General features: G+C 35.7%; 1 protein-coding gene across 2 annotated transcripts; it reads right to left on the bottom strand.

Moving 5' to 3' along the window:
- Positions 1 to 18,700: 18,700 nt before the first annotated feature.
- LOC150105168 (serine/arginine-rich splicing factor 1-like) lies at positions 18,701 to 65,715 on the bottom strand. Of its 2 annotated transcripts, none has more exons than XM_090395510.1 (4): positions 65,463 to 65,715; positions 46,594 to 46,760; positions 35,502 to 35,674; positions 18,701 to 21,649 (listed from the first exon to the last, which is right to left on the bottom strand). In XM_090395510.1, the coding sequence occupies exons 1-4, from the start codon at positions 65,627 to 65,629 to the stop codon at positions 21,482 to 21,484; spliced, it is 675 nt and encodes a 224-aa protein (XP_090251636.1). In that variant the 5' UTR covers positions 65,630 to 65,715; the 3' UTR covers positions 18,701 to 21,481. The 2 variants fall into 2 exon arrangements, with proteins under 2 accessions (XP_090251636.1, XP_090251637.1); XM_090395511.1 differs by having other exon boundaries at positions 18,701 to 21,246.
- Positions 65,716 to 72,089: the final 6,374 nt, after the last annotated feature.

Raw genomic sequence — 72,089 nt, 5'->3', positions numbered from 1 at the left:
TTTCTAATTCTTCTTTTATTTCCTTTTCATTTCCGTTAATTTTTTGCCAGTTGTCTTTTTTAAAATATTTGTCTGTCCACAATTCTGTGAAGTGATTTAGAAATTCTTCTAATTTCAATTCGGTGTTTAACTTTGTTTTCTTTGGCATCTGCCTTTAAGTGTTTCAAAATCTTATATACACCGGGTCTTATTTTATATAAATGATGTTCTAAATTAGAAACAAATTTATTCCATGATTCTATGTCTTTTTCTGACTTCTCTTTTAGCTATGGCTCTTATTCTTTTATATTCTATTTCATCTTCTAATGCTTAACCATTTGCAATAGGCTTCTTTTTTCTTTTTATTTCTTTGATTGTATCATCCCAGATTTCCAGTTTTTTCTTTTTATTGAATTTTTTGGTCTCTCCTAAACTTTCATTTGTTGCTGCATTTAGTATCGTTTTTATATTAAGCCATTCTATTTCTTCATTGTTTTATTTTATCTAGATATTTGGTCAATTCTTTGTTCATATAGCCATTGTACATTTGTGTCAGTTTTATAAACAAATGTATGAAATTTTCTTTGTTCTTGTTACTTGTAGCCATTTAGGTGATAATCTTAATTTTATTCCAACAAGGAAGTGGTCACTGCTTATTTCATATCCTAAAATAACACTAATTTTTGTTTATTTATATATATATTGTTGTATTTTTATATTATTAACGAAATACGTTTTTGAAAATTTTTCTTATTAAAAATTCCTTATTAATGAATTTTAGTGATTAAAATATTCTACCATGGTTAAATAAAATTTATTTTTATGTATGCGTATAAACTGTTTTGTACTTTTAACAAAGTAAAATTTTTCATGGAAACTTATTTTATGGGGAAACTGAAAAAGTTTTGCACAAGGGCGACTCCTACCCACGGCGCAGCAGTCTACAGGGCGACTTTTCCGTAAAACGCATTACAGTGGCTTTACTTTTGTCCAGTGTAAGATAATTAGATCATTTGCTTTTAATTTTTAAGGTTTTTCCTTCTGCATAGGTATCCTTTGGTGGTTTTGTTTTCTTTATTGTAAGGTTTGATTCCATTCGTAATAAATTAGCCTCCTATGCAGCCATTTTTGTTTTTGATATGAGTTCTTTGGAATCATATTAGGCTGACATAATTACGTAATTAAGAAATAGCGTGCGTAGAATGTAATCTCAGGATATGTTGTTCATGCGGCCTTTATTATGGGCAGAGTGGTCGTTCAGTCAGATTCATCTAGCACATCAAGAGTATATTTTACTTCAATACTTCAACAGTCTGACAAGTCTGTTTTAGACAGCCATACCTTACCGATTAGATATAGAATTCATTGCAATAAAACTGAAGTCCTATACAAGTTAGTTTCATCTTGAAATATTATATAAAGAAAGTTGTGAACAGTCCGAACCTTAACAAAAAACCTTGTCTTGAATTTTCCCAATTTTGGGAAGTTAACCTCAGTAAAATTTGTCATTCCTGTTTCACACAATTTTATTTAAATATATTTTTCAAATTTCTTCAATACTGCCGTTTGGTAATATTGAACAGAGTTAAGCCAGAAGGCAACGCTGGCTGTCTTCAATACACTATGTCCCCATCCTTGCTTATGGTCATGACCAAAAGAATGGGGACACAAATCAAAGTGGCTGAACTACGGTTTCTTCGAGGGGTTGCGAGGCTGACAAGATTCGACAAAGTAAGAAGCTCTGCAATTCAGGAAATGCTCAATATTCAACCACTGCTTCTCCGTGTTGAGAGATCATAGCTACGTTGGTATGGGCACCTGGTCAGAATGCCACAAGAGAAGCTCCCCAGCTAGCCTTCTTTGCCAAGCCAGAAAATGGGAGACCAAGGACTCGCTGGATAGATTATATCCAAAGCCATGGGTGGACACGTCTGGGAGTCCTAGTAGAACTTGGTGGTGGAGGATCGTGACCATCGGAAGTTCCTCTTGCAGCTGCTGACCCCACAACCCAATTAGTGAAAGTTTGGTCTTGAAGATGGATTTCTTTGAATTCTAATAGTTGCAGCTGGCATTATCCCCATGTAGTTGACAGCATATATATTGTCAAGGACCCGAAATTCATGTTGTTTATCCCTTTTCAACTATATTAACAATGGCTAGGAAACGGCCGAAATTATATACGAATATTAAATATTTTTTCCTGTGTCATTCATCCTGTTATTTATAATTTTATGGTCCTCTTCCGTCTCATTATTTAGATCTATAACATCTCCCTGGTAATTATTCACTGAAAACAGTGCGAGTTCTCTGATCGATTTTCCTTAGATGCAGTTCGTCTCATAAACTCAAGAAAATCGATCGTAGAACCCACACTATCAAATATGCTATTTCTGTAGATCATATCCTGTTTGGCACCAAGAGATGGCAGCACTGTTTGCCAGTCTACTCATTGGTTGCCGCTAATAATTACTCTTGGGCTAACTATCTCTGATTTGCTACCACTGGAGACTGAACTGCCTACACAGTCTGCAAAACCTAGAAGGATTAAAACACCCTGCCTATTCCCTATAAGGGAATAAAAGTTTTAGTTATAGATTTATTACTTCACTAATACAGAATCTATTAGACAACAAACATCGATTTTATAAATTAATATAAATTTTATATATTTTAACTGATTCCATGATTTCAGTCCATTTTCAGGTGCATATTGCATTCTACACGTATTGATTCGATTCGTTTTGTCCATAGGCATACAACAATTCTGCATGGCTGGCTGGATTTGAATAAATTTTGAGTCTTAACTAAAATTTGCTGACAATTCAATTTTTGCTTAAATCAATTGATCGCAGTAGAATAACGATACAAAATTGTCTCAAAAAAAGTGTCCACGATTTTTCATTGAACTTACTATCAAGAAGTATGGAAAGAAATGATTCGAGATAAAAATATAAAAGCTTGCGCTAGCTCTAGTGTATAGAGATCATTCACTATTATAACGATTGACTCTACAGCTGTTATTTGCTTCCTATTGAGCTTTAACTCCAAGAGAAGTTTGAAACGGCTTGAAGTTATGTTACCGAGTGCAATTGCAGTATTGTCACAAGGGTGCGAGTGTGGTATATGCAACATGCAAAAAAATAAAATAAAAAATAACAGGGGAGCAAAACTGTTAATGGAAAAGATTTATAATAATCACATATATAGTAAATGTACATAACATAATATCCAGGGAGTGTGTGGTAATAAAAGTTGGACTGCAATACATGTTTCACACTATATATATATATATTTATATTCAAAGTCAAGATACCACATTCAGTTGACCTGATAACTTCTAACATGGGATGGTAGGTAGGTGTCGCATTAGTGGTCTCTTCATGACATTGCTACCAATTGTATTGTAATTTACTCGGATTGTAGACATTGTAAAATCACAATTTTAGTGACTAGGAACACCAAGATAAGGTAAGATAAAAACTTTAATTAAAACACTAGTTTCGTCGGAACGCAGACATCTTCAGGTGCATAAATTATCACAAAAACTGGAACAATAGCAAGATAAAACATGGACTTCTCATATAAACAAGTTAGGAATAACAACAGTCAAAACTGAACTGGTGTCCGAGTGGTAGGTCTAGCGTGAGGCATTAATGAGTGGTAACAATCTCGAGAGTGCCAGCACTGAATCACTGCGCTGTCAGGTAAGCTATAGCTTAAATTGTTCATGTGTGAGGGGTCCAGGACTATTTCTTTGGATTCTATAATGCGTCTTTCGTTCGTCAGCGGATTTATGGATATTAGTAGTAAGATTCCAGTCTATCTGGTGTTGATGCTCTTCTAAATTAGTTGGCAGAGAAAGGGACATGACTGGAGAGGGCACTTGCACAGGTTGTTGTAAGAGATATTACGTTGCTCTTCGAGACATGAGACTGGTTTATCAGTTTGCCCATAATATGGTTTTCCACAATTGCAGATGATCAAACTCCTGGGAAAACTCATGAAAGAACGAAGTTTTGGTAGGGTAGTAAAGTGAGTTCTGTTAAATTTCTTCATAATTTTCGCCAATTTTGGTGATAAAGAACTTACGAACGGCAATTGAATGTGTGCAATATTATTGGAGTTATCTTCTTGCTGAGGTTGGAGACGGTTATGGCCATATAATTTGGTGGAGGCTGGGTAATGATGTAGGGTTATTTCAGTTGGATGAGGCTTGGTCCATTGATAGATATGCTTGCCTGAAGGATAACGATTCCGATGTAGAAATACTTCGGTAGCAATCGCTTGAATATTTCAGCACCATATTTCATGCCATACTGCAATGCTTGTCTGAAACTGGTTTCTGCTAAACAATGCTGGCATGTTGGACTAGCCAGCTCACAGTCCAGACCTCAACCCCATCGAGCATCTTTGGACAAATTAGAATGCCAAACAGTTTGAAGACCAGAGGTTCACATTAGCAATGGGAAAATATTGCTGTTGGGACATATCAAAAATTATTAGTTGAAAGCATTCAAGACAGAGATGACCCGACTTGATACTAGAAATGCAATTGAAATGCTTTTTTTTTTTACAACTAGATGTTAAAATACTTTTGGCGACATAGTGTATGGGAGCTCCAATCCACGTACAGTTCTTCTTTGAGTCTTAGTAATTTATGGAGAAACAAGTGATGACTCAGATTAGGATCAATATGACATTTTCCCAAAATTAGAGCTCAGTGGGAAATTTATCTCCTAATTCTCTTTATTTAGTTCTATGTTCTCTACTGTCAGATGTTTACACCAATGTCATTCATTTGTGGTAATTAGTCAAAATGGAATCAAACAAGATGCAAAGTATTTTCTTGTCGATGCAAAAAATATACTTGAGTAATTTGCAAATATGCAATTACAGTACATGAGACTATAAGGTTTCTGATAAATAAAAAACGAATAACTTTAAACATCCTTCATAAATCGCACATAGTCCTGCTTAAGTTTCAAAGAAATAAACGAATTTCATGTGGCAGTGAATTCGAAGCCATCTGGTGTGAGGTGGAATAAACAAGATCAATTACATTGTGGGTTGCTGTTACAGACCTGGTGGAGCGGCTGCTAGTGATGAAGAAAGACATTACCATCTGCATAAGAATGATGTCCGTTATGGAAATTATAAGCAGGCTAGAATAGTCAACTGTTGCATGGAGAGCGAACAATGAACAAGGATTCTATCGATATGCTGCAAGTAAAAGAAAGAATAACTACTGTATGTAGATGGTGTGAGATGCGGAAGAGGTTGTTCAACACTGCTACCTATTCACTGAATGAAGAAACTTAGGTATATGAAGAGGTATTGCAAACTGAATAATTCAGCAATAAAGGCTGATGGGATATCAGCCCAAGTGCTAAAACATTGTTCAGCTGAAATGCCTATTCCTTTGACCAGGCTACATATAATATATAATATAATTTGAGTCTCACAACAGGGACGATTCCAAAGGAATGAAAATAATGTATGATAATCCCATTGCAAGGGATAGTGCAAAGACCGATGTATTAAATTATCGACCAATCACTCTCTCGGATTGCTGGTGAAGATTTTGGAAACACCAGTTAGGGCTCGGATTCAGAAATGGCTCACAGTAAATCTCTACTTTGCAATGATCAGCATGGATTTACTAACGTGTTTTAGCAACTTGTAACATTCCCATAATAATGTAATCATTGAACTTGACAAGAGGAATGGACACACCATGATTCTTTTGGATTTTGATAGAATACAGCATGGATAGGAGAATACGGGTTTACATTATAAAATATTAGCGGTTAAGAGGATGGGGTGACTGACATATCAGAAAGCGGTATAGGAGGGATGTGGGTCTGCAAGATTTTAGGAAACTAGTGGTGTACCACAAGGATTATTCCTTGGCTGTTATTCAATCTGTACATTAATAATATTGGTAAGGATTTGACAAGTGACAGTTATTTGCTGATGATGCAAATATATAGGTAGGTTAATCGGGAATGCTGTTGACATGAAGTTTGCAGAATGATTTGAATAGGCTGGAATTGTGGGCATGGGGAAATGGATGTTAGTAAATGTAAAGTCATGCACTTCGGCGTGATTAGATATCTATCCAAGCTATGGATCTTGGAGTGTTAAGAGATAGCAAGCTGAAGTTTAGGTGACATGGCAAAGATTGCAAATAACTCAAAAGATAATTGCAATGCTAAGACGAACATCTAAAGACAAGAATGCCATTTCGCCTTTTTACAAGACCTCACCTGGATTATTGTGCACAGGTCTTCTGGTTTTAGTTGTGATACAGTGGAGGGTGCAAAGGAATGTGAAAAATGATATCAGGATTGTGGAATATGGATTATGGAGATAGATTGCGAATTTGTGGACTGCAGACACTAGACAAACTTCTGAAAGGGTCATACAGGATTTTATTACACAGAACTAAGAGGACATCCTTGGAAGTGAGAATGAATGCCACTAAGAAGGGGGTGAAGACTAGTTTTTCTCATAGCATGGTCAGTGTTGGAATGGTCTGCCACTGGATGTTGTGTGTGCAAGCAATCTGAATGAATTCAAGAACAAGTATGATAGCTGGTATGTTGCCTCACTCGATCAGTCCGACTCCCTGAAGTTCACTCTTAACAATTGCTTCCATGCAGTATTGATCTCTATCTTCTAATTCTTCCATCCATGGCAAGGCTCCAGCAAAAATAGCATTCGCATGAAGGTTGAAAAGAAAATACCCAACAGAGCCAGATGGAACCTCTGTTACCACTTTTCTCCGAGATGCTTTGATATTTCAGAAATACAAATGCTACCACTGACTTATCAAAATCGCTTAAATATCAATTTATCTTTATCGCAAGGCAAGTGAAATGGTTTTGCAAAGAAATCAGTGTGTCTCATCATAAAACTCAACCAGATTACTGAAACAGGAGTACTTTTACCAAATCCATACTGACCTTCGTAAACAATGTTATTCCCAATTTCACCAAATGCTTGATACTCTATGCAATCTCCCACCACCCTTAATCACTGGCACCAGGTTACTTTCCTTCCATTCTCCAAGAACTTTCCTAGTTAGGGAAAAAAAAAAAAAAAAATTAAACAGTAAAGTTAATGGAGCTTAGTTATTTAGCACATTCCTGTATTGTAAATACATTCACATTTAATTGTAGCCTGGGATGTCAGAGCGCTGTGCGATTTGTCAAATGAGTGAAGAGTTCTATCATCTGCAAAGCTGTGGATAGGATTATAAGTCATTTATGTACATGAGAGAGTAGGTTTGAATAAAAACTAGTTCTGCTGATTGGTAAATCATACCAAACCCACTAAGACTATGAAGACTTGTTTATAGCCAGTAAACGTTATTCACGATGAAAATACCCGAGATTCCACGCTGAACGTGCAATGGTGTGATTAAAAATCTATCAGGTTTCTTTACCAGTCTCTCCAATTATACAGCATCTCATACTTATAAGATTGGGTGATCCAGATAGCCAAATTGAAAGTGAAGAGGGAGCACATCATTTAAAAGAAGATGAACAATTTGATCACCTGAACACACTTTAAGTTATATATATACACTCAGATAAAGGCTTAAACAAGAATATAATTTCTTGAGATTTTTAATTTCATTCATAACCAAGTGAAAAAAACTTCCTGCACCTCATAAACTTCCATATTTGCAGAGCATTAGAGAACATCAACGCCTTCCTACTCTGGTACAGGTCATTGGTTGAAATTACTGTCAAAGCAGTTATTTAAGCAGATATCTCGTGTATTGTTTACCAGCGAAATTGAGGGATTAAAAATGTTTCCAGGAGCGAAAGCTTGCCAACTTACTAAGGAATATCATACCTCCAGTGGGAAGGCCTTGAAAGGTTCGTGTCTTAGACGGAATTCGAACTGGGGTCAAGTGAATTACAAACTACACTATGAAAGGCACTGTAAATAAGATTTCTTTCACGAAAAAAAAATAAAAAATAAAATAACTATGTTAGGATTAGAACCACCATGGCAGCAGAATTCACTTTCAACATAAGTGACAGCAACTAGCTGCCTGCGAATTTCACAAGGACTAAAAATATTTCAACAAATATTGATTCCCTATTGGGCAAGTTTGACTTCACTAACATACTGAAAATATTTTACTATTTTCAGTTACATATTGGCAATTTAAAATAAGCTGTAAACTCATTTTCCGTCATGTATACATTGACATAAGCAGGTCATGTGTAAATGGAAATCAATGTAAGCTGAAATATTTTTAGCTATACTTGTGAAATTCGTACTAAGCCAGCAATACCAGTTTTGAATCATGCAATCGAGGACTAGCTCTACAAGGACTGGTTTTATTTGTGATGTGCTGCTCTGAATTTCAATACGATGATGTCGATTTCAACAGTTACGGAAGAAATTAGCAAATAAAATAAAATATTAGTGAGATATCTAAACATCTCAGAATGCACCTAAAAACAGGTCCCATTTCAGGTATTTTTAATGAAAGTTGCAAGTTAAATACAGACATATTTTACAATAAAACCTGTTTGGTTGAAAGCCAGTAAATTTACATGGAACGAGATATAGGAGAGAATCACCCTAAACAGTTCAAAGTACATGTTGAATTTTAACATAGAAATTAGGTTCTGGGGAAAGTTAGGTGCAGGAAGAGACAGCAAAACCATACTAAAACAAGAAAATACAACATCTAGATGCAAAGTGTAAAAACGGTAGGCATACCAACTAAAAAATTGCTACTCAAACAACTTAAAATAAAAAGGCTATCAATTTGCTTGTGATTCAACAAACCAATCAATATTCGATAAAGAAATGAATATGCAGTAATTTCAAATTTATTCTATTACTTGAACAATGAGGAATGAAATGTTTTGGACAGACTAATGTTTCGAGGAAACATCAAGTTTAACTTAAGGAAAATTCCACAAGAAATTCCCCCCCCCCCCAAAAAAAAAAATTAGTGGTGACAATGATTTGATATATTACTGAGGAACATGTTAACACTTCTAGCCTTTATCCCATTTCATAAATTCAAAGTGATTCTAATTTCTTTAACTCTGTAACAGCTGTAGGTATTTTTGATTGTGCCATTCTGCTACAAAGATAAAATAACATGAAACATTTATTTCCTCTGGAAAAGGTTGAAATATAGGTCACACTTACACTTGCTTCAGGATGCTGGAGAATGTGCGATAGGTTTTACCTGGATATTCATTATAGGTTACACACAACTAGTTTGCACATCATGTTTCATTTTCAATCTACCCTCCCAACTAACTCAATTCTGTTGGAATTGATGTGGACTGATTTTTAGAATGCAAGGTAATTAACTGAAATAACTTGTAGATGTGTAAAAGTTGGTTATAATAAATGTTAAAAAAAAAAAAGAACAATGCGTTGCTGAAAGGTTACTATGCATAATTTCTTTGTAAGAATGCAAATTTTAAAGTTGTAATACCAGAGACATTAAAATGTTTTCTACATTGCCCATGGAGATAATCTAAAATTTAGCATGACAATAACTCATTAAATTCCTGATGTATATACTCTCAAGGGCTGTACAGGATATGATAGTACTACAATCAAAAATTAACACCATTACTAACTTCCCATATATATAGTTTTCCTCCAAATCAGTCTGTTCCCTGTTAAGACTCCAATATTATCAAGGTCTTATAACAGTTTTTACTGTATCAATCCACCCACATCTTGATCTTTTCCCTGCCAACCTTGCAGAAAACACTTGTTTTGCTAATCTTTCCTCTCCCATTCTGCTCAGGTGACCATACCACCTGTAGAGCAGAGATTAGCTCTGCTAATACATTCCTGGATGCTTACAATATCAAGTTCTTTAATCATATCCTCATTTTTAATATGATATTGCCATCTGTTCATGCCCCTAATCTTTGGGCAAGTGTTTTACTTCTAACCTAGCTCTCAGATCCATAAGTTAAAATTGGTTTGAACACCATCTTGTATACAGCTAATTTCTCTCTTATTCTACATAAACTTATTCAGTTCCCTTCTTACAATACCAGCTTTGTTGCTTCCGTTGTCTATTTCCATATTTACCGCCTTTGCTAAAAAAATCGTGCCTTGGTAGATGAAGTGTTTTACTTGTTCTGTAGGTTCTCCATTCACAATGCAGTTGATATTTTCAATGTTTCTGCTTACTTTCATTGTCCTTTTAATGCTGACCTTCATACCATATCTATTACAAATTATTCAATTTAGGGAATCTTGCAGACTTGTCGCGGATTTATTTAGAAGTATAACATCATACCACTTTCCTTCATAATGTGATCCATATAGATAATGAATAACAGAGGGGATAATATACATCCTTGTCTGACACCAAATTTAACATTAAAACCACCTCACTTCAAGTCTAACTGCTGACTTACAACTCAAATAAAGACTAAGTATTGCTTGATATAATGCCCATTCACACCATATAGCTGTAGCGTTTTTGAAGAGCTTCTCTCTTGGCACCTTGTCATGTCTTTTCCAGATCTCAATTATCTATCGTAAAGCAAAAATCTGATCCTGTCCAAGCCTTCTGAACTATGCAGTGCAGCCACTGTAACTTATATTATACCTCCATACTTGAGCATTTCTGGTTGAATATCATCTACTCCTGCCGCCTTTCCACATTTCAAGCCTTTGATGGCTTTTTCTACTTCAAGTATGGATATGTATTCCTGATTGTATGCCTGTTGAGTGTTTTTTTTTACCACTGTGCTATCATTGCTTGTTTTATTTAGCAATTTTCCGAAGTAATTACTCCATACTTCAAGGATATCCTTTTCTCCCGTTTTCATTTCACCTTTATCATCTCTAACTCCTTTTACAGCACTTTCCTCCATTTCTAAGCTTCCACAACCTCCAGAATATCTTACCACCTTCTTGATAAGGTGGTAAGATATTCTGGAGATTTTTTTTATTAAGATTTCTGTTTTTACCAGTTTTCCCATGACTTTTGTTTAGCTTTCTTACATTTCTCCCTGTATTCTCTAACCTCACAAGCTGACTTATTTGCCAAGAACTTTTGATATGCTTTCTTCTTTTCCTTTACTGCCTCTAACTTCCTGTGGCCACCACAGAGTTCTGATTTTTCTATCCTTCCAGACAACTCACCACATGCCTCTCTGGCTGAATCAAGCAATGTTTTCTTCAGGGCTTCCCAATGAATCTCCAAGGTTTGGTTCCTGTTCTCAAACTATCTCATTTTATCTTCAATCGTGTTTGTGTATCTTATGCTACAGTTCACATCTGAGAGCTGCTCAACTTTATTTCATCTTAAAACTTTCTTACATGTTCTTTTCAATATGAAATTCAAATTTATCCTGCTCAAGACTAAATGTGATCACTTCCAATTTCAAATCATCTGTACACTGTGGTGTCCTACACCAGGCAGAAAACATCACTATCAACAATAACAAAGTCAATGAGTTTTCTTATTCCTTACCTCTTCTCTCCATGTGAATTTCTGCACTTTATGTTGGAACATGGTGTTAGTAATGTTCTGAGCAGAAATCCAACAGGTATTTCCCATTATTAGCTTTACTCTTTTCTCCAAATATTTTTGTATGTCTTACTCTGCTATTTACATCCCCAACAAGGACCAACTTTTCCTTTTTCATTCAGTTGCTTTCTCTAAAGCCTCAAAAAATTCCTCTTCTACCTTAGTAGAACCTTCTGTGGGTCCATAGGCACAGGCACAAATGTCTCACTGTCCAGTTCCCTATTCTGATATTTGCCCATATCACTCTACTTGAGGCTGCCTGCAGTTCAAGATCAGCCTCGTATTTTGTGCTGAATATTATGGCTACTCCTTTTCCTCGACTGTCATTGCCTGAATATAACATTTTGTATTTATAAGATCTCACCAGTTTTTCTTTTCTTTTTGTTTCAGTCACCCCTAGTATGTCGATCTGGTACTTACCCAAATCCTCAGCTAGCTCCATTTCTTTGCCATTCAGGCTTATGTTGATAGTACCAATCTTGAACTCTGGTGATGTTGATTTGGGGTGTGTTTTCAGATTTGTTCCATGTCCTGAGAAGAAATCCAACAGGTATTTGCCATTATTATTAGCTTTATTCTTTTCTCCAAAGCTGAGTTTTCACTGTTTTCCCTGGCAAAAACAAGAGGGGCCTTGTTTAACTAGATGACTGAAATTCTGTCATGTTGTACCATCATTTGAAATTTTTTGTTTAAGCCAATAAGAATACAATTTGGTTGGCTAAATCCCAATTCGCCAGCCCATCCTTGTCCGTTCAGTATTCCGGTAGATACCTAACAGGGTGCACCATGAGGTGAGGATTGGACATTAGGTTAGAAGTCCTGGTCAGTTCTCCGCATTGCTTTGAAGGCTATGTGGAGGTCTCCTCTCTGTTATATAGCTTTGACCCTTAAGCACCCCTTGGTAATAACTGAAATAAATAACTCTTATCTTTTGCTGTGAAATGTCTTAACATCTGTTGTTTACAGTAGGGAATGTCGAGGCAATACACACATCTAAAGTGAATTAAACTCTCAATGAAGCATCATTTTGACATATAGTAAAATATCTACCATAATGCAAATGCGATCAGCTGGATAATCTGATTTTCTCTATCAAGGGAAAAAGCATTTTAAACAAAATTCATACATTCCAATAAGCATCTGCATTGCAGAGAGTATACAATAAACATACATTTGCCATTTTATATTCAAAGAAATTTCATAAATTATACAAATTTAAAAATAATATAATTAAAAACAGAATAATAAATGCCATGCTATGGTTATTTTGGAGTGGTCTACTCTGAAATATTCCAAATCACTGATTATGCAAATTACTTTGAGTTGGACCAAAGATTGACAATGCCATTCATCTATTAATATCAATAATAACGGAAACAATATCGTTACATTTGCTGTCTAAAATTATCCGTCAGTGAGTAAATTAAATACCAGTTCAATTTCTCTTTAAGTTATCTCTTAACCATGACAGTGTGCTGAGGTGAGAGCTATGAGTAGTTCATTATAAATGTGATATGCATGATCAGGGTACTCCTCAATTTTTATTTTATTTTATTTTTTAAAAAAAAAGCACAATATCAAAAGCTAAACCAATTATTAGAGGAAATTCACCCTGGAATTAGTTAATAAAGAACGAATCCAAAATATCCAAAAACATGGTCTGCAAGGCCAGGTTGACCATAATCGTGACTGCAGATGTATGACTTGTGTTCTTCTAACCGGATGGTTGCTGATCTATATGTATGAAGTAAGCCAGTTTACAGGAACAAAGTACTATATAGAATACCTTGTTCCTGTAAGCTGGCTTACTTTGGACAGACAGGCAGAACAGCGACCAAATTATGGTCAATTTGGCCTTGCAGACCATGTTTTGGATACAACCCACAGGATCTCCTTGAAAAAGAAAACGCTCCAACATAGTAAACTCAAAAAAGACTGTTTTTTGAATCTGCATCTGCACTCAGGAATCAACCTAATTTAAACAAATACAGTTGCATAAAACTACACAAAATGGGAAACATTAATTACCAGATCCCTCTTTACGTCCTAGGCCATCCTGCAAACACTCAGAGGGCACACCACCTACATAGGACCTTTAGTTTCACTCGCTTGTTTTACTTATTGTAATGTATTTGTGTGTTGTTACAAAAAGTTATTTGTAATCCCTGAAGATGTCTCTGTGACAGACGAAATATTGGAAGCATTAAAATTACTTTCAATCCTTTCTCAGCGCTGATAACATTCCATTAAACCTCCAACATGAATTCTTGACAGCACTTAAGCCTCAACATACAGGGCTTAATGTTTTTAAAGTCACAAAATACATAACTGTGTATAAATAAAGCATTTATTTAAGTCACAAATGCAAAAGAAAATTTAGAGTAATTTTTTCAAACAGAAAAGATTCTGAATAGCTTGGTTGAAAAGAACCAGTCAACTATTTCATCAAGATTATCACATTTATGGTTAACTGTAGTATTAACTAGTATTGCATTTTTTGCTTCACTAATACCTTTATCACTGTACCAACGAGGTAAGTTTAGCGTACAGCTGTGTTCAAAAGACCATTGTCAAATTTAATCATCTGAATGTTGTGTCTTAATGCCAAAGGTTGGTCGAACCTCTGCTACTAATTGTTCAGCAAAAAGTTCAGCAAGTTTGAGCACGGTTAGTAGTTGGAAGGAGTTAATCGTTCGATGCTGTTGGACCCACTCTCCTTCAATGAGTCTTTGGACTCCCTGAAGGTGTCAAATAATAATAATCTCACAATGTAATGAAATAAATTTATGCATCTTAGTTTCACTGAAAGCAACATTACCCTTACTTTGAATTTTATTTGCCATTATAAATAACAATAAAGCAAATGTTATAGTTTATAATTCACAGTGAAACACCAAAACAGAGATGTGACAAGCAACAATGGTAGAGAAACAGTTCATGAAACTATGCATTGGTTGATTCAGAGCAGCATCATGTCACTAAAACCATCATGTAGCAAATCCAGCATTGCGTAAATGGGCACTGGTGAAAATTGAAAAGCATCATATGAGCAGATCATAAGGCTGGGTATTACAGTACTAATGCCAAAAGATATAAAACAGATAAACTTATAACAGAAAGTATGTAGTAAAAAATGGAGTAAATGTAAGCAAATCTCAAAAGTACAAGCCTGGCAAAAATTTGTTAGATTTATATTTGTATTTAAATAAAAAAATATATATTGCACAATCCTAGCAAGTGAATCTCCCTCAAAATTGATCACTACTAGAAGACAGAAATTGCTAAAATTGAAACACTGCTTATAATATTGATATCTAAACATTAAGCATAAGAATACAATTAAATAACAAATGACATGTTAATTTGTTTAATATTTGCAGGATTTTCAGCTCAGTTTCATAGCCATTATCAATACAGATGAAAACAGAAGCCCCAAAAGAACAGCACTCATATTGTTAGGCACTTCAGAGTAACTCCGTCTACAACTAATAGAATTTTAAAGTATTGATAATGAGAATGGTTTTCAAAGCTACATTTCTCATTCATGGGCTTCATAAAATTGCAATTTCAGTTGTTCTTTTGTGTCTATCAACTATACCGACAACAGTTATGAAACCCGAAAATTCTGCAAATACAGCAATCTCTCTTGATTAATGTACCTAATGCATTCTTTAAAACAGGTATAATAATCGAAAATGCACTAATCAAATATAATAACCTATGGGGAAAAAGTATAATTCGGTCCTCAAATTTCTGTTTTGATCCTTAATTTTTTTTTTTTTTTCTTCTTTGATATAAAAAGAATTAGGGGTATGTCTCAGGACCTAATTAACCATGCTACTGGCCAAGACGTCTATAGATGTCAAGGCTTTCATGAATGCGAAGTGCATATTAAAATTGTAATACCATTCATATTACATTGAAATACATGATGGATACGAAGTGTAAGAGGATGCGTATTTGATCCATAATGGCCAGTAAGGTGGTTAAAGAAAAACATGAAGCAGAAATATAAATTTATTATTCTACCTTTTAAAGAACTGAGCAATTTTTAAGGCTAATGCCTGCCAAACTAATGCAGTTTGGCAGGCATTCTGTTTCTTTTTTCCATACAACTGACTGTAATTTTCAGTCCCTCCTTATCCGCATTGCAGCTTCGTCTGTAATTTGAACATTATGTAGGCTATTTTTCTTTTTGAAACGCTCAAACCACCAAGTACTAGCATGGAATTCTTCTTTTCCATCATTGATAGCCCTTTCTTTCAAGGTTGCAAGGTGACAATGCTTTTGATTTAATAAGGTCAGTGCTCAGCAGGATCTATTTTTGGTTACAATCTTTGATCCATGTAGAAACAAGTCTCTCTCTCTAATTCAATCACAATAATACTTTGATTTTGAATGGTCTGCATGCATGATGAACTTGAAACAACCTTACCTTTCTCTTTGTATTCAGCAGCTTTGTTTAAAATTGCTTACAGTTGATTCACACATTTTGTATTCTTGTCCTATCTTTGCTCTGGTTTCACAGCGCAAATTTATTTTTGCACTGTGAAACCAGTGTATTTCTTCTAATGAGATTACTTTTGCAAATGAGACATCAAATATGATCAGCAAAAATGCCATGCAATTAGCAGATAACATAAATTTTGGTGGTAAATTTGGAATATAGTGTACTATACATGGAAATAGTGTAGTACTGTATGCCATTAAAAAACTTTGTAAAATGTTTTAAATCAGTAACTAAATAATTTCATCCTTGTGTTTTTAAAATAGCCATAAAAAATGTACATAGAAAATTTTTAAAATCTACTATATTCATTTTTAAGAGGTATACAGACAACCAATCGAATTTTCCCCCTATGTCCAAATGCATTAATTGCATTTGGACATAGGGGGAAAATGACGCACTAATTAAAAAATAACTCACTAATCTAAGGATTGCTGTATTAAATAATTTAATATGTCATCCATTATTAATTTTATTCTTAAGTCATCTGACAACTTAACATCTAGATTTAAAAAATCAGCATGTAAGCATACTTTAACCCCTAATTTAATGCATGTCATCATTAGGACTTTGTTGCCAAAATGGCAAGCTAATTTTTTTTTCTACTGCATGAAATACTGGAAACTATTAATATTGTATACTAGGAAATTTTCTTCCCTACAAGTACCAAGAATTTATCCCCATATCTGGAATCTCACTTGTTTTCAACTCACCAGTTTTTTTTTTTTTAACCATGCTTCATTTCAGTCATATATTGTACTCACATCACAAATTCGTTTTTGCTATTTGTTTAAATAAGGAAATGCCTGGAACCAATCACAAAATGAATGATTACAAAACATTTTGTAACCATATTTCTGACATGGCACAAGGCAATTAATTATCATAAGTGTGCTACTGATGTTATTTTACCTAATTCTGCTATTACAGTCCTAGTGAAATGCAAATTAAAATCATATAACCTGCATTTTGGTAATAGGCTTGTCGGCTGTATAGTTCGCCCACAGATTAGAGACCCTTCGACACTTCTGCGCATGTCACAAAAAGGAGAATCCATTCCGATAATAGGGTAATAATCCGTATTGCGGGACGAGTTGTTTATTATTACACGTCGGAAAATTAGCTTTTGTTTTATGATCATTGTAGTTAACTATGTTGCTTGTATAACAGTTGGAAAAATTTACCTATAAAGCACGTGATTTCGCACATGTTGGCAACCAATTCTTATGTCCTTCATTTCTTTCTCCCCTTCAGCATGAATCGACTATTCTTGGCAAGTTTCCAAGTGGAAATGTCAAAAGCATGGGCATACTATATCTCACTTCATTACTACAGTCTAATTTGGATCTCAATCCATGTTATCTATTAATTTTAACATTTTTAATTGCTTGACAAACTTAAGAAACCTTACAATGTAAAATCTAACACTTTTTTCCTTTTCTTTTGAAAAAAGTTGAAGTGCTTAAAGAGTTAAAGTACATGATTTAGCTCATTCAAACTTTTACTTAAAGGGGCACCTCCATGGAGTCTGAAGACTCATCATGGGAGATCCAATCTACTTGAACCAATTAACAGATAAAGGATTCAAAATTGACTCTGCCAACCCATTCCACTCATTCACAACTCTCCAAGCAAAAAATCGAGTCCCTGCACCCCCACCTTTATTCAACTTCTTGTTCTGGTCCTTCTTGAGCAAATGCTGAAAAAAATTTCCCCTGTAATCCTATTACAGCCCTAATGAAAAGCAAATTAAAATGACAAATTAAGACTAAATAAATTTCATCAAGTCAGTGAGAGAATAAGCAATCTGAATTGTTCTTCCAAATGTGAAACTGAAAACTAGCACACACTGCACTGTGCACATGAACCAAATTTGCATCTCCAACAGGCTTTGAATTATTCACACCATTGTCCAGTGAAAGGCGGAACAATCCACTATTACAGTATTAAGATGACTTGTACTGTAAAAGGAAATTAAATATTAACATTGTTGTTTTTGTGAAACTATCACGCTCGATATTTACAGCATTCAAATAGGGCTAACCAAGTAATGGTAATTTTGTAAAAATCCAATGAATGATTTACACTAAACTGCAACAAAGTTTTTATAAACTTTGATTTGCTATAACTTGCTGACATCAAGAGATCTTAAATATTTCTATCATATTCCCTCTTTCTCTCCTTATATTCCCAACCAACTTCTGCAATCCACACACCCTCAACCTATCCAGATAGGAAACATTCTACCACTCACCATGCCAAATTTAATTTGCATCTTCTTAATTTATCTTTTTAAAGCAGCAATTTATCATGACATCACAAAAAACCTTTCAAGCTACAACAATCAAAATAATTCTGAATCCTTCCTTGAACTGCATATCTGTTTATTCATTCAAAGATCATAACAAAGCTCACAACTGGTTCCCAGTTTCTGGATTTGTTGATTTGGAAATATCATTACATATTAGCAATTTATCCCACAAAAATTTTAGATATTAATTTTTACAATGAAGAGACAGAGGAACTTTTAAAAAATTAAGAGCGTAACTTGATCAATCACTTAAAAAATAAATTATTAAAAAATTTTTGGCACTCAACCACAAACAGCTAAAAGCTACATAAAAAAATTCATATGGTGTATGTTTTTGAAAAATCACATAACAAAATTCTCATTATAGAATTTATTAAACTTTGTTTCACATAGTAGCAAGCTGAGGTTATTAAACCTGTTTATTATTGGATCTAACTTGAATAAAAGAAAATGGAACTGTATTAAATACACATTGTTTTACCACAGAACTTTAATATATCATGCACATATGCCACAGCATACAGTGAAACATGAATTGCAATAGTTCCCATTACATAAATAAAAAACTTACCACTATTCACTCACCTGAATAGCCAGGAATACTTGGAATAAGCTGATGTTTAAAATCAAAAACTGAAGACTTTAATACCTTTTTTGCATATTTTGTTGAATCTTTGAAGAAATTATATATACACCATTCAACTTCATATATCCTACCAAATTAATCAATACTAAGAAAACAAAGAGTGCATGTTCATTTAAAATGTCAAACTTCATCTCATAATCTTTGATCAGGAGTGAACTTGGAAAATATTTTTCCAATTACCGTGAAGTGTGAATTAAAGTGCGAAATATTCATTATAATTATTAAATGAATGTATGAAAAAGTTTTACGTCATAATCAAAAAATGTAAATTAAGGCTCTGCACTTTACTTCCTGATAAAACTATAAAAATTAAGTAGTGATTAATATCACTATATAGCCTTTTAAATAATACCATTTAATCTTTGGTAAAATACTTCTTCCAAAGTCTTTGGAATGCAAGTTCTAACCTTTGCATAAAAGAAGCACTATACAAAGTGCTGAAATTTCATCCATTAATTCAATTACGAAACTCCTGTGTATACCCACTGTGATGTATAAAATCTTCGATTATTTGGTCTGGAAATAAGTGAAATACTACACTTAAGACCACATTTATCCAACTCATACAGGATATAATATAATTAATTATCTTGTAAAGTGTTTTCGGTGTTTTATCACAGCACAATTCATATTAAATGGATTAATTACTGCCAAAAATAATAAGTTGATTATGATGAATGAGGAAATCAAAACTAATAGAGTAATACTATTTCTTGCTAGCATGAGAAAGAATAATCTTAAGATAATTTTTAAATTTCAAGATCCATTATCTTAAAAGTAAACATCAGTTAAATAAAATCTGGACTCCCGACACTGAGAAGAAAAGCTAATACCTAATAAGATGAACAAGCCAGGTGTGTGGGGGGAAAATATTTGCAATTGGACAGTTTAGGGCAGTAATAACAGCGCTGTCGGAAGAATTACATATAATTTAAAATTAATTAGCAAATTGATATACTTAGGTCTATCAAAGATAAGTTGGCTCATAAAAAAAATAATTCTGTAATAAACATGAGTTTACTGCTGTTTTTGAAAAATTACTAGTGACACTCAAAATGTGACATTCCAAATATTTTGGTATTACTTGAAAGGATATTTAAAATAAAGGCATTAATACCATACTATCTAAAGCCATCCCTTTACTGCTACAGAATAATATCAATTTGGAATAACTAACAATGATGCAAAACATTTCTATACATGTGTGTTAGGGTAATCTGAGGCAAATTTAAGTTCCATTGAATAACTCATTGTATATATATCAATATTGTAAACAGTAATGGCTAGCAAAGATCAGTATCTGAAGTCAACAAGTGTAGAAGGATTGGAGAAGGGTAACTAACAAGAATCAGACCACATAGTTTAAGCTACTATTCCTATGCACTGCTCAAGAACCCAACCACAGGAAAGTAAATGAAATATATTTCAATAAGGAAGCAATGAGTGCAAAATTCAGTAACCTGAACAATGACTGCAACTCAATATGCATTAATGTTATCCCAACAAATAACCCATTCATGAAAGATTTAAGCTAAATGCATTAACAAATGTTTATCCAGTTCTTGAACCCTTGAAGATCCTGGTCCAAGGTCCAGAAGAAATCCTTATTCCTTATGAATAGATCCAAAACAGGCAACCTTCGATAGTAAATAAAGAAAAACAGTTACTTAAAATCTGTTTGGGGAGGAGGAATGTTTTGAATTAAAAGATTAAGCTAATGAAATTGTCATGCATAAGCAAGTCTACAAATACATACAATTTACACTTATACCTACAAAGCTCCAGATGGGAATCCATTTCCTAATCCCTCTATCCAGATCGCCAATATTCAGTAGTTATCCTCCTGACCATGATCCCTGAACATATCATGCATCCATTAATCCTGAAATTATCCTCCTGTGTGTGATCCGTGTGCAGTGTTTTGGCTCCTAAAACAGCGCCATGTTCAATGATGCTAATGTCCAGAAGATGCATCAAAAAACAATGCCCTAACACAAAGGAAGCTCCTGAAATGGGTGTCCAGTGAGGATCCTCAAATCCACCCTTCCTGAGTAGGTCCAGACAGAAACAGGAAATGAATACTCCTTAAGCCTAGTGTACAGGATTGACTGCTATGGTGTTCCCTAATCCTCTCCTTGAAGATCAAAATAATAGTTCCCTTCTCCATGTATCCATTCCTAAACTCACTCCAGTGTCAGATCCATCCACCAACACACAATCCATGAGCTTTGCATTCCGGGTTTCCATATATGTGTCTACAGATAAGTATAAGTGAAATATATATTAGGTTACAGCCAAATGTAAAACTGTTTTAAAAGCTTATTAAATATATAATATACAGTGGAACTTGTTACACTGAGCACTAGAATTACACATAATAAAATAGGCTAACAGGCTAACTTAATAGCAAAAATGGCAAAGAAATTTTAAAACCTGATAGACTTGGGATGATGATTCATCCACAAGTGCAGGTCAAGTTTTTATCAAAGTTCAATGGGAAAGAGATCTTGATCTTGAAAGTGAATGAGACCTAGACCGAGAACGATGTGCCGGTGAATATGTTGGAGATCCTCTTGTTCGACGGGGTGAGTAACTTCGACTTCTCGACCTTGACCGACTTCCATAATCTTCTTTAACTCGAATATAAGCTATTTCACCCTACAAAATTTCAAATATATCTCAATGCTAATAGTACCACTTTCTATTTAAAATTTGGATTATGGGTGGGACACATTATTCCTATATAGTAATGAAATTTAAATGATGAAACACCAAAGTAAATATACTTACGCTTTTCTGTCGGTAAAATCTTTTCGTGAAGTTTATTTTAAATAATTTATTCTTGAGAAATTTTTTTTTTTTTTATCTTTATGTAACCACTCTTAAAGGGAGAATAAAAAAAGTGACATTTAACAATTCCCAGTGCCCGCAGCAATTATATTTCATAAGGGTTATTAATTCTTCAGATATAATGAAAAACAAATTCTGAAGAACCTACATGAAGCCTCAAAAGTGATTAGTGCTTTACTATATATTCAGATGATTTTTATAAAAAAATAAATAAAAAATCTATGAACAGAATAACACTGAGTTTAACTCTCTTTCCTGTACTAGTAAATTTTGACAACATCTAAAGACAAGATTTACTTAAATCCTTAATGCACAGAATGTTTTCAGGAATCCACAGAACCAGATCTTCCAATCCTATCCAAGATGAATGAAATCCAAAGTATTCATTCAATCACTGGTAAGGAAAATAGCTGGCTATCTTTGACTGCTGTCTTTGAAACCAGGTGGGTCACTCGACATCTGTGCTTAGAAAGAACCTTTACAGGAAAAGGCAAAAGACATATTCCAAAACAGATAACACTTTAAAAAACTGAATTTCACAATTCCAAGTCCAAAACTTGGACTTGGAAGTGTGAAAGCAGGGTGCTTAAGGGTCAAAGCTGTATAACTAGAGAAGACCTCTACATAGCCTTTAAAGGAATGCAGAGAACCGACCAGGGCTTCTGACCTAATGTCCAATCCTCACTATCCAGGTATCTACCTGGATACTGAACGAATGAGGATAGGCTGGCAATTTGGGTAGCCAACCAAATTGTATTCTTATTGGCTTAAACCAATATACAAAATGATGATACAGCATGACAAAATTTCATGCCGGCCGGGGCGTCGCCCAGTTAAACAAGATCCCCGTTGTTTTCGCCAGAGAACCAGGGCAATATTGCAGATCCAGCAGTGATAAGAAATGTGGCAGCACAAGCCTTCAGGTTCAATGTAGTTTGTGTGATGACAATATGCCGAGTTAAGACTAAGGTAAAATCTGACTGTGTCCAACATCACATCCCCTTCACATTTTGCCAGCAATCACTGAATGAATAACCATACTACATTTTATACTGTCTACTATACTGCGTGTCGGTTGTACTGCATGGCCACATGACAAATATGATTTTTCTGTTCTTACTTAGGAAGCTTATGCATACCACTGCAGATGCTATCAAAAAAAAGCAAATACCAAGAAAATTACTTTTAATTCTACACAATCTTTCCTCACTTTACTTAAAAAAAAACAGCAAGTTATAACAACTTAGCCATTATGGCACTAAAAATATAAAAAAAAGTTAGCAAAATTATTTTAGCTAAAATTTTAGTTATGGTACAAGCATACCTTATATGCTAATTATTTATTAACTGCATGTTAATCTGCAGACTATTAAAAGTTATTTCAGATGAGCATTTCCTATGGAAATATTTGTAAAATATACATATTGCAGAAACCAAACATCTGTGCAAAAGCATGAGAGAGTTCGCAAGAGATGGGTCATTAATAAATCGGAATGCTCTCTTCTGTATTGAGTCAAGCATTTTGTGGGAGCAGGATTCAATAGCAGGGTGGATTTGTGATTTGTATAAGAGCTGTTCAGAAGTGAAGTAACATCTTGAACAAAAGAGAAATCCTAGTTTTTAGAAGCTGAGGATGCAATGATTGTGATATGTTTATGCCAAGAGAGGCTGGATGTCAGGGTAATTCCAAGAAGAGAAATCTCAAATTGTCTGGAAATTTGGGTGTTGCCAAAAATAATACTTTTTTTTTTTTTTTTTTTTTAATGAGAAATAAGACAGTACTGGGTTTTATTAACATTGAAATTGACTAGGTTATCTGAACCCCATTGGAGGATGGCTTGGAGATCGGAATTGAGGGCAGTGATGATTGATGTTCTGTAGGTGTAGAATAAGGGTTATCAAAAGAAAGGGAGGAGTGAAAATGTGCTGTCATCTGCAAAACTGTGTATTAGGTTGGAGGTCAGCTGAAGTAGGTCATTGATATATATCAGGAAGAGAGTTGGTGAGGATAAAACCATATGGAATCCCGGCATTAGTTTAATGATGAGGGGATAAGGAACCATCCACCACCACACATTTCCTTATGCATGTCTGCACACTGGTCTCCATGGTGGCTGCTAGTAATATCCTATTGGGTGATATAATGCTAAATATTTAGCAAGATAATACTTTCTTCTGAAGGAAGAAATTTTTTTCAATAATATTCAAAAAATTTTTTTTTTAAAAATGCAGTTAGAAGAGTGGCATATTTAGTAGGCAAAGTCTGGATTCAAACCTCAAAGAAACATTCTGTAACATTCAAAGATCATTTCAAATAACAGAATAATTCATCTCAGACAGGAGAAGCAAGTCCCTCTACCCCAAAATAAAACTTTTGATTTCATCCCACAAAACACCCTCAAGCCTTTGGGAGACCTGAGGTCATTTAATATTAATTCTTAGTTGAATAACATGATCTTGCATGCATATTCCAAAGTAAGCATGAGCGTAATTGATTCTTAGACAAAACTATTAGAAAACAATAGTATCCCTGAAACAATTAAAAAATGTCATTTTTTTAAAAATTTATTTTGCATGTCTTATCATTTCCTCCCTACTCAAGAAGAGATTTATTCTAAAAAGTCTGAAGTCAAAAAGAACACTAATTGTTTTCTTCTTCATTCACCTAAACATTCATAAGAAATCAGTTACGTAGGATCAAACAGTTAACAGTCTGTGTTAGTGTCACATGCAATATCTGAATCAACACAAGACAAGTGAGAGGGGAGCAGTACTGAATAGTTCACTATTGCTGCATGTGCATTAAACATGAAAGTTTCTTTCTTCCAAATTCACTAGTGCTAGAACAATAATCACCCACCATATTTGCCACATGCGACACAAGCAGACTGCCTGCTCCCAATATTGAAAATGAAATTCCAAGGACACCAGTCTGACTCAATGGAGGTTATCAAGGAGAACATGACTACCAAACTCTAACAGTATACCTTTAAACACCTGCCAGAAGCGTATCAAAAAATTTGTAAAAGCATTATGTTAAGGGAATATTATATTTGAAAATAAATAATCCATCTTCTTATAGTCACTATTTTTAAATGAATTTGTCTTGATATTTAAAAGTATTTTGAAAGTAAATAAGCTATAGTTTATTTAATTTCATCAAAACATTGATGTAACATTCACTCCACTGTTTTTACTGGCCAGTCAAATAGTTTTAGCTATTATCAGCTATATTTGGAATTCTTTACTAACCAATAACTTTAAAATTGTTCTTTATTCAATATCAGAGAAAGTCTGCATGCACAACTTCAGCTAAGTTGGTTGATTATGAGTATGAAATTAAAGATATAAGAATGAAAAAATGTTTTTTAATGATTGATTATTAAACTGTTTAGCAAGTATTAGCTGGTTTTAATAAACCAGCTAATACTTGCCTAAATAAGCACCTCACACACAAGTAGTACTGAACTCAACTGATTTCATTTAGTTCATATAAAATTTACTATTACAAAGATGTTCCTCAGCTGTTCAAGAACAGGAAAATGAAAATCAAAGAAGTTAATTCAGTAGGTAGAAGGCCAAGCAAAACCAATGCTGACTAGCCCTCGATAATCGCATTAGTCCCGAGAGAAAATGGAAGAATGATGGTGGACAATTTAACAGAACAGTACCTCTAAAAATGTAAATAAAAAAATGCATCGAACTGCATAACATAATTAAGTTCTGCAGTCTCAACAACATCATCTACTTATCCTTAGGGAAACATCACATACTCTATCCTTTGTAAGTGGGTTACTGAATGTAATGTGTTACATGTGGCAAATGTTCAGATTGCCAGAGTAATGCAGGAGTTCCTCAGAGCACTGTTATATTGCCCATCCTCTTTCTTATATATATACATTCTCTCAGCACTGTCCATTCACCCTACTCATGACAAATATTGGAATGCCAAATCACAAGCTTCAAGATCTTCAATAAACAGTATGCTATCTCTCTAACATCGATCACTGGGGTGTAAAGAATCTAGCCACCTTCAATGCTTCTGAAGCATTATCTGTCTAAAAACAGATCATAGTACATCTCTTTCTTTTAATACTTAGCTTGGGTCAAGAACCAGATTTCTTATCTTGGAGTGAGATGTAGATTCATCCCTTCCTACCCCAAACATCACTTCTATAGTAACCTCAGCCTCCAAAAAATTCGGTATCCTTTTCAAGCTACATTTCGTCCACCTAGTATACTAACTCTCCGTACAAATCCCAAATCCATCCAACTTTAGAATAATGCTCGCACATTTGGGATGATGCACCAAATACCACTGTAAAAGTTCTTGCTGCTGCTGTCAAAAGAGGAACTCAACTAATTGACAATCCCCTCTCATGTGCACAGTCACTGTTCAGCTAACATCCATCATTTTTCCCATTTCTATGAAATCTATAAAATAAGCAACAGCTGTCCAACATGCATTTCCAGTTCAACTACTAACCTGTCAAATCTGCTCCTCCTAGTCATGTTTGATTCCACATATATCTGTCCTCTGGAACAGCTTTTCCCATCAAGTATTTCCCCCTATGAAGACTACAACCACCAGCTATTAAAAAAGAACAGGTTTCTTTCTTCTTTCTTGACCCCTTTCTGCACAATATCAATTTCCTATAACTTTGTGTGTGGAAGCAATATTAGAAAATAAAAAATATATGAACAGAGAATGACAAACCATATCCAAAACAGTATCCTATAGAAATTTATAGCAGCTTAAGAAGTGAAGGTGAGTTACTAGGCTCATATCTTTCACTCATTGCAAGAGACCATATGGCCAAAAATACAAACAACATGCCACTCTGATCACTTGCTTATACCAAAATTATGATAAGAACCAACTGGCTTGCTCATAACAGGCCAGTGAGCCTAATTAAGGAAAACAAGATGGAGTGGTTTCTTTCATGCTGTCTAGCAGTCAACTATTAATTTAGCAAAAAATGATGATTCCAGGATGAAGTATGCTATGCTCTTCTATACAGTATAGTTACTGTACATAGAAAACACAGAGTACTTAAGGATATAATACAAGGAAACATGTCTTTTAGACCAAATGGTACTGTTTTTTTTTCTATCTCAGGTGGACTGCAAATAGAAAGGGAGAGGAAAAGGTACATGTATTTGTTCAAAATAAACAAACCAACTTCTTTTTGAAGCTATAGAACTTACAAAATGTCTTCAGAAAAACAGCATTTTACACTTTATAAATCAGCCAATACAATAAAAGGCACAAGCTTTTTCAAACCACTGCAGAGAAAATATGGAAAGCTAACAAAGTCAGTATAATAAGAAACGGCAAGTGAAACTAATGAATTATTTTTCTGTGGAAGTATGACAAACATGGGGAAACACAGTTGAAGACATCAAGATACTGGATTACTACTTCTTAGCCAGAAAGCCTCCAACATGTAGCAAAAAATCTATAGAAAGGCACATTGGTATCTTTAAAATTTCTAGCAGAAGTAATTTTTCAACTTATTACTGACAATTGTGTAGCGCTGAATAATTTTAGCTTGTAAGATTTTATCAAATATCATTTGACTACAATAAACTTTTCCTATAACAACCCACGAAGAGCAGGGGATGGTTTGTAGCAAAAGGTTTACAACAGTGAATTGTCCTCTAGAGCAGTAAAGATGGAATGAGAATTTAGTGGTTTGTTAAAGTGTATTCACTGTTTTGGTGTTTATTATGGCAAGCTGTACGTAAATTGTGGAACCTTACTTCACTTCCCGAGTCTGAACAGAAATGATGGTCTGAAATTATCCATCTTATGCTAAATAGTTTTGCATTGTGTAGTTAGTATTTTTTTATTTTTTAATCCAGTGTCTCTCAAATTTGTACAGTTAGGAATGTAATTTAGCCTGTGCTACTCATATGATTTACAAGTAGGTACTCTAGACACTAGTGAAATTTCTGTTCTAAAGTTTCATGTAAGTAATAAGTCCATACTTAACCTTAAGGAATGCAAACATCTGAATGCTACACTTTTCTCTTCACCCAGAAAATTACTGCGTATAATCCTGGAAAGGAATGCGGCTTCCACTTACCCCAGTTCATTCGGTAATTAAAGACTGAACGATGTCGGCGAGCAAAAAAAAAACTTTTTTATATTTGATCTCATACACGAGAAGTCGAAGGACCTACAAGCACATCAGTGCAGTCTGTGGGGTGCAGATTGGGACGGAGATAGAATTTTTTATTCAGCTTTAATGTGATGGAAAAATCTTTGAGAAGAACATGAAAAAAAAAAAAAAAAAAAAAAAAAAAAAGCATGGGCACTTAGCTCTAGTTTGCCAAATTTTTATTTATCCAAACCATTTCTTCCTATATCTTTGAGAAATGCTCTCATTTCTCAAAGATATAGCAATTTCAATTCATATACCCAATAAACTTAGTGCCACTATTAAAGAAAATTCAGGAAACTATTTTAATGAAATTTCACTTATTTCCACAAATAAAATTCAGCTGCTTCAAATCACAACCATGAGAATGAAGATCTTCAGGTACACCAACTCCTCATACTCATTTTTAAATGTAACATTATTCCTTGAGATGGTTTAATTCTGTAACACCACTGTAAAAATGAAATAAGCTAATTCTTAGAATTAGTTTTTAAAATTAGCACATTTTATCTTCAATACACAAACAAGCAACCCACAATCTTGGAAAAATATAAGACTTATAGGAGCAATTTGAGGAAAAAATTTAGTAAGGAGCAATTTGAGGAAAAAATTTAGTATTTTATAATATCAGCATGGGGTGCTTCAGGGTCAATGCTGTATAACTGAGAGGAGACCTCCACATAGCCTTTAAAGGAATGCGGAGAACCGACCAGGGCTTCTGACCTAATGTCCAATCCTCACCTTCTCGTGGTGCACCCTGTTGGGTATCTACTTTGATACTGAACGAACGAGGATGGGCTGGCAATTTGGGATTTAGCCGACCAAATTGTATTCTTATTGGTTAAATCAAAATAAAAAATGATGGTACAACATGACAAAATTTCATGCCGGCTGGGGCGTCGCCCGGTTAAACAAGGCCCCCGTTGTTTTCGCCAGGGAACCAGGGCGAACAGCGAAAAGTCCAGCTACTGCAACAAATATGAAAACAAACCCCAACTCAACATCACCACAGTTAAAGATCGGTACTATCAACGTAAGAAGCCTGAATGGCAAAGAAATGGAGCTAGCTGAGGAATTAGATAAGTACCAGATCGACATAATAGGGGTGACTGAAACAAAAAAGACCAAAACTGGTGAGGTCTTTCTGAGCAATAAATACAAAATGTTATATTCAGGCAATGACAATCAAGGAAAAGAAGGAGTAGCCATAGTATTCAACACAAAATACGAGGCTAATCTTCTTGAATGGCAGTCAGTCTCAAGTAGAGTAATGTGGGCAAATATGAGAATGGGGAACTGGACAATGAGACTTATTTGTGCCTATGGTCCCACAGAAGGTTCTACTAAGGTAGAAGTAGAGGAATTTTTTGAGGCTTTAGAAAAAGCAACTGACACAATGAAAAAGGAAAAGTTGGTCCTTGTTGGGGATCTAAATAGTAGAGTAGGAAATGATTGTGAGACATACAAAAATATTTTGGGAAAATTTGGAGAAAAGAGCAAAGCTAGTAATAATGGCAAATATCTGTTGGATTTCTGCTCAGGACATGGACTGGTTATTACTAACACCATGATCCAACATAAAAATGTGCACAAATTCACATGGAGAGAAGAGGCTAGGAATAAGAAAAGTCTCATTGACTATGTTATTGTTGATAGTGATGTTTTCTCCCTGGTGCAGGACACCAGAGTGTACAGAGGATTTGAAATTGGAAGTGATCACTATTTAGTCTTGAGCAGGATAAAATTGAATTTCATATTGAAAAGAATAACATGTAAGAAAGTTTTAAAGCGAATAAAAGTTGAGCAGCTCTCAGATGTGAACTGTAGACTAAAATACAGAAATATTATTGAAAAGAAAATGAAAGAGTTTGAGAACAGGAATCAAACCTTGGAGATTCAGTGGCAAACTCTGAAGGAAACATTGATTGATTCTGCCAGAGAGGCATGTGGTGAGGTTGTGTGCAAGGATAAAAAAATCAGAACTCCCTGGTGGACACAGGAAGTTAAAGAGGCAGTGAAGGAAAAGAAGAAAGCATATCAAAAGTTCCTGGCAAATAAGTCAGCTTTTACTCTTACAGAATACAGAGACAAATGTAAGAAAGCTAAACAGTGTGTAAAACTAGCTAAACAAAAGTCATGGGAGGACTTTGGCAAGAATATAGAAAATAAATATCAAGAAGGTGGCAAAATATTCTGGAGGTTGTTGAAGAAGCTTAGGAATGGAGGAAAGTGTGCTGTAAAAGGAATTAGAGATGATAAAGGTGAAATGAAAACAGGAGAAAAAGATATCCTTGAAGTATGGAGTAATTACTTTGAAAAACTGCTAAATGAAACAAGCAGTGATGACAGCACAGTGATAAAAAAACACTGACCAGGCATGCAGTCAGGAATACATATCCATACTTGAAGTAGAAAAAGCCATCAAAGGCTTGAAATGTGGAAAGGCAGCAGGAGTAGATGATATTTGACCAGAAATGCTGAAGTATGGTGGTATAAAAGTCTTACAGTGGCTGCACTGCATAGTTAAGAAAGCCTGGACAGAGGGACAAATTCCCGATGATTGGAGTAGAGCTCTCATAGTACCCATATATAAAAAGGGAAATAAAACTGAATGTGAGAATTACAGAGGTATTTCCCTACCGAGTGTTCCTGGCAAGATCTATGCAAGTATACTTGAGAAACGGTTGAGAAGAATTGTGGAAGAAAAGCTTGGTGAAGAACAAGCTGGATTCAGGCCAAATAGAGGCTGTCAAGATCAGATCTTCACTTTACGACAAATAGTCGAGAAAGCATGGGAATATAACAAAGATCTGTATTTAAGTTTTGTCGATTTGGAAAAGGCATATGACAAGGTGCCAAGAGAGAAGCTATTCAATACGCTGCAGTTATATGGTGTCAATGGGGCATTATATCAAGCAATACTTAGTCTTTATTTGAGTTGTGAGTCAGCAGTTAGAATTGAAGGAAGTTCAGGAAGATGGTTTAATGTTAAATCTGGTGTGAGACAAGGATGTACATTATCCCCTCTGTTATTCATTATCTATATGGATCACATTATGAAGGAATGTGGTATTAAACCTGATATCAAAATTGGAGATGTTAATGTCAGCTCTTTGCTTTATGCGGATGATGTTATACTTCTAAATAAATCCGCTACAAGTCTGCAAGATTCTCTGACTAAATTGAATAGCTGTTGTAATAGATATGGTATGAAAGTCAGCAATAAAAAGACAAAGACAATGAAAATAGGCAGAATCATTGAAAATGTCAACTGTGTTGTGAATGGAGAACCTGTGGAACAAGTAAAACATTTCAGCTACTTAGGCACAATTTTTACTGAAGATGGTAAACTAAATATAGAAATAGACAACAGAATCAGCAAAGCTGGTATCGTGGGACGTCAATTGAATAAATTCATATGGAATAAGAGAGAAATTAGTCGGAACACTAAATTAGCTGTATACAAGACTGTGTTCAAACCAATTTTAACTTATGGATCTGAGAGCTGGGTCAGAAGTAAAACACTTGACCAAAGACTAGAGACCGCAGATATAAGAGTCCTGAGAAAGATCAGAGGCGTGAACAGATGGCATCAATGGCAATATCATATTAAAAATGAGGATATTAGGAAAGAACTTGACATTGTCAGCATCCAGGAATGCATTAGCAGAGCTAATCTCAGATGGTATGGTCACTTAAATAGAATGGGAGAGGAAAGATTAGCAAAACAAGTGTTCTCTGCCAGGTTGGCAGGAAAACGACCCAGAGGAAGACCAAGATATAGGTGGATTGATACGGTACAAAGTGCCTTAGATGATAGAAATATAAGATCTGATAATGTTGGAGTCTTGACAAGTAACAGACTGATTTGGAGGAAAATTGTAGATAGGAAGTTAGTAATGATGTAATTTTTTCATGTAGTACTGTCATATCCTGTACACCCCTTGAGGGTACATGGCAGGAATTTGATGATGATGATGATGATGATAATATCAGCATATTTATTTGATAGCACATAATGAAAATGATGTTTGCAGGATATAATTTACCAGCAGAACCAATCGTATCATCATATACTGACCTGTTTTCATCCATAGTAGTTTCCCCTCCTCATCTGTAGTGTACATGTTCCAAGTCCCCCCCCCCCAATTAATACCCAAAATTGCAGATAGTACCAAACTCTACATATACTATGTTTTTTCCTATACATGCATACCGTTGATAAACTTTAATTTATAAATAAGGCACAGTAAGAGATAATAATCAGCTAACACCTTTTATCCCCCTAAAGGGAGTAGGCAAGGGCTTTTGACCCTATCTAGCTTTTGGACTGAATGGGCAGTTCAATCTCCAAGAGTAGCCAAGCAGAAATAGCTGGCCCATGACTATCACTAATTATAATAATAAGCGGCAAGCAAGTGCTGCCATCTCTTGGTACCTAACCCTAACAGGATGTGTAACTGTCTGAAATAATAAGGGTGCTATGGTCGATTTTCTTGAGTTTATAAAATAAAATAATTATAAAAATATATTGTAATAAGTTATGTGAATGGAATCTTAGCAACCTGATAATACTTTTTTTTTATGAAGTCGAGAACTTTCACTTAAAAGGAAGCACTTTTTGGCTTCTCTTTGCCATATCTGAATTGCCAGCAGCTTTGGGATCATTAAGTGAAATAAAGGTTACTTGAACACAAGCACTGTGAAATTGTGATAGTCAATCTGATAATTGAGACAGCTACTAAGTATTAATGGGTGGATAGCGTATACAGTACAGCATGGATACGCTGGACAAAGGGATGATTCACATCCCAGACAGGGCGGCATGAGATTTCAATCATGCTATTCAGAATGGTGGGCAATTTAAAATGTATGATCTATTTATTTCTAGAATTTTCCATTTTATATTTCTGGACTGCAGTTGACAGCAGGTAACTGAAACAACAAATAAGGGGAGTGGGAACTACTGTTAACCAATTTCTTTTTTTTGAATAAAAGTAAAAAATTAATGAGTGTTTTATATGATAAGAAGTGCATTATTTTATAAGGCATCATTTTTGGATGTATCAACTAAGTGGTGTATGAAATGCAGCACAAGATTTTGTTTTTAGATCTCTTTTCCTCATCATCACCTTTTAGATCTACAAAATCAGATCTAAAAGCACTCATTGTATCATTCCACCTATATCATGAACTTCACCAATATTTTCCTTGATATTTGCTTTAAAAAAATACTTCTACATCATTTATTCATGTATAAATAGGGAAATATTGATATAACTCGTGGAGATAAAAGCCTATCAAATGATGCAATGTGCAAAATGGCAAATGTCAGATGGTCCACGAGGCTCTTCAAAAAAGAAGTATGCTTATGTATTGCTAGAATGTTTTTTTTTTCCTTTCACTTTATCAATGTCCATTAGTTGAACTATAGAGAGAGCAAGGTGGATGCAATTTGATGCCCCAATCACTTGAAGCTGACTTTACTTGTTACTATTAAGGATCTTTGCTGGCATTCTTCATAAATGACAGTATTGGGAATGTGGTCTTGCCATGTCTATCCTGGTAATGATCAAAGGTATGTTATTCCAAAGCTATTGACATTAACCGCTCGCAGAGTAGTACCATGTCTGGGAACTATATGTAAAATATGACCTGACTTGTGGTGATTAAATTGGATTTCCAGATATTAGTTACAATTTTCATGGAACTGAAGAGCTTTGGGTTTTCTTTTGACTATGCCAGAGTATCGACGTAGCAATATATTTCTAATCCAGCTTTCTCGTGCTTGTGGCAATACTGGTTTGAATAATAATTTGCATACTGCAAGCCTCTTTTGGCTGTTCTATATATATTTTTATTTTCACCCTCCCTTACCACTAGCCTGCCTCATCAATTACAATTTGCCATCCTCACTAAAAATTGTGCCTAAATAGTAAAGCTAAAATGTAATGTAAATTCTACAGGTTCCTAGTTATTGCTAGCTTCCATACCAAAGTATTTAATTTGGCTCAAAACTACTTAGACTCATAATAGATTTAGTTAATATAATAAGTTTAGTACGTTATATTCTGTGGATGACATTAATCTTATATTTGAATATCACGGCATGACCCTGCTCTACTTGATTTTATAAACCATGATTCGTGTACATCCCTCGATCATAACTCAACACCGTCAACTTATTAGATATATCACTCTGTACAAACAAGGTTCATTAAACCATACACAAATTGTGTTTTGAAATTTTGCCCTTTGTGTCTTAGAAAATGCTTTTAATGAGATCAACAAAGGTTTTCAATAATCGCCCCCACCCCCTTAAATGATTTATATTTCTCATCTAGTTTTCATAAAGAAAATTTGTCTTCTTGAAAACTGGTTTGCTAAATCAAGCTTGGTTTCAAATTTTCTCAGCTGAAATTTAAGTATTCTTGCATAACTCCCTTCTTGAACACTCAACCTATCTAATTCTCACATTTAGTTTGTATCTCCCTTTGTATCATGACCACTCTTCTGGATTACACAGTTCAGCTACTGCAAAAATTTATATCACACACATCAGCGTTTCTAGTTTTTCACCTCATATTTATACATAATCCACATTACATTCCTGCTGATGTTTTCAACATCTAACAATTTTTCAAGGTAATTACTCCAAACATCCAAATTATCTTTATCCACAGTTTGTATACTATCTTTATGATTTGTTTTGTGGTACTCTCACCTCCATTCACAAGGCAAGGTATGAATATCAATACTACATCTGCTCTAAGTTATCATAGCCCAGAATCCTTTGAATTAAGATATACATAGATGCCATTTTAATTAAAGAGGGTTCCAAGGCCCTTTTTTCCTAAGTTCCTATTGACCTAACGTGTAACAAATGTGAAAGTCATTGTTATGTTCTCTTTTGAACTAACTATTTAATGAATAATTTTAATTTTCACAATGAAAGCTCAATTTTAATAACATTTAATATCATTAAAACTGTGTATACGTGTGAAAAATCTCTGCCCAGATGGTTGGTTAAAATGAAAATGACAGTATGGACCCAAACTTACTATGCATAGAGCTTTGTACTGTGAACAGCTCAACTGTAAAATCATTTACCAAGAATTACAAACACCAGTCTGGTTGGCTCCAAATAGTTATGTTAGACTATCTACTCTGCAGCCAAAATGCTGTGGGTTTGAATCCCACCATGGGCATGGATTTTTGTGATGTTCTTCAATGATTCATACACATTCTCCCAAGATTGACTGGGTCACCAGAGGAAAAGCAGACCCAACCCTCCCCATTTGGGAAAGAGGCCTTCTTCAGCAATGAGTGAGAGAGATCAGAGGCTGAAGAGAATACAATATCTAAAGAACAAAGAAAATTTTTAGAAATATGCTCTAAAAAGAGGGAGAGAGGAAACACACTTCTAGAAAATATATATCCTATTGAAAATATTTTTATGAGGGAAATAAAAACTTGTTCCCAAAAAATAAACTTACTTCATGTGAACGGAATCTGGAATCATCAAGCTTTTTTACAGCATATTTCATATCTTCATATCTAAGAAATTCGACTACACCACTTCCATCTTTATGGACATCTGCATAACAAACATCACCAGCCTCTCTCATATGGTCTTTAAGATCTTGCCAACTTCCAGTTGGAGGTAAACCTATAAAGTAAAAATAAGTATTTTAAAAGATGTACTGCACTATGCAATTTATAATAATAAAAAATGCATCAGATATGTAGTAACACAAAAAGGAAAGATGCAAAACAAAATCAAGAAAAAACAAAAGGAAAAAACTTATTAACTTCAAGATGACTAACACTATCTGTGTTATTGCTTTCTCAGACTTCATTTCTGGCAGTACTAATGAAATGTGAAAAATTCCTCAGTGCACTGGAGATTCAATGTCAAGTCATCATCATCATATTCCTGCCATGTACCCTCAAGGGGTGTACAGGATATGACAGTACTACATAAAAAAATTACATCATTAGTAACTTCCTATCTACAATTTTCCTCCAAATCAGTCTGTTACTTGTCAAGACTCCAACATTATCAGATCTTATATTTCTATCATCCAAGGCCCTTTGTACCGTATCAATCCACCTATATCTCTTGGTCTTCCTCTGGGTCGTTTTCCTGCCAACCTGGCAGAGAACACTTGTTTTGCTAATCTTTCCTCTCCCATTCTATTTAAGTGACCATACCACCTGAGATTAGCTCTGCTAATGCATTCCTGGATGCTGACAATGTCAAGTTCTTTTCTAATATCCTCATTTTTAATATGATATTGCCATTGATGCCATCTGTTCACACCTCTAATCTTTCTCAGGACTCTCATATCTGCGGTCTCTAGTCTTTGGTCAAGTGTTTTACTTCTGACCCAGCTCTCAGATCCATAAGTTAAAACTGGTTTGAACACCGTCTTGTATACAGCTAATTTAGTGTTCCGACTAATATCTCTCTTTATTCCATATGAATTTATTCAATTGACTTCCCACCATTTGCTGATTCTGCTGTCTATTTCTATATTTAATTTACCATCTTCAGTAAAAATCGTGCCTAAGTAGCTGAAATGTTTTACTTGTTCCACAGGTTCTCCATTCACAACATAGTTGACATTTTCAATGATTCTGCCTATTTTCATTGTCTTTGTCTTTTTATTGCTGACCTTCATACCATATCTATTACAACAGCTCAATGCCAAGTAATATAGTAAAATGCATTAAACACATTTTACCAATACCAAAATATTTTAAAATCAAATGACATGAGATACCTAACCCAAGTTCCAGGTATTCATAACTATACAGCGTTGTGACAACTCATGTTTCCCAGCAAAAAATGGAATGAAAATCTGCATAAACAACTAAGTATGCATGCACACATCGATTATATAAATTTATGCCTCTAGCACCTAAAAGAGCAAGTGTCCAAAGTGCATTCATTCTAAGGAATTTGAAATCCACAATAAGTTTCCTTAAATTTGAATATATGAGGGTTGTAAATAAAGTAGTGGCAACACTTTCAGGAGACTTAGTTGGTAACTCAAATGTTACTCTTGACAGATAGAGGCACTAGTGTCCTTGCATGTAACGCTCTAAAGATGTGTTCACAAGATTAGAACAATGTTCCTGGGTTAAGGTCCTAGTTGCATGAGGTAAAACTGTGAGCGACAGTTATCGAGGCATTAGGAAAGTCTGTGGCAACAGTGGCCTACTGTACTGTCACAAGACAGTACAGCAGGGCATTCAGTCTTCAGAAGACCACTGATACGAAAGTTCTGAGAAAGATTAGGAGAGTGAAAAGATAGCATCAGTGGCAATATCATGCTTAAAACGAGGATATTAAGATAGAACTTCAACATCGTTAGCATTCAGGAATGTGTTAGCAGAGCTAATCTCAGGTGGTACAGCCACTTAAACAGAATGGGAGAGGAAAGATCAGCAAAACAAGAGCTCTTTGCCAAGTTAGCAGGGAAAAGACTCAGAGGAAGACCAAGATGTAGATGGATTGATACAATAAAAAGTGCCCCAAGATCTGATATTGGAATCATGACAGATAACAGACTAATTGTTACAGGAAAATTGCTGATTAGAAGTTAATAATGATGTAACTTTTTCATGTAGTAATATCATGATATCCTATATACCATATGATGATATGAAATATAGCGATTTCAAAGGGCACAGTAGAATTTTTCTGCACCTGAACATGTATTATTTGTATAATTTGCATTATTACATATTTCCACAATTTCAGCCTATTTAAATCATTCTTTAAGTGCTGCATATTTTCATCATTAGTAATCAGTTGTATATATCCCCTTCAAATTTGGCCTCCCACGATGAGTTGTGATTCCATGGAGGCCTGAATAATAATAATAATAATTATGTCAATGTAAAAGCTAAATAACAATGGATCAAGTACTGGTCACCTTAAATCTTGCAGGCTCATGTCCTCTATCCATGTGAGCAGTCTGAAAAAAATTTACTATCAAATTTATGTCTACATTTCTAACATTTCAGAAATCATGAATACCCATAATTTAGAATAATTTGAATCTACGTCTAGAGAGTCAAGATCTTACTATAATGGTATTCCTAATGCAAACTGATTTTTTTCCATACTCCACTTGAAGATACATGCAAAGTGCCCACCAATAAATATTAAGCAGGCATTATGGAACTCACTGATGAGCCAAACATTTCAATCCTCATTCTTGTAATATGCAAACTATCTGTGTTGTATGATGAATGCTAAAATAGACAATTTCACATTAGGCATTTGTTCAAAACTTATACTTTCTAAAACGCTGAATCCACTATGAGAAGAAATATATATATATTGTTACATAGTATTTTCTATGTTAAATAGTCAATTTAATCTTATTATACATTAGTTTACTGCTTCTTGAATCTATCCTTTTGCTTACTTAAAACCTTATACAATCAAAATCCTACTGGCTGCTCTATTGTTATGCCGTAATGTCTATTGTTATATCGTAATTCTACTTCTATAATAACACTCCTTCTAATCTACTGTCGTGCCCCTAAAATATTAATTCAGATTTATTTCCTCTTCAGATATTGGCAAAATTTATATTTTGCTGCGCCAGCCAATATCCTATAACAGAAGAGACTCTTGTTCAGGAAATAATTCAAAATTTAAAAGGATACACACGATATTTTATCTCACGCTAGCGCTGTGCAGATTCAGTTAGCAGTCGTAGACCGAATCTCATTTAAGCATTTATATCTAAATTCCTTCCTGCCAAAAAGGTTCTATTTCATAAGTGGTGGTTTGAATTCGTAATCAGACATAAACTTAGGTATAAGGTACAAAACATAAAACATTTACAGTTATGTGTAAGTTTAAATACTCAATGGATCAAAATTCACTCTAAGTTAAGGGTTATGCTAAATCACAATGAATCTGAGTAAGTTAAATCCTTCAATTATGAAAGGATAAGATTAGGTTTAAGCATAATACTGCTATATATACTATATATAAAGGAATATATATACTACTATATATATTCCTTTCACAAGTTATTCACAGAACATGCACTGAACACTTTCATTAATACTCTATCAATAATTATCTTAATTCTAAATTTCATTTTTAGCAAGCCTAGCCATTCACAAATTACTGCCTATTAACAACTCTTCTTTGTTCCACAAAGGCTTAATTAATTCAGTCAAATTCTCACTAAAATGTTCTCTACTAGTGTCCTTTAGTTACAATGCACACAAATTTCTTGTTCTTTTAAACGAATTTTAAAATAGAACGAAAACTTTTACATTACCGGATTCTTTCAGATTTCATGCTGCCATCTCATGTAGGTCTGGATTACCTTACTGCATATTCTTCAACCGTCTTTGCACCTGGCAATGTACTATGCTTTTTCTTCTAATCGTTTCCGACTGTTGCGTGCTGTCTACTGCTCGGCAGAAATGTTCTCAAATGGGACGTTCTGTTAAGGCTTGATTCCACATAGGCCGTAATATCGCGATCAGCTCTGCTTGAAAATCTTCAAGCATTCTCAAGAAAAGAACCTGCCGTCCTTCATTACCATAGTCGGCCCACCGCTCTCTCATGAATCCTCCAACCAACTCCCCCTAAAACTCGAATCTAGCAACCGAAGATCAAAAGGTCAAAAAGCGCCTTAAGACTGCGTGCTTTATCTTTTATTCGCCGTATTTGGGCGCCCTCTATTCGATGTGGTTTTCACCCACGAACCCCATCGTTCATGCCCTTTGGGTGATCCTACACTCTCCCTAACCTGTCAGGTTACGTTATTCTAGGTAGCCGCTCTGACGTCATTTTTCCACGTAAGTATAGCCTCCACCACTACACTCGACTCGCACAGATTATACGTGATAATTCCGGATTACTACTTATAATTTTTTCCAGAATTTCGCAATGTACTAGACAGCTTACTTGGGAATTACAAATAACCTAACAATAACTCTCACTATATGACACACATGGACTACACATTATTACATAACATAAAACAATACTTCATAATTATTAGCTGATGTGCAGATATCTCCTTAATTAGTAGTAGGTATCATGTTAAATCCTGAATAAAGAATTTACTTGTAAAGCTCTCCATTCAGGATCTAACAATATTAACAAAAATATTGAGGTAAGATAATTTACTTTATTGCATAGTGCAAAATTGAGCACTGAAGTTAGTTATGATTTGTACCAAAACTATAACCAATTTTAGATTAATTTTCTTAAAACATTTGCTTCTTTAATAGGAAAATAAATACAAGAATATCTTAATTATCCAAACTTCAAGTAATTGTATCTGCAATTAAGTGACCTTTTAAATGGTTAGTTTCTGAATTGATCTTTCAAATTATCTAATTATCTGCTGCAGTCTGATAACTAAAAGATTACTGTACTTACAAAATATGGAATAATTTGTTTAATTAAAATGTGGCAATTTAATCTCCTTTAGACTGTAGGGATAATGTATCAAACTTGAGATAAATGCTAAAATAGACAAGTTGCGCATAAGGTATTTGTTCAAAACATATACTTTCTAAAAGCTGAATCTACTATAAGAAGGTATATATATATATATATATATATATATTACACAAAAATATTAAGGTAAGATAATTTACCCAAACATTTCTTTCAATACTGCAGGTAAAAGAATGTTTATGGCAGAATAATTTTAATGCATGTCGATGGTAGGGAGCTAACTGAATCAATCTAAATAACAGAATTACTAAGTAAAAACTTTGTTAAGAGTATATCATTAAGGTGGTGATATTGCAGGAACGTGAGAGGCAAAGGCTTATATGGGAACTGAGGTAAATGAAATGGAAGTACATAGTATATTACAGAACGTTAATGTGAATACAACTGTGGGATTGGATGGTATACCAGATCAAGTTTTATGTGAGGCTGTCAGGGAATTGTCAGTGCTCTTGATCATATTGTTTGATCTAAGCATCAACTCCGGGTTAGTTCCAAGAGGGGAAAATAGTTCCGTGACATAAAGGAGGGTCCAGGGCTGATGTATCATCATCATCATCAAATTCCTGCTATGTACCCTCAAGGGGTGTACAGGATATGACAGTACTACATGAAAAAATTACATCATTACTAACTTCCTATCTACAATTTTCCTCCAAATCAGTCTGTTACTTATCAAAACTCCAACATTATCCGATCTTATATTTCTATCGTCTAAGACACTTTGTACCGTATCAATCCACCTATATCTTGGTCTTCCTCTGGGTCGTTTTCCTGCCAACCTCCAGAGAACACTTGTTTTGCTAATCTTTCCTCTCCCATTCTATTTAAGTGACCATACAACCTGAGATTAGCTCTGCTAATACATTCCTGGATGCTGACAATGTCAAGTTCTTTCCTAATATCCTCATTTTTAATATGATATTGCCATTGATGCCATCTGTTCATGCCTCTAATCTTTCTCAGGACTCTCATATCTGCGGTCTCTAGTCTTTGGTCAAGTGTTTTACTTCTGACCCAGCTCTCAGATCCATAAGCTAAAACCGGTTTGAACACCATCTTGTATACAGCTAATTTAGTGTTCCGACTAATATCTCTCTTATTCCATATGAATTTATTCAATTGACTTCCCACCATACCAGCTTTGCTGATTCTGTTGTCTATTTCTATATTTAATTTACCATCTTCAGTAAAAATTGTGCCTAAGTAGCTGAAATGTTTTACTTGTTCCACAGGTTCTCCATTCACAACACAGTTGACATTTTCAATGATTCTGCCTATTTTCATTGTCTTTGTCTTTTTATTGCTGACCTTCATACCATATCTATTACAACAGCTATTCAATTTTGTCAGAGAATCTTGCAGACTTGTAGCGGATTTATTTAGAAGTATAACATCATCCGCATAAAGCAAAGAGCTGACATTAACATCTCCAATTTTGATATCAGGTTTAATACCACATTCCTTCATAATGTGATCCATATAGATAATGAATAACAGAGGGGATAATGTACATCCTTGTCTCACACCAGATTTAATGTTAAACCATCTTCCTGTACTTCCTTCAATTCTAACTGCTGACTTACAACTCAAATAAAGACTAAGTATTGCTTGATATAATGCCCCATTGACACCATATAACTGCAGCATATTGAAAAGCTTCTCTCTTGGCACCTTGTCATATGCCTTTTCCAAATCGACAAAACTTAAATACAGATCTTTGTTATATTCCCATGCTTTCTCGACTATTTGTCGTAAAGTGAAGATCTGATCTTGACAGCCTCTATTTGGCCTGAATCCAGCTTGTTCTTCACCAAGCTTTTCTTCCACAATTCTTCTCAACCGTTTCTCAAGTATACTTGCATAGATCTTGCCAGGAACACTCGGTAGGGAAATACCTCTGTAATTCTCATATTCAGTTTTATTTCCCTTTTTATATATGGGTACAATGAGAGCTCTACTCCAATCATCGGGAATTCGTCCCTCTGTCCAGACTTTCTGAACTATGCAGTGCAGCCACTGTAAGACTTTTATACCACCATACTTCAGCATTTCTGGTCAAATATCATCTACTCCTGCTGCCTTTCCACATTTCAAGCCTTTGATGGCTTTTTCTACTTCAAGTATGGATATGTATTCCTGACTGCATGCCTGGTCAGTGTTTTTTTTATCACTGTGCTGTCATCACTGCTTGTTTCATTTAGCAGTTTTTCAAAGTAATTACTCCATACTTCAAAGATATCTTTTTCTCCTGTTTTCATGTCACCTTTACCATCTCTAACTCCTTTTACAGCACTCTTTCCTCCATTCCTAAGCTTCTTCAACAACCTCCAGAATATTTTGCCACCTTCTTGATATTTATTTTCTATATTCTTGCCAAAGTCCTCCCATGACTTTTGTTTAGCTAGTTTTACACACTGTTTAGCTTTCTTACATTTGTCTCTGTATTCTGTAAGAGTAAAAGCTGACTTATTTGCCAGGAACTTTTGATATGCTTTCTTCTTTTCCTTCACTGCCTCTTTAACTTCCTGTGTCCACCAGGGAGTTCCGTTTTTTTTTATCCTTGCACACAACCTCACCACATGCCTCTCTGGCAGAATCAATCAATGTTTTCTTCAGAGTTTGCCACTGAATCTCCAAGGTTTGATTCCTGTTTTCAAACTCTTTCATTTTTTCTTGAATAATGTTTGTGTATTTTAGTCTACAGTTCACATCTGAGAGCTGCTCAACTTATATTCGCTTTAAAACTTTCGTACATGTTATTCTTTTCAATATGAAATTCAATTTTATCCTGCTCAAGACTAAATAGTGATCACTTCCAATTTTAAATCCTCTGTACACTCTGGTGTCCTGCACCAGGGAGAAGACATCACTATCAACAATAACATAGTCAATGAGACTTTTCTTATTCCTAGCCTCTTCTCTCCATGTGAATTTGTGCACATTTTTATGTTGGAACATGGTGTTAGTAATAACCAGTCCATGTCCTGAGCAAAAATCCAACAGATATTTGCCATTATTATTAGCTTTGCTCTTTTCTCCAAATTTTCCCAAAATATTATTGTATGTCTCGCAATCATTTCCTACTCTGCTATTTAGATCCCCAACAAGGACCAACTTTTCCTTTTTGATTGTGTCAGTTGCTTTTTCTAGAGCGTCAAAAAATTCCTCCACTTCTACCTTAGTAGAACCTTCTGTGGGACCATAGGCACAAATAAGTCTCATTGTCCAGTTCCCCATTCTCATATTTGCCCACATTACTCTACTTGAGACTGACTGCCATTCAAGAAGATTAGCCTCGTATTTTGTGTTGAATACCATGGCAACTCCTTTTCCTTGATTGTCATTGCCTGAATATAACATTTTGTATTTATTGCTTAGAAAGATCTCACCAGTTTTGGTCTTTTTTGTTTCAGTCACCCCTATTATGTCGATCTGGTACTTATCTAATTCCTCAGCTAGCTCCATTTCTTTGCCATTCAGGCTTCTTACATTGATAGTACCGATCTTTAACTCTGGCGATGTTGAGTTGGGGTTTGTTTTCAGATTTGTTCCAGTAGCTGACTTTTCGCTATTCGCCCTGGTTCCCTGGCGAAAACAACGGGGGCCTTGTTTAACCGGGCGACGCCCCAGCCGGCATGAAATTTTGTCATGTTGTACCATCATTTTTTATTTTGGTTTAACCAATAAGAATACAATTTGGTCGGCTAAATCCCAAATTGCCAGCCCATCCTCGTTCGTTCAGTATGAAAGTAGATACCCAACAGGGTGCACCACGAGAAGGTGAGGATTGGACATTAGGTCAGAAGCCCTGGTCGGTTCTTTCTCCACATTCCTTTAAAGGCTATGTGTAGGTCTCCTCTCAGTTATACAGCTTTGACCCTTAAGCACCCCTGATGTAGCAAGTTACATCAGGGGTGTAACTTGCTACATCAGCATGGCTGATGTAGCAAGTTACTGACTGATCAACGTATCAGGAATTGTTGTCAAAGTATTGGAGAAATTGGTCAAGAACAAAATAGAGGCATGGATAGATGGAAATGGGATACTGTTTTGTGGGACAACATCGTTTTGTGAAGGGTAGGCCATGTCTCAGTAACTTGCTCATGTTTTATAATACATGAGGATCCCTGCAGCATGCCACTAGTCACAGGCTATCTTTTGGACTCCAGAATGAACTACTTCCTATCTCTCCATCAACCACCCCATATTCTACAGTTTACTGATTAGAATTCCATGTAGTATCCTGTCAAGGCCTTTTTCAACTGAGATAGATAAAGGTAATGAGTTTACAGTGATACTGCTGGACTTTGCAAAAGGCTTTGACAGGATCCTACATGGAATTCTAATCAGTAAACTGTAGCACATCGGGTGGTTGATGGAGAGATAGGAAGTAGTTCATTTAGGAGTCCAAAAGAAAGCCTGTGACTAGTGGCATGCTGCAGGGTTCTGTTCTTGGACCACTACTGTTTAATCTGTATGATATAGGAAAGGATTTGAGAGGAACTGTTTAGATGTTTGCTGATAATGCAAGGCTGATGAAGTCAAAATTTTGCAGGATGATTTGTATAGATTGAAAGATTGGGCAAAGGAGAATGGATGTTAGTTTATGATTGCGAAGTGTAAGGTTATGTATTCTGGGGTGAAAAGAGTACCAGCTGCATACCACATTGGTGGAACTGTACTCCACAAAACTGACTAAACCCGAGACTTGGGAGTGTTAGTGAATAGGGAGTAGCAAAAGTGGTTAAAGCGGTTCATCAGATTATCTAGTTAATGAAGAATACTTTGATGAATGGAGGCAAGCAGGTTATTGTTCCTCTTTATTGAACCTTGATAAAATTCCATCTTGACTACTGCACACCAGGGTTTCTTGCTGATGAGGAGGTGGAGAGGATCCAGAGGCAAGTAACCAAGATGGCAGCAGGTATATGGAATGAACCTTACAAAAACAGGTTGAAGATTTGTGGGTTACAGAAAATGGTTGATAGGCAGAAAAGGGTGATGTGATTGAGACATACAAATTACTGAGGGGTTTTTACAAGATTAATTCAGAAATTTTTTTTGTCAGAACAGGTCTGATGGTGGGGAACGGAATAAGAATGTAGTTAGCAAGGAAGTTAGAACTAGGTTTTAAGTGAGAGAGAGTAGTGAATGAGGGGAATAGGTTGCCAGTCTATTGTGGGTGCCATGACTGTGAAGGAGTTTAAAGAAAAGTATGATAGACACTACACAAATGTTGGATAGTTCTTGACATGTTTAGGGCCTCCCTTGATGAATAATAATAATAATAATGTAAAACTATAGCCTATTAACCAAAAAGATTTAAAGTAAAGTCAAACAGATATTAATAGTAGTCAATAGAATATCTTCAAAAGGTTGATGGTTCAATCAATAAATCAATATTATGCTTGATTTTATAACTGGTTGTGATTAATTTTAAAATACACTTAACTTAATTGAAATTAACTGATATCTATTGTAGTCAATACATTAACACGAAGAAGACAATATAGCAATAATGGAAGAATATAATATGTAATAAAGAAAATTGAAAATAGGTAACCCAGTAATAGAGAAATACAATTGGACTGGCTAGCCAGCTAATATTATTTGTATGGTGGATAGCATACCCACTCATCAACCAACAGGCACTGACTTCCAATTCTGCTGAGGACATGGGTGTTTTTGAATATCTTTATACAGGAGATGAATTTCAATGTCCATGTAAGACAGACACCCATCATTTATTAGAGGCCTGAAGTGGCTTGAAAAATTTCCATGTCTTTAGAGCAGGATTTCCATATGACATAAAAATTTTAAAAAATAAACTTAGTCCTTGCACAATACAAATACTATAGGTACACATCCTTTTGTTGAAATGTACTTGGTGCACATTTGCACATAAAACAACATAATGAATTAGCATTCACAGAACTTATATCAACCTGAAACTAGTTATTTAAAATGATAAAAATATGAAAATTCACTCACACATTTCAGATAAAATATCTGTAAATTTAGAACAGTAGAATTTACTGAAAAACTACTTTAATGCTTTAATTCAGGATGCAACATACCTGAAACCAGAACTCTATACTGTGAGCGGCGTGCAGGTGGGCCTCTTCCACGTCCACGTGAGCCTCCCATTCCACGACCAGGACCATTTCCACGAGGAAATTCAACTCTTAACCTGTACCCATCATAATCATAACCATCACGGGCTTGAACAGCATCTTCAGCATCTCTGTTCAAGAAAGGGTAGTGGAGATTAGTAAAGGTGAATAATGTAAGGTTACTCACTCATACAAATACATTTGTATTTTTCCATTTTTCTAAAAACTAAATCTATAATATTGTGTAACCTTGGAACATTCAACTATTCTACATGAAAAATAGTTTACTTGACAATAAATTAAAGATGCCAAGAAATTATATTCTTGGTTTAATCCATTAACCAGTATAAGCAAACAAACTTTGCACCTGACGTTAACTTCAGGACTGGACAACTCATATATATAGAGGCTAATGGCATCACATCACTTGCCTTAGTATCCTATAATGCAAAGCACATATCCTTACAGACATGTATAATGCTATGTATGGTAAGAGTCACTATCCAGACTGGTTTCGACCTTTATTGAGGTCTCATCAGTGGGAGCCAGATCCAGAAGCAATACCACCAACTGCTTGCTTATGCTTGGATAATGGATTAAACCAAGAATATAATTTCTTGGCATCTTTATAATATAACCAAGTGAAAAACTTCCAACATCCATCTTTAATCCACAGTATTTTAGTAATAAGGTGCGACACCTTTTGGCTACTCATATATGGAAATGTGACTTCTGCATTACTTTCACCTTGGTATCACTTTTGGGTCTGGCTCCCACTGATGAGACCTCAAAGGCTCAAACTGGTCTATAGTGATCCTTCTCACAAACCATAGCATTATACATGTCTGTAAGGATAGGTGCTTTGCATTATGGGATACTAAGGCAAGTGATGTGAAGCCATTAGCCTCTATATACAAGTTGCCCAGTCCTGAAGTTACATCAGGTGCAAACTTTGTTTGCTTACACTTGGATAAAGGATGAAATCAAGAATATAATTTCTTGGCATTGTTAATTTATAGTACAACCTAATGGAAAAACTTCCAATATCTACCTTTTTACTTGACATTTAAAATTCTCATTATCTAAAATCAGTAAGAATAAGAATGCTGCTGTAATCAATATTCAAATATCTCAGAAAAACATTAGTTTACTGAATTCTCCTTTAAAACTATTGGGAAAGGATTAATGACTGATATGAAAGGTTAAGTAAAGTAACTACTAAATTCACTATTTAAGTTACTGAAAGGACTTGTAATTAACAAGTAACTTCAGTTTGTAACTTTAACGTGATATGTGCAAGTGAAGAAGGCTTGTAAAACTCTTGGACAACTCTCTCTCTCTCTCAAAAAAAGTATTTCATATATCATTTGATTAATAACACAAAAGTTAAATTATCAAACTTTGTTCTGTTATTATTATTAACAACCGATCTCCATGTCAGAGATTCTATTATGTTCTATGGACATTCTTTTCACCATGATAATCTTACTTTTCACTCCATACAGACAACTTCACCACAAACTTCCTCCTCTTTTTTTTTTTTTTTTAACTTGAAGTGTCTAAGATCTTGTTTTCAAACTCTTACTTTTCTCCAAATAATAATATCTAAACTCAATTCACACCTGAAATCAACTCTTTTTTACAGCTTTCATACCTATGTTGTTATAAGAGTTCACAGTTAATTTGTCTTCTGTAATCACAGTTCAACCACCAGAAAATACATGCAATTAACAGAAAAAATATGTAGTAGGTATAATGTAGGTGATGTATCATATAGCATTGCACTGCATGATCTACAATGAGTCCTTTTAACTATATGGAGGTAGTCTGTAATAATAATAGTATTTATTGTGTATGATATTAAAAAATTTGCAATATCGACTGACTTATTTTAACAAATTTCTTTCCAGTGTGAATGAAGAGTTTCAGCCATGTAAGCATATAGAAAACTACTAGGATACAATTTGACTGCTGGCTGGCCTAATTCCAAAAACATTCTAGTAACATTCCAAATAGCTCTAAATTTGTATAACAGGTACAGACAATACTCATTATACAAACAAGCTAGCCTACAGTTTTTTTTTAGTCAACAATTATAAATTTCTAGTATTTCTTTCATAATCACTCATTTAAATGATTATGTTAAGAAATAACGGAAAACTGAATTAAATTCTGAATGCACATTAGCTGGATACATCAGGATAACAATGAGCAATTAATTTTTATTAACTGCCTGGATGACAAAAAAAGTGCATTATTAACCTATGTGAAATGTAAATGAACATCTAAACTCATTTTAATCTGCATTGAATTTACTCCCTACTGTTGAAAGCATTCATGTTTCTTTCTGTTTTCAATAATACTTCTTCACTATTATTGAAACATACGCTCCCATTTTTATTAAATTATGCATTCCAACAATTCTACAGTCATTTAACTTTTGTATCACACTATAATACTGGGAGAACAAAATGATTTCCTAGTGTTCCAGAACTAAATAATCATCAAAGGATATAACAGTACTCCAGCAACTAGAGCAGAGAATGTTGGTAGAATGGCTTCAAAGGAATTGTTATGCAATGTTTTTTTTTTTATATACACCCTCTGTCCAAAAAGAAACCGAACTTTTCGAAAATAGTGTGCCACCTATTGTATCTTTTTTCCTTGTCGAAAGCAGAAACCTTCATTAGTATTGTGTCAACTGTTTATGACATATGTTTCATTAGAAGCTGAATTATAGTAACAAGAGTGAAAGTGTGTTTTGATGAACGGTCGGAAAATGAGTTCCAGAGCTGCGATTGCCTTTTGTGTTAAACTTGGTAAAAGTTTTACCGAAATGCATCAAATGTTTCAAAAACCATACGGTGATGAATGCTTACCCCATACCCAAGTTTACGAGTGGTTTAAGTGATTTCAAAGTGGTCATGAGATGCTTGAGGACGACTAAAAGACGGGCTGTCCAAAAACTGGACTGAGCAAAGTTAACATCCAAAAAGTGCATGATTTCATCAAAGAAAACCTGAAATTGTCCGCGAGATTGATTAAATTGGGAATCCCAAAATCATCTGTGCACAACATTTCGACCGAGAGTTTGGGCCTTCGTAAATTGAATTCGCGATTTATTCCCCACAAGTTGACCGACGACCAAAAATGTATTGAATTGAAGACTGCAAGAACCTCATTAAAACCGCCTGTAAGAACTCAAACCTCCTCGAAACGATCATTACTGGTAACAAAACGTGCATCTTTACGGTAAATGGCGAGTTTTATCTTGAAGTTTTGAAGTGATTGATAGCGAGAATTCATCATGTATGGCATGAATATTGTGATGCAGGCAGCTGGTCACTTTTGCACGATAATGTGCCACCTCATCGTGAGACAGTTTTTGAGCAATAAACAAAATGATCACTCATCGTATTCACTGGATTTAGCACCCTGTGACCTCTTTCTCTTCCCCTGACTTCATTTGCTGATGAAAGGAAAGCGATAAGACACAAATGAAAACGTTCAAGCGGCAGTAACCACGACCCTCGACAGTATCCCAAAAACCGATATAAAAAAATCATTTAATGAATTAATTGACCATGCCAAACGTTGTATCAAAGCTGAGAGTTTGTATATTGATTGAAATAAATGATTTGAATAATTATAATTGGCCTGCATTTTATTTTCTATCAAATGTTTGGTTTCTTTTTGGATGGAGGGTGTATATATCTTACCCCTAGACACAGAAGGTCACAAGACCCATATCAGATCAGTCCTGGGTGTGGGCAAGAAGATGAGGTATTTGTTAATTTTTTCTCTCTCCTGACAACTGAAGGTTGTATTGTATTCCTTGAGCAAGGAACAGGTGTGTGTGTGGGGGGGGGGGTCATGCTGTACCAAAGAACAGATGTAAATGGAATGAAAGAGGAGGCAGCAAAGTTGGTTTGGCAAGTTCAAGATGGACTGTAAAAGCGTGATGTTAACAGCGGCTCATGTTCTAATGATTTTGAAGTGGCCAATTCAGAAATGATATTTGTGAGAGGGGGGGATCATTAATTAACTGAACTGCCCTCTTCTAGATAGAATCAAGCAATCTTAAAGGAGATTTTGGTGCCATCATCTCAAATATAGGAGCAATATTCCATGATTGGGATTTGTACAGTTAGCAGCTGAAGTGTGAAGTAATGTCTTCTTGTGCAAAAAAGGTACACGAAGTTTTTGGCAGCTGCATAAACATGATTGACATGATTATGCCAGGTCAATCCAAGAAAGGAATCTGATTGGGTTTTGATATCTAGGTATTATTAAAAGTAAGGATAATCTTGTGAGAGATCAGACAGGACTGAGTTTTGGTGGCATCAAAGTCTACAAGGTTGTCCTTGCCCGATTAAGACATAGCTGAGAGATCCGAGTTCAGCACATTGGTTGTAGTAGATCTTGAAAATTCTAATAATTGAGCACTACAAGTTTGTCAGGTGAAAAAGAGGAATGGAGTATAATGTCATTGGCAAAGCTTGAATATGACTGGAAGTTTGTGAGAGCAGGTCATTTATATAAGAGGAAGAGATTTGGTGAAAGAACAGAACACTGGGGTACTCCTGCAGTGGTTGGGAAAACTGAGGAGAGGGAACAATCCACCATGGCACTTACTGAGCGACCAGTGAGAAAGTTATTCAGTTGCAGTCTGGAGGGCAGACCGTAGAATGGCAGTTGGCTCCTGTGCAAAACCCCATCACGTGCTACTGAATTATAAAGAGCAACTATGTGGGTTTCTCTGAATTTTCCCCATGGCTTGAGTCCAGAAGTGGCTGGTGAAAGCTAGATCAGCTGGAGATCATTAGTGGCAGAATCCATATTGCTGGTCACTGATTAGTCGATAGGTTTCTAGGTGGTTCAGGAGTTGGTTGTTAACCTCCATAATTTTAGACAACAGAAGCAAGAGCAATTGGACAGTAGTTAGTTGACTGGCTTATCACTTTCTTTAGGATGGACTGTATATGGGCTTATTTCCATGCTGTATGGTAGATGCTAGTTGAAAAGATGATAGAGGATAGGTGTCAGTTCTAGGGTACAAGTTTTTAACACAATATGTGGGATATCATTAGAACCAGATGCTTTGTTTATGTTGAAGTTATTAAGGATTCTATGGATTTGTTTCTGGTGGAAGACTATGGGTGATGTGGAGAGAGCAGTTCTTGGTGGAATGGAGGGAATTTTGCCAAGGTCATCAATGCAGGCATTGGAAAGAAAAGTAATACCAGTAAGATGGCATTGTCTTTAGAAGTGATTACAATACCATCCAGATGTGATAGTAGTGGAAATCTGGATGGGCAAAAGTGATGCTAAATGGCCTTGGCAAGGAACCAGAAGGAGCAACTGCCATTTGGACAGGAATCAAATGTGCAGCATTTGGCCCTTTCAAAGTCTGATCTGATTTGGTAATGATTCTTTTCCAGCTCTTGCAAGCTGCAATAAAAGCAGACTGAGCAGCTAGAGTTTTGATCATGAGCCATTCATAGTATGCAGAAATTTTGTTGGCATACTTCTTTGACAAGCAAAACTTGAATGATGGCTGTGAATTTCGGGCAGACTAAGGCTTTCATTCATGTGAAGATGATTTCTGTTATTTAGTCTGAGGAGGTGTTTGGATCAGGAGAATTGAAGCAGTATTCAGACCATGGGAAGGAGGAAGAATAGAAGTCATCCCATTTGGCACCCTGTAGTGCACAAGGACATGAGACTGAGAACTGGTGAGTGAAAGTTGTGAGGTTTTGATCTGAGCTACCAAGAGAAGTGATATATTTAGAAAAGATTGAGTGTGTTTTGCAAAATGGAGAGTTGTATGATATGTTGGTAGGGATAATGGCAATTTGTGTTAGGTTGTTCCTAATGGCAAACATCTCAGCACCCCTGCCAGCTTGATTGGCAAAACTGGAGAAGGGGAATCATTTTGATTTTAGGGTATTTTGGCAGTAAAATATCAGCGTGATTCATGGAGTTTGGAGAGTGACAGACAGAAATACAAGGGCAGGTAGGTTTGGTAGAGAAATTTTGAGCCAAAGTAGATCAAACGGGGGGGGTCCCGGGATTTTGCTATCTCTGGAATGGTATATCAGTCCTCATGAATGCACAGATGTTGCCTTTATGTTAGAAAGAACTGTGTAATGTATAGTTTGGGGAGTTAGGCAGACAAGTGGTTGCTGACTTTGCTAGTTAGAGCTACACTCATCTAAACCAGAATAATAATTCTGGTTCAGATGAGTGTAGGTGATGCTAACGCACATTGTTAATGTTACTATTTAGGCAACAAATGTTAGTGACATGGATGCAGAAACTTAGTAGACAGAAGATATAATGGAAGTTGCTTAGTTGTCCTAAAAGAACTTAGACTGAAAGAGATATCTCATAGTATGACAAATCAGAGGATCACCTGTTTGTCATACTGGTAAAAGACTATTTAGATTACAAAGCCCAGTCATGAAATTACTTGAGAATCGCGAGTGAGTGATGTTTTGATTATGAATTTCGGAATTGGTTTTATGATGTAGTTAAACGTAGTTCACGCACATCTTTAGTCAGCGAGTTCAGTAACCAGTATCTGCAAGACAATAGCATATGTGCTTCTGGTTATTAAAACTAAATGCACACAGGCAAGTGAACTGTATTTATCAGAGTGCGTTTCGCTATGCCTAACTGCCATTGCTGGCTTACTGTACTAAATTCTTCACAATGTGTGAAGTAGATGATGCTTATATTATATCGCTCAGCACCAAAGGACGTCTGATTAGCATTCTCAAAAAGATATGGATTTAGGTATGGAAGAGGACACTCCCAATCTTGATCTCAGTCACCCCCAAAGAGAGAGTACCTCCAATGGTTCTCCAGGAAAAAAGGAAATGGACACAATTGAGGTCTATCACATCAAACCTACAGATACAATATGTCGACTAAAAATACAGATGATGGCATTAGGATTCAGCCTGCTACTGTAACAGACTTTAGAAAACTTACAAAAGAACTGGATTCAAAAAATATCCAATACCATACATTCTCTCTCGGCTCAGAATGAAATTTGAAGATGGTCCCAAGCAGTCTCTCAGAGGATGTAACCTCTGATGAAATAGAGGCTGACCTCCACCTCCAGGACCTACCTTCCATCAAGGTTAGAAGAATGACTAGAGCAAACAAAACACCCATGCCTCTAGTTTTAATAGAGATACATCAAGTCTATAAAAAGATCTATGACCTCAAATCAGTATGTGGTCTCCAAATCACCCCAGAGCCTTTGAGAAAGAAGGCTTCAACTGGGCAATGCCATAGATGCCAAAGATTTGGTCATGCTCAGAGACTCTGCAAGGCAGAGTTCAAATGCGCAAAAAGCCACCCTACCAACACATGCACAAGACCAAAAACTACTCCGTCAAAATGCGCCAACCTTCACACTGCCAATTATAGAGGTTGTATCTAAAACCCGAAAAACAAACAGTCTGAAGCAGGCAGACTCTCTTCCTCCCCCTGCAGACCTATCTCAGAGACCACAACCTCACAGTCCCCGACGGACAACCAAAAACGCTCAGAAATTCATCCTCTGCAACCAGAGATCTCTAAAAGATCATCTCAACAGAATTAGTCAAAGACATATGCAGACGCAGTTTGTAAAAAAAGTCAACTCAGGAAAAGATTCAACCAGCGCCACTATCTAATTTGACTGCTATCATCACCGCCTCTCTAGCAAATATGCTGCTGGACTTTAGTACCCCTCACTTTCCTCCACCAAAAGCTTCCTAAAGGATTCACAAACTATCATCTCAGCACTCACTAATGAACAGAATAAATTAAAACTAGACTCCCTAGAGATCATCGCGTGGAATGCAAACGGACTGAGGAGTAAGATCTTAGAACTCCAGGAATTCACCCAAAGACATCAGCCGGATGTCCTTTTACTAAACAAAATGTACCTAAGACCTTCAGGCAACCCCAAAATTAGGGTATATCAACTGTACAGAGCAGACAGACTGTCTAACAGAGGAGGCGGCACTGCCATTTGCATTAAAAATTACACCACTCATCATTCTATAAACATCCTTCCTACCACTAACCTCGAGGTCACCAGCATTCAGATTCTCATGAGTTCTGCTGGCAAACTAAACTTCGCAGCATATAATCCTCCACAAAAAGTATTACTGTCCTCTGATTTGAATGCCATATTGGCTACCAGTGAGCCTACCATACTAGCCAGAGACTTAAACACCAACCATCCAGTATGGAATAGCCGTTCCACCAACAAAAACAGACACATACTAAAAAACTATGCTGGATTCAACAACCTGCTTGTGGTAGGTCCCGCTGAACCCACCCATCACAACACTTATGGTTGGGCTGATGTCTTGGACATAGCCATATTACAGCATATCAGACTCCAATACAATATAATGACGATTAATGATCTATCATTTGATCACAATCCAATACTGTTAAAATTGGGAAACTTAGAAAATCTGTCTCCCCCCCCCTCACTCGTTCATTCCTTGGGAAAGGCTCTCCAAGGTACTCCTGAAATATATCGATTCTATACCCATCATAAAATCCAAAGAAATTGAAACAGCTGTAAAAGATCTAACTGAACAAATTAATGCAGCCTGTGCAGCAGTTACTATCTCTGCAACTACCTGCAGATCCAACCACTTGCCAGAAGATATCATGAATCTGATCAGGAAAAAGAACAAAGCAAAGAAAAGATACCACAACACTAGGGCACCACAAGACAAACGGATTTTAAACAGATTCAACCCCGCAGGGAGAGATGCCCTCACAGCCCACAGAAGTCAACTTTGGGAAGAAAAATTGACACCCATCTCTCCTGATAACCACTCAAAATGGAATCTTATCAGAAACATTAAAAATAGCAATACCCCCCCCCCCAAGCAGATTCAGGTCTTATCTACACCGATGCAGAGAAAGCTGAAGCAATAGCAAAACATTTAAAAATGCAATGTAAACCTTCCTACGATCATCTGGATTTCAATCACATATACAAAATCCACCAACAAGTTAGATGTTCCCTCAAATCTTCTGTCACATATTCCACTCAAATTGCACCCACATCACCTACTGAAACATATGATATAATCAAGAAGTTTAAGAACAAAAAGGCCCCCAGACCTGACGGTATCTCCAACAAGGTGATAAAGCTACTACCGCGTAGAGCTATTGTGCACCTGACAAATATAATTAACTCCATCCTTCACTACAAATATTTCCCTTCCCACTGGAAACTAGTGGACATAATACCAATCCATAAACCATCGATTGTCTCAAAGTTACTGACCAATCAGCCTCATCTCAAACCTCAGTAAAATTGCCGAGAAGATAATTCTTACCAGACTCCAAGTATCAGTACACCAATTAAATATCCTTCAAGAGGAGCAGTTTGGCTTCTGCCAATTTCATAGCACCATACAAGAAATATACAGATTAGTAGAATATATCACCACAGGCTTTAACTGGCGTCAATGCACTGGGGCTGTTTTCCTTGACATAGCCAGTGCATTCGATAAGGTTTGGCATTATGGTCTGTTATACAAACTGATATCAACTGGAATACCAATGTGAATCATTCATCTAATCAAGGCATACCTCTCCAATAGACACATGCAAGTTAGGATGTGTGGGGTAGTTTCGACACAAAAACACATCTTGGCTGAAGTTCCACAAAGATCCTTACTAGCACTGATTCTGTTTTCCATATGCTTGTATGATATCCTGCACAACCCATTGTCATCAATCAAAGCCCTATACGCTGATGATTACAGCGATATTGGCCAGATCTTTAAAGCCGCACCTAGCCGTCAAGAAACTGCAAGAAAACCTATTGCTAATCGAACAATATTTCACCAAATGGAGACTCCAAGTGAATCCCCTGAAGAGCGTAGCCATCCTTTTCTCTAGAACAGGGGTCGGGAACTTTTTTGAACCAAAGAGCCATTCCACCAAAAAAATTAATTAAAATAAAATTTTGGGAGCCACAACTTCAATTCGATTTTTCCTGGTGACTCGAAGTTGCAGTTAGTTCAAACTTGGGTAAATTTGATTTTAATTCAGTACTTCCAGATATCAAATACCACGTTTATGTTTGCATATAAATTTTTATATGTTCAATAAATAAAACAACATTAAGTTTGATAATATGAAGTTTTTTTTATCACAAAACATGCTTAAATAAGTATAATATTGCAAAAAAGTCAGAATTTGCATTGCAAAAAGAATTAGTCCAAACAAAAATACAACATGATGTATTTTAATAGATATTTAAACATACTTAGCAATGGGTAACAAATTTCATGCGTAACACACATCACATGCATAGTATCTAGCGCCACGAACAGGCCGTATCAAAAACAATATTTAGTTGTTTGTATTAATTATGCATCTTTTAATTCAATATAAAAGAGCCGCTGGTTCCCGACCGCTGCGAAGATCAATGCTTCCTAAATAAGATATCCTCCTATTCACTAAAATCTTATGGCTGACTGAGATCAAATATCTTGGTTACTGTTAGACAGAAAACTTACTTCCAGCTCCCACATCAAGACTTTCTGTGCAAATACATCAAAAACCATAGCCCAGCTCTACCCGCTAATTAACAGGAATAGTAAGCTGAGCACCAGAATCAAACTACTCATATATAAACTGATGGTTCGCCCAATACTCACCTATGCTTCTCCAGCCTGCAGTCATACCGCTAATACTAATATTCTTAAGTTGCAACGTGCAAAACAAATGTCTCAGAATGATCCAGAACGCCCAATGGTTTGTACGTACTGTGCAACTTCATCATGACACAAATGTCCCCTATATTTACACTTTCATGCAGACTATAGCAACCAAATTCTTCTCAAAAGCATCTGTGCACCCTAACAAACTGATCCAACTGGCTGCAGATTATGATGCAATGGATTATTTCAAACACAAAAGACCAAAAGCCATCCTAAACTACAACACTGAGGACTAATCTCCAAGCCCACTCAGGGCGAGCAATTAGCTCATAAAACTATCTCCACTCAGTTTCTCTTAAGATAGCGGGGAATATGAAAAGCATTTTGCTTCGCCCCTTAGGTCAGTAATGTTGTAAGTGTAAAAGAAATTACTTCATTAACCAACTTTGCTTGCACTTACATAAAGGATGAAACCAAGAATATAATTTCTTGGCATTTTTGTAGCAGTACTCCACAACTATAGATCGGAGTAGAGCCCTCATAATATACATCTACATAAAGGGAAATAAAGCAATGAAAACTAGAGGAATATCAATAAAAAAAAAAAAGCTTGAAGAACAAGCAAATTATGAGTTGTCAGATTCGGAAGTCACTTTGATAGCTTATAGACATCATTGGAATATAACAAGGATGTGTATTTTACTAGATCTGGAAAAATATGACAGGTGTCATGAAAAGCCATCTAAAATAAACAATTACATAATGCAACATTAGGTGTAAGACTAAAGCTAGTGCTTGAATTTAAAACATCATTCCTTAATCTGTGTGTAGAGGCTTAAGTGCTGTGAGGACATCATGTTGGAGGTTTAATGGATTTTTTTACAACACTCACAAAGAATTAAAATAGAATTTAATACTTCCTATATTTCGTCCTAGTCACTAGGACATCTACGGGGATTACAAAAACAATTAATGTAACATATACACAAATAACAAACAATACTAAGCCCAACCACGTGGGTGACACTAAAGTCCTATCTAGGTAGAGCGCCCTCTAAGGGCAGTAGTAGGTGTCCTGGAATGTAAGGTGGGAACTCTGGTGATGAGTGTTTCCCAAATCTTCGGAAGCTTAATGCAACCGTATTTATTTAGATTTGGTTGGTTTTTGAGAGCTGCTGCTGCTTCTAAGAAAAGTCTCTCTTTCTTGAATTTGCTGTGGTGGAGCATGGTGGTTTTCTTCCATGATACCCTGTGGGTGGTGTCCAAAACATGGTCAGCCAAGCCTGAATGGCCATAGTTGTGTTTGAAGATGTAAGACTTGTGTTCCTCTAGACGGATGGATGCTGATCTGCCTGTCTGTCCAAAGTATGCCAGCTTACAGGAACAGGGTACTTTGTAAACTCCAGGCAGAGAGAGAGAGGAGGGAGCTGATCTTTTGTAGAACGGATAAGGGTAGCAAGTTTGCGGTGGGGCTCATACGCTGTGTGTAGGTTGTACTGTTTTAGTATCTTGGCTATTTTTTCGGATGTGCCACGGATGTAGGGTATGGTGATGGCATTTTTAAAATCTTGTTGACGAGAAGGACGGGGAATGGGGGGAGGAGTTGATTATTTTTTTGATACTGTGATCGCTGTAGCCATTGGAGAGGAAAGTGCTGTGTATGTGGTTAAGCTCAGTAGTGAGGGTGGTTCCACTGGAACAAAGATTGTGGGCTCTCTTGGTAAGAGTTTTAATAATGCCATATTGTTGAGAGGGGTGGTGGTGGGAGAGTTTGTGAATGTATCTGCCTGTGTGTGTGGGTTTTCTGTATACGGTGAAGGTAAGTGTATCATTAGGCAGGTGTGTGACTAAGGTGTCTAGGAAGGGTAAACAATTGTTCTTTTCCTTTTCCATAGTGAACTGGATTCTTGGATGTAGACTATTGAGATGACTGAGGAAGGAGTCTAACGTGTCTGGGCCATGAGGCCAAATAGAGAACACATCATCTACATATCTTAGCCAGATAGAAGGTTTGAGTGGGGCTGAGTCTATGGCTCGTTTTTCGAAATCTTCCATATAGAAATTGGCAAGGGGGGTGAGAGGGGGGAACCCATGGCAGTTCCCTCTATCTGCTTGTAGATTTTGTTGTTCCAAGAGAAATACCCAGAGTTAATGGCAAAGGAAAAGAGATCTAAGATGTCAGAGGGAAAAACGTTTTCTAAGAGAGATAAGGTGTCAATTAAGGGAATATTGGTAAACAAAGAGGAGATATCAAAGCTTACCAATATGTCTGTCTTATTCAAGGTTAAATTTTCTGTGAAGGCTTTAAAGTGGGTCGAGTTTTTTATATAGGAAAGGGAACTTCCAGTGAGTGGGATCAGAGAGTTGGCCAGCTGTTTAGATAGTCTATAGCAAGGTGCATTAGTGGCATCTACTATAGGCCTGAGTGGGGAATTGGGTTTGTGGATTTTTGGTAAACCGTATATTCGGGGGGGAACAGGAGCGGAAAGGTTTAAGTTTTTTCGTGACGTCAGGGGGCCAGGAAGATACTTTTTTGAGTAAGATTTTTAGTTTCTTAACTTGTGTGTTTGTGGGGTCGTGTTCTAGCGGGATGTAGGTAGCGCGATCGCGGAGGATAATGTTCATTTTACGATTGTATTCACTGGTATTAAGGACGACTGTTGCATTACCCTTATCCGCTCTGGTGATGACGATACTTTTTTCTTTACGTAGTTTCAGGAGAGCCGTGCGTTGGGCATATGATCAATTACTTTTTGGCGGTGAAGAATGCATGAGGAGCCAATATCCTCACGCATTCTTCACCGCCAAAAAGTAATTGATCATATGCCCAACGCACGGCTCTCCTGAAACTACGTAAAGAAAAAAGTATCGTCATCACCAGAGAGGATAAGGGTAATGCAACAGTCGTCCTTAATACCAGTGAATACAATCGTAAAATGAACATTATCCTCCGCGATCGCGCTACCTACATCCCGCTAGAACACGACCCCACAAACACACAAGTTAAGAAACTAAAAATCTTACTCAAAAAAGTATCTTTCTGGCCCCCTGACGTCACGAAAAAACTTAAACCTTTCCGCTCCTGTCCCCCCCGAATATACGGTTTACCAAAAATCCACAAACCCAATTCCCCACTCAGGCCTATAGTAGATGCCACTAATGCACCTTGCTATAGACTATCTAAACAGCTGGCCAACTCTCTGATCCCACTCACTGGAAGTTCCCTTTCCTATATAAAAAACTCGACCCACTTTAAAGCCTTCACAGAAAATTTAACCTTGAATAAGACAGACATATTGGTAAGCTTTGATATCTCCTCTTTGTTTACCAATATTCCCTTAATTGACACCTTATCTCTCTTAGAAAACGTTTTTCCCTCTGACATCTTAGATCTCTTTTCCTTTGCCATTAACTCTGGGTATTTCTCTTGGAACAACAAAATCTACAAGCAGATAGAGGGAACTGCCATGGGTTCCCCCTCTCACCCCCCCCTTGCCAATTTCTATATGGAAGATTTCGAAAAACGAGCCATAGACTCAGCCCCACTCAAACCTTCTATCTGGCTAAGATATATAGATGATGTGTTCTTATTTGGCCTCATGGCCCAGACACGTTAGACTCCTTCCTCAGTCATCTCAATAGTCTACATCCAAGAATCCAGTTCACTATGGAAAAGGAAAAGAACAATTGTTTACCCTTCCTAGACACCTTAGTCACACGCCTGCCTAATGATACGCTTACCTTCACCGTATACAGAAAACCCACACACACAGGCAGATACATTCACAAACTCTCCCACCACCACCCCTCTCAACAATATGGCATTATTAAAACTCTTACCAAGAGAGCCCACAATCTTTGTTCCAGTGGAACCACCCTCACTACTGAGCTTAACCACATACACAGCACTTTCCTCTCCAATGGCTACAGCGATCACAGTATCAAAAAAATAATCAACTCCTCCCCCATTCCCCGTCCTCCTCGTCAACAAGATTTTAAAAATGCCATCACCATACCTTACATCTGTGGCACATCCGAAAAAATAGCCAAGATACTTAAACAGTACAACCTACACACAGCATATAAGCCCCACCGCAAACTTGCTACCCTTATCCATTCTACGAAAGATCAGCTCCCTCCTCTCTCTCTGCCTGGAATTTACAACGTACCCTGTTCCTGTAAGCTGGCATACTTTGGACAGACCGGCAGATCAGCATCCATCCATCTAGAGGAACACAAATCTTACATCTTCAAACACAACTATGGCCATTCAGGTTTGGCTGACCATGTTTTGGACACCACCCACAGGGTATCATGGAAGAAAACCACCATGCTCCACCACAGCAAATTCAAGAAAGAGAGACTTTTCTTAGAAGCAGCAGCAGCTCTCAAAAACCAACCAAATCTAAATAAATACGGTTGCATTAAGCTTCCGAAGATTTGGGAAACACTCATCACCAGAGTTCCCACCTTACATTCCAGGACACCTACTACTGCCCTTAGAGGGCGCTCTACCTAGATAGGACTTTAGTGTCACCCACGTGGTTGGGCTTAGTATTGTTTGTTATTTGTGTATATGTTACATTAATTGTTTTTGTAATCCCCGTAGATGTCCTAGTGACTAGGACGAAATATAGGAAGTATTAAATTCTATTTAAATTCTTTGTGAGTTTTGTAAAAAATCCATTAAACCTCCAACATGATCATTCCTTAAATTTCAGCAGGTAATCAGGACTATTACCTTGATTAATAGTACATACAAGCCTCCAAAATTTCTGTACTGCTCTTCCACTCACCTTGTTCCCTTGGTATCTTGGGCCATTCCTGTATTTCTTGGCTGAGGTAGCCTTCTGATAATGTTGTCTATAGCTTGGTGAGACTAACAATCATTGAATATCAATCTAGCTACCATTATTATGGCAAATCAGGACTGACAGACAATGTTTTGTATACCCCTAAAGACAGAATTAGAAGGAAGAAAACCATGATATGTGAAGTCATTATATGTCGGAAAGACTATTTTAAAGTCAACAATAGATTTGAACATTCTTCTAACCTTAAAGTATGGCTACATTAATCTGCCAAAAATTTAGAGCCCTACTACATTAAGATCAACTCCTACTCAACTGTGATATCTCTTTTATACATTATTAGAGGATGCCAAATTACGACTAGTTCTTTTATCCATTTCAATCTGAATTGGTTCAGTACTCATTGTGACATTCAAACCATAACATGTTGAAATTTAGCAAAACACAAGCCAATAAAATACTGCAAAGCTTATTTTCTTAAGGAGCACCCTTGACACATTAGAGATGCTTCTTAAGAAAATAGGCTTTGAAATATTATAATTTGTATTTAGAGGAACCACATGAAAAAATCTGTCAAAAAGACAGTACAAATTATAAGCCAGTTAAAAACATTGTTTTATAATTTAGTTTTTAGTGTTGTGATGCTGATAATAAAATATGAAAAAGATGCCCAGAAATTATCCTTTATCCAAATGTAAGCAAACAAAGCTTGTGCATGAAGTAACCTCACAACTGGGCTACTTATACATAGAGGCTAATGACTTCACATCAATTGCCTTAGTATCCCAATAATGCATGGCGCACATCCTTAAAGACATGTATGATGCCATGCATTATGGGAAGGCCACTATGCATACTAGTTTCAACCTTTATTGAGGCCTCATCAGTGGGAGCCATTTTTCCCATATACAAGTAGCCAAATGGTGTCACACCTTATACTAAAATACTTTGGATTAGAGCTAGTCATTGAAAGTTTTTTTTACTTATTTATACGATAAGTATACTATACTATACTACTCAATAACACAACCATATTTATTAAGATTAGGATAGTTTAACGATCTACTGCCAATTCTAAGAAGCCCTTCAAGTTTATATTTGTTGTAGTGAAGCATAGTCCCCCCCCCCCATTTAATTCTGTACAAGATATCCAAAGCATGGTCAGCTAGACCACACAGACCATAGTCATGGTGGCAGATGTATTCTTGTGTTCTTCTAAGCAGACATCAGTAGATCGCCCAGTTTGACCATAATAAGATCATTTGCAAGAACAAAGAACTTTGTAAACAGCTGGAACAGAAAGGGGGAGAAGACTCAGAGAGGTCACTGTTTAATTACATTCTAAAATTTATGCTTCTGTATAGCATAAATTTTAGAAATTTCTAGTAGATAACTTTAGAGGGATGGAGGAATTCTAGATCACCCTCCTTTCCAATATGAACCTAAATAAGACTAGACAGATATAAACTTTGAACAGGGCAAACAGTGTTATTCATGAAAGTAATGTCTTAAGTAGAAAATGTCAACAACTATTTCGGGCAGACATGAATTCAGTATGTTTGGAACAGTAAACAATAGGTGAATGTCATCACAAGAACAGAAATCTAGTCTTTTCTGGCAATCTGGTTTCAAAATAAAGGGAAAGAGATCTTTTAAGATCAAGCTGAAGAGCAGAGTTTAGCATGCTTGGGTTATAGATCTTGAAGGCTGGAATGGTTGTGCACTTAAAAGATGTTTCAAATAGAGAGCAGAGCCTATTATCAGATATAGATATGACCTCAGATCAGGGAAAGGTCAGTTACACGTGGAAAGAAAATTCTATATCAAAGAATGGAACGCTGAAATACTATGACAAGAGTGACATCTGAAGCATATCTATCATGACCTGAATTCATTGTCCACCCAATTATAAAAGGATAGAAGATAATTTTCTCAATAAATCTTTATGCAAGAGCCAATCAAAAATTCTGAAAATGTTAACAGTTACTACACCAATTTTTCCAAATCTTTTATGTCTAGAGATGGATGTTATGGGCTAGATCTCATAAATCTCACTCTGCTATACATGGAGTACTGGTAGTACTAGCACAAGTACTGGTAACTGATCAATTAGTGAAATTTCAGTTGGTAAAAAAGTTTAACTTTAATCGTTATTTTTCAAGAGGATACAAAAGAACGGGTTGATAAATGTTTTTCTTGAATGGGGTAAATAGGCTTAATTCCATAATAGATGAGTACCAAACAGTCTAAAGGCAATACAGGATGACAATAGTTTTAAAAACATTTGGGAAAGAATACCATGAGGAACAGAAGATTAGCATTAAAGATATATCCAAATATTTTTTGACAAAAGATTACAGTAGAGATTAAATGGAAATGCAGTGTACTGTGTTTAGTATTGGAATGAGATGTTTCTGCTGTAACCTCTAGCAACTTCTAAGATCAAATGATGAGGTTGGTATTGTTTTCTTAAGAGCCTGCTTGATAAGTATGAGGGAAAGAATACTAATAACATGAAACCACAGCAACACTAAGACTAAATGAAATTCTTGTACCTTAAAATGACACAAATAAAATAATTTCAAAGAATTTTTTTAATCACCAACCATTTATTATTAAGATTCCCTGATTAATGCATTTCTTCTGATCATTATAATTATCAGAATAAACTAAACTATTATAAATTCAGTTTATGTACATCAAATAACAAACGATTGTATCACACTATTTCAGTATCTGGAAGGGGATGAATACCAAAATGTAACAGTAAGGTGATAATGGAATTTCATTAAATGTTTAAAAAACTACTAAAAATATTGATTAGATGCTACCGGTAAATAACCCTGATGATATGAATAACTAAAGTGACTACTGAAAACAATAAAAATAATCGATAGTATAGTTCCGTGAATTCCAAAATGTTAAAAACCTGCACTTTCAGTACACTTTTCGCAATGAAGTATAATATAATAATAATATTATTATTATACTTCATTGCGAAAAGTGTAATATTTACTAGTTCCTAGTCAACGGAGCTTAATTAAATAGCTAAAAATTTAAATGATCGCAATAAAGACTCCTTTAAGCCATTCAAGCAGCATATAAATTCCAATAGTACAAATTTAAGATAAAAACATATGTAACTCAAACAATTAAGTAAAATTCGAATAGGAAGATTTAAAATAATTTTCAAATACATCATGAAGATACTGTTTAATCATATTTTCTATACTTATACTAATATGTTAAAACTTCGTACATTATCATATAATAACAGCATTAACATAATAATAAGACATGCTATTCAAACAAAGACACTTGCCTAGGATCCTCGAATTCAACAAAAGCAAATGGCGGACCTCTTCTATTCTTCAAATCAATGAAACTGATTTTCCCAAATTTGTAAAACAAATCTTCGATATCTTTGGTGCGAATATCTGGGGGAAGATTTCCGACATATATACGACAATCATTATTTCTGTACGACATCTTTATAGAAAAGCAAGTTTTATAATAAAGCAAAAATTAACGATCGCTCATATACGCCAAGATAAAATATCTTAACCGTCGAATGCTTAAACGCACTGCACTATGGGTAGATAGAACCTAGCCAGAACTTTTTGATAAACCAATGATTGCCATCATTGGAGAATTTTTGAACCAATCTTAGTCATCTCTTGCATCAAACATGGCTGTCCTTGTATTCAGTTTCGTAGCCATCATGTACAGGAGTTCTTCGATTTCAGATTTATTACTGAACATGTTCTTTATCAAATATTGCACGAGTGAAAATATTGTTAAGTTTTTCAGACTGATGAATTTTTTTTTATCATCCCTTTCGTTAACACTGACATGCCGTGGCGGATCCGCGATTATAATCTCTCAAATGGAACATGATTTTGTAGACCTCGAAAGATTTTATTTGATTCCCCTCTAACTCTAACTCTTGCCGCCAAATTCATGTAGGATTATTACGTGCATGAAACCTTATAAATTCCTCGGTATGGTACTTCACTACTAGAAAACATATCAACAAGCTGGCCTGAAGTGGCTTGAAAAAATTCCATGTATGGTCTCCAGAGCATGGTTTCCGGACTGTTTATATATATATATATAAAACACTATGTTTATTTTTGAAGTAAAACTTTAATTTCAACATTCTAAAATGTTATTTTTCATGCTTTTCTGTTAGCAAAATCTTCGATGACATTGGAGAAGTCTATTTCAGTAATGTAAGTAATTCTTAATCAAATTCATTTAGAAAAACTTCTCTCACAACTAACTACACTTACAGCAATTGTCAGGAAAATTTGCAGTAGTGTTACAATATTTGGAAATGAGTTCTCGAGACTGTATTTTAAGAATTAACTGCAAAAGTTCATAAAGGTTCAAAGTGCTGTCCGGAGCCGACCTCCGTCCCCACTAGCTACGCCTCTCCAAATAACCTTTTGAGAATGGGAGCAACATTTAAAAAAAAAAAGAAGAAAGAAAACCTGCAAGCAATGACCGAAACATATAAAGAATTCAGAAAAGGAAAAGAAAAATACTTGAGAGAATACTGAAAATATTCTCGTGGAAATCTTTATGCTCCAGTAAATAAATCATGACGAATATTTTCACATTCAGATCCCTTTAAATCTAAAGGCAAAAGTCCTTTTGGGGCTCAAGTATTTCTCTCTGACCGGCTAAGAAGTGCAAATTTCTTACCAAGATACCTTAGAATAAAGATTGTTATAATTTTTCTTTATTTTGAGAAGATGGATGAAGAAATTTGTATATTATTTATAATAAAACCATGATAGGGATTTGAGTTTACTTGGTATACTCAAGAAACAATTTGATATAAGTATTGGAAGAGCGAGCTGCCAGTGCTCAGTCAGTATAGACGAAGCTCTTTGATCAGAAAGACCTGAGTTTGATTCCTGTCAGCAGATCAATTGCCAGATTAGATCGCGCCCTAAGGCAAGCAATTAAATATCACCGCTGATGGATCATAAGACAGGATTATAAGAAAATCTCCAATTGCTATTTTATTTTTATTACAAGTGAAACATCAATGCAAATAATGCAAAACGATTACATGATAATACTAATTAAATGTTTTTGCTCTACGGGGTATTTATAAGCTTTTCTAAATTTAAACTATAAGCTACCTTTGCCTCTATTTATATAGTTGCTAGACCAACCAATCTTTCTTTGGTCATTGCTGTTCGCAAATAATTTTTAATCAGTTTAAGCTTGTAAAAACTTCTTTCCGCACTTGCTACGCTAACAATTCCTGTTAGCATAACGACAGCGCCTACCGCAATATGGCTGAACGAGTGTCCTTATTAAGCCGTTCTCTGAGATAGGCTGCCTCTATGCTACACCCTGTCGACGTTACTGCCCGTCACTGAAGTGAGCAACCTTTATCTGGTCTCTTTCGATCAAAGGCGAGTTAGCCGGTCTTATACGGGGGTAAGGGTTTTTTCACCCTGAAATTCGGGTTTTTCGTCCCACAGAACAGGCAAACTGGCCCCGTGAACACATATGGATTATAGTCATGAATACGTCCCGACGGTCTCGAGCCGTGTGGGGGGAAAGCCATGGCGAAGTACCCTGTAAAAATCTCACCAGGAACACCCAAAGTGTTCATGGTGAGATTTTCCACCTAGCTCAAGGCCTATAATCTTGAGCTAGGTGGAAAAATTAAAAGACATCTGTAAGAACGGTATAGATATTATGCATCTGATGATGAATTGGAACAGTTTTTATTATTTTAAAAAGAAGATAAAGACAAATCCAATACCGCCACACAAGTATACCAAAAGAAATGTCACCTTTTCCAAATGTAGAAAAAAAAAATTTAGCACCATTAAATTTTATTGCCAGGGGTTTCCCAGCCGGCTTAATTTGTCTCTGAAAATATACATATATGATAATAACAATGCTGCCTATTGCAATTTTTACGAACGTATTTATCATAATGATAATAATTTCCTAATAACAAAAATGAAAAAAAAAATAATAGTAAAAATTTCATAATAATAATTATGTGAATGTGCAAAGAAATTGTCAATGCTTCTTACTTGACAATTTAACTTAGGTTTGAGCTCTGATAAGATCTCTAGGGAGCGGAAGAAAGGAAATGGTTCCTTTGCATAAAGGAGACTCTAAGACTGTGGTAGAAAATTACAGACCAATCACCATATTGGAAGTAATATGGTGATTGGTGAAATGGTAATATGGTAAAAGCAGTGGCGTAGCTAGAGGGGGGCGGTCCTCCCCAGGTGGCACTTTGAACCTTTTTGAACTTTTACAGTTAATTCTAAAATACAGTCTCGAGAATTCAATTCCAAATATTGTAATACTGCTGCGATTTTTTCCTCACGATTGCTGTAAGTGTTGTAAGCTACTTGTGAGAGGAGGTTTTCTAACTAAAATTGATTAAGAATTACTATGAAATAGACTTCGCCAATGTCATCGATGATTTTACTAACAGAAAAGCAAGAAATATAACATTTTGGAATTTTGAAATTAAAGTTTTACTTCAAAAATAAACATAGCGTTTTAATTTATTTCCCTATGCATCGTTTTGACTTTTTGTAGTATTTTTGGTGGATATTGAGAGGGGCGGCAAACAAAGGGACCTCCCGGGAAGTAAAACGCGCTAGCTACACCACTGGACAAAAGTTTGGAAAAGTTGGTTAAAGACAGAATTCAGCAATGAATGGATAAGCATATGATACTCTATAGGCCAACATGGTTTTGTTAATGGTCGGTCTGACTTTAGTAATTTATTAACTTTTTATAACGGAGTGGCAGCTGAGTTGGACAAGGGTAATGGCTACCGAATGATACTGCTAGATTTCGCTGAGGATTTTCACAGGATACCTCATGGAATACTGTTATGCAAATTAGAACAATTGGAGATGGATATTAAACTGGTGATGTGGATAAGAGAATGGCTCATGGACAGATACCAAAAAGTAGTGTATGGAAGAGCAGAGTCCAGAATGAAGCAGATGACCAGTGGTGTGCAGCATGGCTCTGGGCTTGAACCATTATTGTTTAATTTGTACATAAATGATATAAGAAATGACTTGAAGAGAGAGATATTCAGTTGTTTGCTGATTATGCAAAGTTGGTAGTGCAATAAATAAGCAAGCAGATGCACAGAGCTTGCAGGACGATTTAAATAAGCTGGCAATATGAGAAAAAGATAATGGATGTCAGTTCAATGTGGAAAAGTGTAAAGTTATGCATTTTGGGATTAAAAGACTACAAACTGTATATCATATTGATGGAACTGCACTTCAAGAGATTGATGAGGCTAGGAGTTGGGGGTGTTAGTGGATAGAGAGTTGAAGCTCAGAGGGCATATTGCTAAGGTGTCCAAAATAGCTCATAGGATTACTTTGTTATTGAAGAACACACTAACATATAGTTGGACATATAAATCTTGCGTGAATTTTGGGTGTCCCAAAATTCACGAAAGATTTAAATTTAGCGCCATTTGTGCGGTAAAGTGTTGCCAACGAGAAAAAAAAAGACAGAGTGACAGCTGACAGTTCAGGGTTATTAAAAATGACCACACACAGCGGAGAGAGTTCGTTGAATGGATTATGGAACAAGTGGATGCTTATTTTTCGAACAAAATCATCTTCAGTGATGAGGCACATTTTCATTTTGATGGCTTCATTAATCGACAAAACTGTCGATTAACGATAGTTTTGGGGTTCAGAAAATCCACGAGTGATTGTTGAGAAACAAATGCATCCACAACGTGTCACTGTTTTGTGCGGATTTTGGGCTGGAGGCGTCATCGGTCCATTCTTCTTCGAAAATGCGGCTGGTAAGGCTATAACGGTTAATGGTGCTCGCTATCGCGACATGATAATCCAGTTTTTTTGTGCCTAAATTGCAAGATATGGATGTGGACGACATGTGGTTTCAACAAGACGGTGCCACATGCCATACTGCCCGAGAAACAATTCAATTACTGCATGAGTAATTTCCTGGTCGTGTAATTTCCATTTTTAGTGATCAGAACTGGCCGCCCAGATCATTTGTACTTAACGCCGTTGTCTTTTTTCTTTGGGTTTTTTTGAAGTCTAAGGTTTATACCAACAAGCCCACGACCACCCACGCCTTGACGGAGGAAATTGAGCGCTGTATCAACGAAATTCTGCCACATTTATGCAAAATGGTCATGGAAATTTTCGACAAAAGAGTGCGTATGTGCCAGCAAAGCCATGGAGGCCATTTACCTGATATGCTATTCCATGCATAACCCTATACTGTATACTTTATGAATCAATAAGAAATTACAATTTTTAATTAAAAACCTGTGTTTTTTATCAAAATTACTTCTTGCATGAATTTTGGGACACCTTGTATAAGGTGTTGATATGTCCACATCTGGATTACTGTGTTCAGGTCTGGTCTCCTGGATCCCTTGAAGATGAGGAAGTGGTAGAAAAGATTCAGAGGCGAGTGACCAAGTTGGTGAGTGGTGAGCATTCCTTACACCACTCACCAAGGAATGCTCCTTACATTGATATATTGAGAGTTTGTTAATTACAAAATTGGTTGACAGGCAGAGAAGAGGGGAAGAGGGGATATGATAGAAGCATTTAAGTTACTAAAATGTTTTTATAAGATTGATACAGGGGAAATATTTCAGCAGTGGGACAGTGGTGGAAGAACAAGAGGTCATCCCTGGAAATTAAGTAAGAGTTAACAAGGGTATGAGCACTAGATTCTTCCATTGGAGAGAGTGGTGATTGAATGGATTGTGTTGCCTGACTCAGTTGTGCGCGCTTCCACTGTTAATGAGTTTAAGAAGAGGTATGATAGATATTGTGTGGATAGTTTGGGTCTCCCGCGATGAGTCTACTGACTCCGTGGAGATGCTCGTATAATAATAATAATAATAATAATAATAATAATAATAATAATAATAATAATAATAATAATAATAATAATAATAAAGTAATTTTAGTCTCTCAAGTATTTCTTTTTCTTTTCCCAATTCATTGTTTTGATACAGTATTTATGTGCGCACAGACAAAAAGAATCTAATAATTGCTTAAGAATCATATGCTTGCAGTGATTTTGAGATTTTTCTTTCTTTCTTTCTTTCTTTCTTTTTTTTTTTTTTTTTTTAATGTTGCTCTCACACACATGAAAGGTTATTTGATAAACCCCACGATACGAATGTCGTACATTCGTACCATGAGTGGGCTAGGAGAAGTTTTCTTCTGTTTTTATCAATTTTATACATTTTTTGTATTTTTCATTTATTTTTACATAGTCAGGAAATCATGCTCTACAGACCAAACATGGGACTTTTTCAAAGCACCTCAGGCCTTCAATAAGCAGGTATTATATACCAGCTTAATGGTGTTATTTTTTGTTTATTATTTATTGTTTTCAAACTACAGTAATCTCTCGATTAAAGCAGCCCCGATTAGTGCATTTTCGATTAGTGCGTCATTTTTTTAAATACCCAAATTCGATTTGTGCGCCTATATACATCTTAAAAATGAATGTTACAGATTTTAAAAATGTTCGATCTATACATTTTTTATGGTTAACTATTTAAAAAAATCATTCACCAGTATGAAATAATTTAGTTACCGATTTAAAACATTTTACAAAGTTATTTTTAATGGCATACTACACAACTTCCATGTACACTATGTTCCAAATTTTTACCGCCAAAATTTATGTCGTCTGCTGTAGTACGCCCACAGATTCGAGACACTTCTGCGCATGTCACAAAAAAGGAGAATCCATTCCGATAATACGATAATCAATCCGTCTTCTATGATGAGTTGTTTATTATTACACGTCGGAAAATTAACTTCTCTTTTATGATCGGTTACTTACTATTTTCCTTGTATAACAGTTGGAAAATTTTATCTATAAAGCATGTGATTTCGCGTTGGCGACCAATTCGTACGTC

The sequence above is a fragment of the Typopeltis vanoorti genome, chromosome 7 (genome assembly GCF_054136105.1).
Source record: "Typopeltis vanoorti isolate ZY-2024b chromosome 7, IOZ_Tvanoo_1.0, whole genome shotgun sequence".
Taxonomy (NCBI): Eukaryota; Metazoa; Arthropoda; class Arachnida; order Uropygi; family Thelyphonidae; genus Typopeltis; species Typopeltis vanoorti.
This window is presented reverse-complemented; position numbering and strand designations above follow the sequence as displayed.

What these genes read in the sequence shown, in the direction of transcription:
- LOC150105168 (XM_090395510.1), bottom strand. Translation starts at nt 65,629, where the DNA reads ATGTCGTACAGAAATAATGATTGTCGTATATATGTCGGAAATCTTCCC. An exon ending in GTATAGAGTTCTGGTTTCAG is followed by an intron (nt 35,675 to 46,593) that starts GTATGTTGCATC and finishes TTTACTTTATAG; the next exon opens with GTTTACCTCCAACTGGAAGT. An exon ending in CCAGATTCCGTTCACATGAA is followed by an intron (nt 21,650 to 35,501) that starts GTAAGTTTATTT and finishes GAAATTTTGTAG; the next exon opens with GGTGAAATAGCTTATATTCG.